Genomic DNA, 72089 nt, shown 5'->3' on the forward strand with positions numbered 1-72089 from the left:
GTGGAAAAAGCCCTCTTAATGTGAGAGGAACCCACAGGAAGGAAAAAATATTCACTATTTTCCAAATCAAAGCTACAAACAAGTCTCAGAACTTACAAGCACTACTAATCATAAGTGCAGAACTCTTGTCCAAGAACATAACCACATAAACTAAATGGTGAAATCAATGATATAATAGACAGCCGGTGTTTATGAACATTTTAGCTAGAGAGCATGGATAGCGATCACACCTCAAAGTTGAAGGACTGTGATAAGAACCTGCTTGATGAATACACAATGATGTGTTCAACATTGTTGCATTCCTTTTTAGCTTCAAAAACAGAACCGAAAGGGACAAATTCAGCTTGAGAAACGTAAAACAGAACCGCAATGCAAAATTTTGACAAATGTACTTACATGCTCACCAAGTTGCAATTGCCACAGAAGCTGCCTAATGCACATTTTAATGGTTGAAACCAGAAAGAATGCAAATCCTCCAGCATAGCAGTTATCTATCTCTTGATGCCCCTGGAAAATGTATGTGTGAGTTGGTATCCATAAGAAACGATATGAGATAGAACAACTTCAAAGATCAATACCTCTAGATCCATCAAGTTTTTGTTACCTTCATGAAGAGTTTAGCTGCAACTCTTCTTCTTGTAGCATTTGCCGGGCAAAGGACAGTGTTGAATTTGAAATAGTAACAGAGAGAAAGGAAGCTTTTCTCCTGCCATATTCTCCAACCTGAAGTAAATTGCAGAGAGGAATAGAGTAACTATACCAACCTGAAGCTAAAATAGAAACTACTTCTTTTGATTGAATGAAGGTAATGTAAATATGGTTTGAATTTATATAAAAATTATCTGATGAAAGAGACAACTTAATCATACTCAATCAAGCCTCTTCATATATGCATTGTATTTACCATTGCAGCTAACTATCCACAACATTTTAGCTTTCAAGTTCCCTCTCCTTTTCTACAATTGACACTGTTTCGGTTTCAGAATATTTGACCTTCTCTGCTCAAGTGACAGCAAGGGCATTCCCATGTTTCTGAATTGCTGCTTATTCCTCAATGTATCTCATGGAGAGCTCAGAGGCTTTCTCCTGACACACTAATACACAAATTAATAACATTTCAAGACTAAGAATTTGTCATCACAAAAACCAAACACAGTTATCATTCTATAGCCTTTCAGTTGTTTTTATTTTCTACACTATTTTTTTGAAATGCATAGTACTGCAGTAATGTTGGATCATTGTTTAGATTTTAGGATCTGCAGTGAAATGATATTTAACAAATATAAATGCCACCAAAAAGTGAAATTACAAAGAGGAAGTTAAATGCAGTTAGAGAGAAAAATAAAGTGATCAACAAGCATAATTTAATTGCCATAATATTACAAGTTAGAAAGAAAAGATTTTCAATATAGACATTTCAGAACAGAATCTTAAGTAGCTTAATATATGTCCAAACTGCACATACCAGGATAAAGACCATTGGCTAAATTCATGGTATGCCTATATTTTAGTTTATTTAAAAATAATAATTTCAAAAAAAAAAAAAAGATAGATACTCACCAATAAGTGAAGTTGACAGAGATGAAATTGTTGTCTGATGGCTTCATCGCAACTTGACCTTCTAATGACATTAGCTATATCGAGTTCATCTTAGGAAAACTGTTTATTGATAGCGTGTTCAAATGAAATTATACAAGGCATTAGATTAGTGTATAATAATATGAATAACTCTCCATCTATTCAATTTAAGAGTTACAAATCCAGCAAGCAGTTGAAGGCATAAATCCCAACTTACTCTTCTAGTTCTTACTGATGATAAGGCTCGATATAGTACAATATGTTTTTTTTTTAATTAAACTAAGCTCAACACACTAAGTGGAGCAACTAAAGAAACAACAAGAACTTCATAAAAACATAAAATCCTTGTACTTCTGGCAACACCATCAACCACCAAAAAATTCACTCTCATTCCAATCATTGTAGTTCAGCATAGTCTTTCTTATTACGAACTCCACACCTGTTTCCTGATTCTGAAAAATCCTAGCATTGCGTTCACTCATATGTTCCAAATAACTGTAAAGAACCCCGGCAACCATTTTTTCTGCTCTTGTTTCCGCTTATGCCTACCGGTCCACCTCTCAAACAGTTCCCTTATGGTTCCAGGCATGGACCACACCTCCCCAAAAGACCTCAACCAACTGCACCACACCTGCCATGTGAACTCACAGAGGAAAAAAATGCTCTACCGACTCTATCTCCTTCTTGCATAGTACACAGAGAGTATCACTGAGCCTAATAACACCTAGTCTACTCAATCTCTCCTTAGTATTCACTCGACCAATGAGCACAAACCACCCAAACAGCTCAATTCTCGGTGGTACCATCCCTCGCCAAACTGATATAGTACAATATGTTACCAATAAATTCAGATAGCTCGTCGAGCAGTGTATCTCTGTATACAAACAAGACAAGAAAGAAATAGTTACTGTTAGAAAAGATTATACAGCAATAATTTGATCCTTTTATTTTGAAAGCTTATACACCTCATGCTGATTCCTTTTACCTTGAATCTTCTAGCACGATAGGTAACACTTTGATAAAAAACGATTAGAAAAAAGTACATTTCAATCTCAGAAACCATTTTAATAGCCCTATTTAATTTGATAAGTACAATGAATTTGGTTAAGCATAAACATAAAGATTAGGCAAAGAAACAAACACCATTTTTTAACTGTTTTCTTTCCACAAATCAAGCTATCATTTTTTAACTCTATGCAAAATAGTGTGTGTTGTTTTTAAAATAAAGGAAATGAGAAACATGAGAGATTAAAAAATTACCCACTCAGATCTGTATCGAAAGCTTGAATGGTGGGGATGTGGGAAATTTTGGGCCAGATTAGTTGATGCTTGTTCTTGTAGTGTTCTCCCAGTAAACCACACCTTGTAAGTTGAAGTAGCAAGAGAGAGGGAGGCAGCTTTTCTCCTTCCATATTCTCCAGCTTTGAACAGTCATAAATGTGCAATTGTTGAAGGGAGGTGAGGCGGAAAAGCTCGTTGCACTCCAATGTCTCCAGATTATCGAACCAGTATATCACAAGAGTGGTAAGGGAGGGAAGGTGAGGCAGCGAACCCACCTCTGGGTAGGAAATGGATCCTCTCCAGTTTTTTTAACACTTGAGGAAATGCAGTGTGATCTTCCACCGTTAACTTTATAAGTGAGACTAAAATTAAATATGAAAGAGAAAGCATTGAAGGGTGAGAGATCACAATTGACACTATCCAGTTTTTTCTTCACTGGAGAGGATCCACTCCCCCTCTGGGTATGACTTTATGTAATACCCGGTCTAACCGAAATTAATTAAATAATGAATTAAGTAGGAGCGAATATGGTTGGAAGATTTGGCAATTGGAATTTGATGATTTCAATATGATATTTGGATTCAGTGAATTTTTCCGAGTCGGAAGACATAGTTTTCTGCGTAAAAGCGCGCAGTGGAATTTTGATCGGCAGTACCGGCTGAGACCTGTCTGGTACTGCAGTTGAGAAAATTGATTATGAGTAAATAAGATTAAGAAATAAGGAATTATAATTAGGGGAGGTAGAAATATTTGAAGTGCGATTTAGAGCGCTAATCTTAAAGGTTTTGGTCCAAAATTAGGTCAACGGACAAAAATAAGTGAACTGGGCCTAAGTGGGCCCAAGACCCAACATATATAAACATTAGTTATGAGCATTTCAGCTCATTTTTACCCTAAAAGAGAGGTTGGGGCGCTGAAATAGAGAAGAGAGAAGAGAGGAGAGAAAACCTAACTCTCTTTGATCTTCAAACTAGGGGTGGGCATGGTTTGGATTTTTAAAAATCCAAACTGGATCCACTTCAGAACCAGTTTTATGGTTTAGAAAACCAAACCAGAACTGGATTGAAGAGCAAAACCGGTTCTAAACCGGTTTGAAAAAACAAAAACCGGTTCTAAACCGGTTTTAAAATTTAGATCCAGTTTTATTTACAAACCGGTTTTAAATCTGGTTTTACTTGCAAAACCGATTTTCAATCCGGTTTTTTTTAAATCCAAATCTAAAATCCGGTTTTTTTTATAAAATCCAGTTTTAAACCAGATTTTTGGTAACCAAAAATCCAGTTTTAAAACCAGTTTTTGAAAATCCAGTTTTAAAACCAGTTTCTTCAACCAAAAATCCAATTTTTAAAACTAGTTTTCAAAAATTCAATTTTTAAACCAAATATTTTAACAAAAAATCCACTTTTAAAACCAATTTTTAGAAATTCAATTTTTAAACCATAATTTTTTTAAAAAGTAAAATTAATACTAAAGTCATTTTAAAGTGTATAGGTTTATTACAACTAGAATTTGGTTCTTTATAAATCTAATGACAATAACTAATCTATATAACATTTAATCATTCTCAAGACATCAAAAGAATACCACCAAAATATCTCTCTAACAAAATATCAAAAGATGCCAAATTGCCAACAAGATCATCAAACAACCACAACCTTTGAGGAAAATATATCTGCAAATAACAAAATATACCTTTGTCATTTTAAAACAAATCTTTGAATGAAAGTATTAAACCAAATGAGAATATTAAGCATACCTAGTCATCATCAATATTAAACCTAGTCATCATTAAGAATATTAAGCCTTCACCCCTACATGTCTCAAAATAATGGCAATCTACCTCTTTCGGGATACATACTGCATCAAACCATAACCTTAGTCTCTAAAAAGCTTCATCCTTAATAACATACAGTCTATAAACTTGTTCTTCAACTCTATACTATCTTGTGTTAAGGCAACTACTCCAATGGGTTGCTCATTTTGTTTAAGGTCAATCCTCGCATGCTACTCATTTTTCGATTTTGAACACGTCAATTATTAAGTTATGCAAGTAAAAAATGTCTAAAAAATAAGATGTCTACATATATACCTGATGAATATTCCAATCGTAGAAAAAGAATGTTTCTAATGAAAATAATTTCTAAAAAAAAAATTAGAGCGCTAAATATAATTATTTTTAATCTTAATTGTCATCGAATAATCTTGAAATATAACACTAATTATATGCACACTTGCACACCATTAATTACTTCATACTTTGTATCTTATGTTACATTATTATATTGATACATTGTTTATGGCTAAGTTGGAGACTTTACTAACAAAATCAAACTCATGCAACAAACAAACCAATCCCAATGAAGCTAAGAACACTGTGACAGGACCAAGCATCCACAGCATCAAAGGAACACTAACACAAAAAAATCTACTCCCAATTAGAGCGAATGGGTTGCTGTGTCAGCAGTAACAACAAACCTTCAACAAGAATTTTGGAATTTTAGAATTTTGACTAATCATATCCTACTATCTACACCTGCCTGCACTAACCAATACAGAGAGACAAAACACAACCAGTTTTGGAATTGTTTAAGGCACTGTGCAGATGAGACAAGCCCTGTTGAAGAAATCATGACCACCATAAAGCCATTTTTTCAGAGGAATCAGATTATATAACTTATTGTTATTGTTATAAATCATAATATCATTTATGCTACATTCTACTGAATTTGAATCCAATATAAAAGGTGAGTTGTTACCAAATCTCACCTTATTAGTAATGATGAATGAATCTATAAGAGTGAATTGAAATATAGGTTTTGGTGTGTTGGGAAATGAATCTATAAGAGTGAATTGAAATATAAGAGCAATCATATTTCTACTGTCAGAAGTTTAATATTTTATTTTCTAAGAGCAATCATCTCATATAAAAATATGCCTATGCCAAATCATAGTTATTTTAAACATGAAAAGATCCAACTCCAACAAAGGAACCCACACTTATAACACTTGAATTTATTCGTTTGTTTGTTTCAATGGAAAAATGTGTTAGGCCAAAATCCACTCTGTTGATTAGCATCTCCAAATACATGTGGCTGATCCACATTAGCACCACTCATCAAATTGACAAACCAATTTTCCTTATAACATTAGCATTCAATCATCACAATATAAAATCACATATTCAGAAGATCAATTAAACATTCGCCACAACATAATCAAGCACAAATCCAGCAATACAAACTCAACCAATACAGCTTCATAATTTCAGTTTATATATCATATGATTGAGCTTCTAACTACCCTAACCCTTATTCTTAGTAGCTAATTTCTCTTAGTATAATTCTCTTGGTCTTAAATCACAAAGAACCTGGAAATTAATCAAACTTAATAAAATAAAATGGAAAATGGACAAAAACCTGGAACAGAAAACTAGAACAGGGGCTACTGCTTGTTCTGCTTGTGCTGGAACTGTTTGTTCTGCTTGTGCTGGAACTAGATTCAGATATGTCCCACACTATGACAGAAATTGTAGAGTTGATTGATAAGCTTGATACAATGAGTCAGCGACGGTGAAGAACTGAAGATGACGGCGGAGAAGACCAAAGGCAGAAGAAGAGAAACAGAGCTGAGACCCGTTCAACGTTGAATGAGACGATGCCAGTTTTCTGCTCCGGTGCCGGCTGCGGTGGAGAGTGGAGACTCCCCGGTCGAAGGAGATGAAGCGAAGGAGTAGAAGAGGAGAGTGGAGACTCACCGAATCAGAAATCCGAAATTAGGGTTTTTTTAAGATTTGGATCTTAATGTGGATCTGGATCTGGATCCGGATTTAAAACCATTTAAATGGATTGGATCAAAAACCAAATTATAAAATAAATATAATTTGGTTTGGATTTTTTTTGGTTTAAAACTGGTTTTTTTTAAATGGTTTGGTTTGGATTTGGATTAAAATCCAAAATTTGGATTTTTTTGCCCACCCCTACTTCAAACCACCATAACTTGAGCTACGGAGCTCCGATTGACGAGCCGTTTGCGGCCACGCGTTGCTCTTCTCATCCTCTACAATTCTATCTAAGTTTTGTGGTGAGTAATCCACTGTCCTCTGCCCAGTTTTCATTTTTCTCTTCAAATTCGAATTTGGTTTGGGTTTTGAGGAAACCTTGTGATTTTGGTTGTTTATGAGTGCTTTAGTATGAGCCATGGTGATATTCATCACAAACTCCAGTGGATTAAGGTAAGAAATCCTCCAACCCTTGTGAATTATCATTTTTATGAGCCATAGGTTGATGTATGTATGTAATATTGGTTATGTTAGTGCATTTGATGGTTTTGGTGCACAATTGGGAGATTGGTGTTGCTTGAGGAGCTTTGGTGAGGCTTGGGACTAAGGTTGGTGGAGACTTCCAAAGAAGAGGCTCAATTAATTTGGCTACAAGAGGTACGGTTTAAGTTTCATTTAAGTACCGTGTGGTGTGATGAGAATTCCTAGGCTAGATGCCCCTAGGATTAAGTTTGGATTGTGTAAATGGTTGATGCTAATATGCATAGTTGGTATGTAATGTGAATTGATGATTGGGTTGAGAATTGTGTGGCCTTGTATGCTTGGTGTATTGAAAATTTGATGTATTGGGTAATGAGTATTAATTTGTGGTTTATGCATTTAAATTGTGAAATTGGGCCGGAGGGCGTAAATTTTGGGCCGGAGGCCGGAAAGAGGTAAGGGAGGTAAGTTGATGTGTGCATTGTATGATGACACAAGTGATTGGATGAATTTCATATAATGAATATATGAATGATTGGGTTGGTTATTGAATAATGAGGTTTGAGGAGTTGAAGTGTGGAAATTGGTAATTTTGGGTGAAATTGTATAGATGAGGTATGTTTGATTTTGGTTGAGATATATTATGTGGTCATATATGTGAGTATGATTATTGATGCCTTGATGGTATGATAATGCATGAGAGATATGTATGTTGTGATATATACTTGAGAAATGATTAAGGTTGATTTGGGGGTGAAACCACGTGATAGTGAGTATGATATTGGTTATGTATAATGATGGTTGACTGGAAATAGTATTGTTGGAAATTGGGATGAGAAAGGATGTATGACATGTTGATATGTTTGTAATTTAGCCATTTGTTTGAAATGGGTAAAGATGGTTATATGGCAGTTTTGTGAATCGTGGTAAAGTGTTAATGTATGAGTTGAGAAGGCTTGATGTTAATTTTGATATATTTTGATTGGTTTCAAAAAGGGTTGAAATTGGCATGTTTTGGTTGATTTTGAAAAGAGTTGAAAATGGCTTGTTTTGAAAATGGCACTTTGTGGTTTTGTATGAAAAACATGGTTTTTGGGCATACTTTGACGGGACATAACTTGGACTACAGATCTCTGTTTTGTGCCAAATCTGTTTAGAAATGAAATTGGATCCGGGATGTCCATGCCGTTCGAAGAATGGGTGAAAAACGATTTAAAATGAGAAAGTTATGTTCGTCAGAAGATTGGGGGTTGAATTTGTGAATTCTGCAGCTTTTAACTTAGAAAATTTTTAGCAGAATGACCCTCCACGCGTAGGCGCACATGGCGCGTACGCGTCGTTCTTCAAGAAGGCACCATCCACGCGTGCGCGTGGTGTGCGCGTGCGCGTCGATGCGCTGCACCCATTGCCCAGCCATTTTCCCGAGAGTTGTGCCAGAGTTGTGGCAGTCTTGTGCCTGGGGCGCAAGTGTACCCACGCGTACGCGTGGCTGACGCGTACGCGTCGTTGTCTATTTTTCAATCCGCGCGTCCGCGTGAATGGCGCGTATGCGCCGATGAGTTTTGTGGCCATCCACGCGTGCGCGTGGAGTACGCGTACGCGTGGCCCTATTCTTCATCCCAAAGTTGATTTTTGAGTTTTAAAAACTAAATCTCATACTTCTAAGCCTCCGATCTCATCTCTTATGTATTAAATCATTATGATATGCCTAGCAATGAGAAAGGAGCTAGGGGATGTGGTAACTTGCGAGTGAAGCAAGGGGAAAAGTTATGATCAATGATGATCAACGATGATTATATGAGATATGGAGGATGACGGTGGGAGTACCGTGTATGCCATGAGCCGAAGGGCTATATTTATTGATAAATGGCTGGTTCTTGAATGAACCATGAGCCGGATGGCTGAGTTATTGCCGAGTCACGGCAAAGCCATTATTGATTATGGCTGAGTATAAATGCATATATGATTAATGAATGAATGTGTTAAATGGATAATGATGGAAAATGTTGAAATGTGATGAGTAACCCCGGGTAGTAGGCAGTGGCGTTGTCCACTTGCTCCGGGTATGAGACGGAAAAGGATGTTTATGATAAATGAGTTAATTATGGAGTTTTGAATGAATGTAACTCTAATACCTGGGTAATAGTAAGGGTTGGGGTGCGTCCCACTTGCTCCAGGTTAATGTTTGAGATTTGATATCAATGAGGATTGATAATATGAATTGGGATTGAATGAATATATGTTTGAGATACCTGGGCAGTAGCAAGGGTTGTGGTTCGTCCCGCTTGCTCCGGGTTAATGCTTGAGATACCTGGGCAGTAGCAAGGGTTGTGGTTCGTCCCGCTTGCTCCGGGTTAATGCTTAAGATACCTGGGCAGTAGCAAGGGTTGTGGTTCGTCCCACTTGCTCCAGGTCAGAGATTGTGACGCCTGGGTAGTAGCGGCAGTAGTGGTGAATCCACTCGCTCCAGGTTGAGCTTTTAAACACCCGCCTGGGTAGTAGCCGCAGTAGTGGTTGTTCCACTGGCTCTGGGTTGAGCGGGTAGTAGCAAGGGGGTTGTAGCTCAAACCTACTTGCTCCGCAAGGGGTGTTTCTGTCCAACGGTTAGCTACCAGGACATGTCGGGTTGGCTATATAACCGACAGATGATATCATCAGCCATAGGGCAGGCATACATCATTTGCATATGTTTGAATTGTTTGGGTTTGCCTATTTGTTTTGGATTTCTATATCATATATGCTATGTTACCTGATTACGTGCTACTTGCTCTACTTGTACCTTATTTGTGTATTACTTGTCTGTATTGCTTGCGTTTGTACAACTGAGAGATCCCTCATGTTGGTGTCGGTGGATGTTGGGGGTTGTTCTTGATGAGATGAATTGATAATGCGATTGCATGATGATGATGATTTTTGAATGAGATTATTTGAGCCCCCTGGGTAGATGCAGTGATGTGATTTCACTAGCTCCAGGCGAGGGTATGATGTATTGATATAGAGTTGCTGCGGCAGTAGTGGTGAATCCACTCGCTCCAGGTTGAGCTTTTAAACACCCGCCTGGGTAGTAGCCGCAGTAGTGGTTGTTCCACTGGCTCTGGGTTGAGCGGGTAGTAGCAAGGGGGTTGTAGCTCAAACCTACTTGCTCCGCAAGGGGTGTTTCTGTCCAACGGTTAGCTACCAGAACATGTCGAGTTGGTTATATAACCGACAGATGATATCATCAGCCATAGGGCAGGCATACATCATTTGCATATGTTTGAATTGTTTGGGTTTGCCTATTTGTTTTGGATTTCTATATCATATATGCTATGTTACCTGATTACGTGCTACTTGCTCTACTTGTACCTTATTTGTGTATTACTTGTCTGTATTGCTTGTGTTTGTACAACTGAGAGATCCCTCATGTTGGTGTCGGTGGATGTTGGGGGTTGTTCTTGATGAGATGAATTGATAATGCGATTGCATGATGATGATGATTTTTGAATGAGATTATTTGAGCCCCCTGGGTAGACGCAGTGATGTGATTTCACTAGCTCCAGGCGAGGGTATGATGTATTGATATAGAGTTGCTGCGGCAGTAGTGGTGAATCCACTCGCTCCAGGTTGAGCTTTTAAACACCCGCCTGGGTAGTAGCCGCAGTAGTGGTTGTTCCACTGGCTCTGGGTTGAGCGGGTAGTAGCAAGGGGGTTGTAGCTCAAACCTACTTGCTCCGCAAGGGGTGTTTCTGTCCAAAGGTTAGCTACCAGGACATGTCGGGTTGGCTATATAACCGACAGATGATATCATCAGCCATAGGGCAGGCATACATCATTTGCATATGTTTGAATTGTTTGGGTTTGCCTATTTGTTTTGGATTTCTACATCATATATGCTATGTTACCTGATTACGTGCTACTTGCTCTACTTGTACCTTATTTGTGTATTACTTGTCTGTATTGCTTGTGTTTGTACAACTGAGAGATCCCTCATGTTGGTGTCGGTGGATGTTGGGGGCTGTTCTTGATGAGATGAATTGATAATGCGATTGCATGATGATGATGATTTGTGAATGAGATTATTTGAGCCCCCTGGGTAGACGCAGTGATGTGATTTCACTAGCTCCAGGCGAGGGTATGATGTATTGATATAGAGTTGCTGAGGCAGAACAACTGGTGATGATTTTTGCTTATGATTTTGAGTCTGATTCGTGGAAGAATCAGCGAGTTGGGAAGCATGTGTAACATGAACTAGATTTAGTATCCCCTTACGACAGATGCCTATTTATGGATTAGTGAGAATCTAGGCTGGATACTTGGAGAAAAGGAGTTTAGGATGCTTAGTGAGTTTTTATTGCAGTGCATTGTATTTATTTGGTACTTTTACCGTACTGGAAACCCATGGGCCCGGGGTTCTCATTCCGTATATATCTCTTGTTTTTCAGATACAGGTTCAGGTGCTCAGAAGTGAGCTGCGGTTCGTCTGAGAGACGGCGAAGATATTTATTTTCTCTACTTTGTGTTTTGTTTAGAATCTCTCTACCTTTGTTTTGAAAAGATTATATTATGTGTTGAACTCTTTTGGAACTTGCCTATAGAGGCTCTTATGTTTCCTTTGGGAGAGATTAGGATGTACTGCTGTCAGTTACTTTCATACTGTACCCTAGCCGGCCTAAACTTCGCGGGTCGCGACTAGTGGCTATTTACTTATGTTATATATATCTATCTGTTATCTATCTCTTAATCTCCTTTATGCCTTGTCCGTATATCGCTTTCGGCTTCACGTTTTATCTTTTCATTTTCGAAACGTGAGTGATACGTCTTCGCGATTTTATTTCTACTCTCTTCAGGCTTCTCGATTAATACTCCTTTCGAAATTACCTATAGTTATATATTAAAAATCCACCTGAGAGTCGTACCACCGTAATATCATTGACTTATGACTCGAGCATAAGGATTTGAATATTAGGGTGTTACACTTTATGTTGTCGCAGTCATCACCATAAAGTGTAAGATGAGTGAGGGCGTGGAAGTTGGGCATCCATAATAGATCCATCATTTGTTGCTCGCAAATTCCCACACCAAGTGATTTCAAGTTAGTCGGCAAACCACCCGCTGGCAACCTGCAAATGTTTGGGCAACCATATATCTCGAGATGAGTCAAGTTGGGTGCAACCAGTCCTCCTCCTGCAAATGACACTAATTCCGTGCAGTAAGTAATGGAGAGACGTTGAAGAGCAGCGTGTGGTGGCTTTGACATTGACACTGATTCCAGATTCCTACACCCTGATATCTGGATATTCTTGAGAAAGGGAAAGGCATCCAACGACAAGGAGGTCAGTGAATCACAGCTGGAATTTATTTGTAGGTCTACCAAGTCATACTTGTGCTGCTGTTGCTGAAAACAATTGCCCGGAAAGGATACATGAGAGCACCCTAGGATGTCTATTTCTTGCAGGCAACGTCGATGGTTCATGCTAATCATTGCCTTTAATGCAGACTCCCTCACAAAATCGCTTCCCCTAATTCTTAAAGTATCCCCATAAAGAAACATAGCCTGGCTGTGCCGTAGTGCAACATCGCGGGGTAAATATAGTTTGCGAACTTTGGAAACATCCGACAAAGAAGAAACGATTGTGAAGAATACCTGATTAAGCATCTCTTCCTTCAACATTGGGCAATTTCTTATTTCAAGCTTCCTAAGTTAAGGAAATGTTTTCGACTCAGATACGTGCCACACCTACCAACATGGCATGTTATCAAATACCAAAGTCTCCAGTGAGGGAAACGGTGCAATATGCGAAGAATGATGATCTCCTTCATTCTTGTAAAACTTCTCGCCAATACTCCTCACCTGATCCAAACCTCGAATGCGTAGGGACTTGAGAGATGGCAGCTGTCCAAGTGAAGGCAGCATGCAGCAATTCTTGCAACACTTTAGAGATACACATGTCATATTGTTGTAGGAACATCACCCCAACCAATCTGGAAATATTGTACCCTTGTATCCCTTGATTTTCAACTCTTTCAACCCATTCTGCGGTTGCAACGTATCGAGCATGACTTTTTCTCTTTGTGTGTCTGAAACCATATCTTCGCCTGAAGACCATTCCAACCATAATTCATCAATGTGCTTCTTATCCATTATCTTTGCACTCTCTGCTTGTTCCACATCAACAATATTCTCCAACTTCTTAATCTCAAGGGGTCCATGAAGATTTTCCAACCCCCCTAACTCCTGGATTCCACTGTCTTCATGCTTGCCAACAACAAAGGAACTTAAAACGTGCAACTCTTTCAATTCGCTTATTTTTCTGGGCATTTCTTCAAAAGCAGCTTTTCTAATATCGAGATGTCGCAACTTCAAAAGATTATGCAAACCACTAGGCAGCATAGTTAAATTAGAATAATGATACAACTTCAAGGTTTGTAAATTAGACAACTTGCACAAAGACTCTGGCAATGTCTCAATATTCGTCCAAGACAGATCCAAGTAGCACAGATGGACTAATTCTTTAATTGAATCAGGCACCACAAGTATACTCAAGGATAAAGATCTCACGTACCATGACGCCACACCACATTTACAGAAGGATAAAGCTCTCAAGTATTTAAACTTTGATAATATGTCCCATGTTGCTGCTTCAATATTGCAGTTGGAAGATGAGCAATAGCCAAATAATAATAATGTTCTCAAAGATTTTACTTGAGAAATCAAATTATGAAGTTTTGAGCTACAATAACATAAATTTGCACACAAATGTCGAGGCTGAATCCTTATCTCCTCCTCTTTACCAAGTTCTTCTAGATTGCAATAGAAATCTCCGGCAAGGAATATTGCTAAGTCATGCAAGAGATCGTGCATCACAAAATAATCATCCCCGTCATTATTCTTTGTAAAAAATAATCTGGAAGTTAGTTCATCAAAATACTCGCAACTAATTTCTTCTAAACTCTCTCCTTTCTTTGGTGTTGGTAAAAGATCTTCTGCCATCCACAAAGGGATTAATTCATCTTTCTCAAATTCATAATCCTTGGGAAATAAAGCACAATAAACAAAACAACACTTTAAATGTGGAGAAAGATGGAAGTAACTTATCAGTAATGCTAGAATAATCTTACTCTTCTCCACAGAAAATCCCCAAATATCATTCATTAGTATCTTGTTCCATTCCTCAACATCATGCTTAGTACGTAACAAGCGACCAAGTGTTTCTGCAGCTAATGGCAAGCCATCACACTTCTTGACAATCTTTCTGCTTATTTCTTCAAGTGCTGCTCTCCCATTTGATTCTAGAAAAGATACATTGTTAGCAAACACTGACCAACCATAGTCTTCTGACAACCCTTTTAGAAAATAAGGGCGACAGTTCTGAACTGCTAGAGCAACATTTTCCTCGCGAGTAGTCAGAAGAACAATACTTCCCTTTTTCCCATTTTGTTGGAAAGAGGTCATAAAATTACTCCATTTGTCACCATCATCACTCTAAACATCATCAAGAACAAGAAAGAACTTCTTATTGGACAATTCTCTTTTCAAAGCATTTTGAAGTGAATTGAAATCATCGAGACTACAAGTACCTCCATGGAGTTGCTTTATGACATTCCTTGTAGTCTCAACAACTTCAAACTTCTCCGAAACGCAAACCCATGCTTTCAGATCAAATCCCTTCATGAACTCATCCTTATTGTTGTATAGCCATTGGGCTAAAGTTGTTTTACCAACCCCACCGATGCCAACAATAGCTATCACAGACAGGTGATGCTCATTGTTGTCCTTCAGCATCTGGACTAAGGCCTTCTTGTCATCCTCCCTGCCATACACATTCCCTCTCACAATAGAACTGGTTGGAGTCCTCCATGATGAACTACCAGTGGGAATCTTTTCAAGACGAAGGAAATCTTTTTGTTTTCCAAGATCCTCAATTCTTCTAACTACCCCTTCCATCTTGTCTACCATGTCATCTCTATGTCTGTTGATGAAGAAGCTAAGGGAACAGCAAGAACTTTCCTTCTTTTGTGTGGTGGCTTTGATGAGGACAGTGTCCAGCAAGTCTTCAGCACAGTAAACAGCATCCCTGAGATTATCGAGCCACTTCATCACCGATGGATTGCCAAACTGCTTCATCTCAGCATCAGCAACAAGAGCTTCAGCACCCAACAGAGCAGTCTTCAGCCTTTGAATCAAGTCAGAGCCAAGCTTCTTTCCCAGGACGAAGTTGACAGCATCAGTTGTAAGGAGCCTCTCAAAGACAGTGTTAATGAAGCCATTAAGAAAAGCTCCAGCAACAAGTACAGCAGCCATGATATGATCTCAACAAGTGATCAGAGATTTAGATATGAAGGTGTGTAAAAAATGCAACGCTTGCAGGCTTTGTAACCGAACTGTGTGTTGGTTTATCAACAGTGAAATGAAGAAGCAGTTCTCAATAATTTGTTGGCAATAAGACAAAGATAATTGACCATACAGGGTCTGAGGGGCCTAATAATTTGATTGTTATTTTGGAAATCGGAAGGTGCATGCAACTTAATTTTCAATTTTGCCTTCAATTTTTGTTGTTATCTTTCATTTCTAAAACTTTGAAACAATCGATGTGATTGCAAGACGTGAAATTGTAGTTTTTGTGGAAATTTCGTACAATGTGATGTGATGAGGAGTTGCTCTCCTTCTAAGTTCCAATAATTTAGCTTTATTCAGTGTATTCCTTTTATGATTGTGTGGTGCTTCTAACTTGTTAGCTAGAGGACATTGACTTCAAGTCGTCATGTGGAAAGTTTCAACTTTCAACCAACATGTTATGTTATAGGACCAGCTTCAATAGTACTTCTATACTGTTCTCTCTCAAACATATCAAATAGAAGTAGTTATGCTAACCAAGTTGGGTTAATCTTTAGCTCACTAGTCTGCTTAAGTAAGTCTCAGGAATTCAAATCTTGCCTTGTATATGCAACAACTTATTGGTCAGCCGCAAACATTTAAATGGAGGTTTGAATCACAGCGGATTAGTACTTTGCCTGCTGGATTAAAAGATATCATGGGAAACCAAGAAAAAAAAAGTAGTTATGCTATATAGCATATTAGTTACTACTCGGTGTTAGATTGAGAGTTATGGTATTTTGAATTTGGATCCTCTAAATTTTGAATTTTCACTTTAGAGGGTAAAATGTGATCTCTCACTCTTGAATGATTTATCCCTCATATTTTCTCTTGGTCCTACCTATGAAATAAATAGTGAGAGATCACACTTTACCTCTAAAGTGAAATTCAAAATTTAGAAGATCTAAATTCTTAGTATTTTAGCTATTATAGATTTACAGGTAGTTATCAAGCAGTATTTTTCTTGGATTTAGTATCGACTAGTAGAGTTTTTCTTTTTCTTTCTTCCTTCTAAAATATATTTTTTTTTGTTAGGAAAAAAACTCAACACCAAATAATAGAGAGAGAGACTTAAGTTTTGTTTCTACCTTATAGATAAAATACAAAGACGAAAGAAACATAAACTAAAGAATTCTAAAATCATTATGTATTTTTAATATATAAAAGTAGATACATAAGCATACACCACATTACTTTTAAGACATTTCTTTTCTCCTACTAATGCCATGTCAGTAATATTGCTTATTTGGCACAACTTTAGAATCAATCACTCTATTCTTGCCAAATCAACTATTATTTCTAAATCAGCAAAAAAAATAAAATATACAAATAAAAAACTAAAAAATAGAATCTAATAAACTTGCAACCTCCAAATATATTGAATTCATATTCCTATATTTATTATATCTTACCGTCATAACTTATAAACAATACAATAAATTTATAACTGCAACAATTAATTTATAAATTAAAAGTTTAAAAAATGGAAAATATATTTTATTATTATAATTATGTTTATTATAATCATTTTAATTTTTGCCAATGAATTATACCTCAAATGGCATAGTCTCCCATATTGATTGCGAGTTCGAGTCTCTATATATTTAGTACAAAAAAATAATCATTTTAATTTTTAGAAGTAACACTAGGTACAAAGAACTATTATTGTAGTTTTTACTTATTATTAAAAACAAATTCTATTTTATTTTACCAATATAAATTTTGAAAAGAATATTTGAAAACTAAAAAAAAAAAAAATTTATTAAAAGAGTATCAAAACGAAACCAAAAAATATGATATTAAACATACATTTTCATATTAGATACAAATAAAAAACTAAAAAATAGAATCCAATAAATTTGTAACCTCCAAATATATTGAATTCATATTCCTATATCTATTATATTTTACCGTTATAAACAATACAATAAATTTATAACCGCAACAATTAATTTATTAATTTTTATAAATAACTCACTAAAGGTAATAAACATCCATATACTTAATGATAACAAGAATTGAATATTGGAATAGGAAAAGATCTTCACAATTTTAGCAACTATAAACGAAATTGATGACAAATTAGGATGAAACTATGTTAAATGTAAAAAGTGTGAGAAGAAAGCATATAAAAAAAAAGAAACAACTACATTTGTGGCACATGTAATCAAACACCACAATATCCAACAATAAGGTAACTCTATATACTTTTCACAATCTCATCTATCAAATTATTAGTTGCTAGCCTAATACTTATTTTAGGTTCATAATTTAATTAAAGGTTTTAGATCAACCGTTATAAACAATACAATAAATTTATAACTGCAATAATTAATTTATAAATTAAAAGTTTAAAAAATGAAAATTATATTTTATTATTATAATTATGTTTATTATAATCATTTTAATTTTTGCCAATGAGTTATACCTCAAATGGCATAGTCTCCCATATTGGTCGCGAGTTCGAGTCTCTGTGTCTTTGGTAAAAAAAAAATAATCATTTTAATTTTTAGAAGTAACACTAGGTACAAAGAACTATTATTGTTGTTTTTACTTATTATCAAAAATAAATTCTATTTTATTTTACCAATATAAATTTTGAAAAGAATATTTGAAAACTAAAAAAAAATTATTAAAAGAGTATCAAAACGAAACCAAAAAATATATGATATTAAACATACATTTTCATATTAGATACAAATAAAAAACTACAATTCATAAAGAACATGTCTTCGCAAGAACCTGCGACAAAAAGAAGAAAGCACCAACTCTAACAACTAACAAAAAAAGGAGGACGAGCGCCACATAAGATGACTAGCCACATAAGATGACTAAGTCCATCAACTAAAACAAATACAAAAATCAAACTACCAAATAAAAATGTCACTTTGTACAACTCCAACATCCAAATCTTTTGTACTACAAATTATTTAAAATAAAATACCTTTTATATTTAGCTTCAATTTACACATATTTAATTTATTTATACAAAACATAACAATTTTTAATATTTATTATGTACTATCATTAATTTACCGTCTCGCGCATCACGCGGGTCTCATTCTAGTTTCTAATAAAAGTTAATAATGCATGCAATGGAATGAATTTGTAGTGAATGGCAAGATAGTTGAGATTGAAATGGAAGAATAAATTAAACATGTAAAACCATAACTTGATACAATTTGATCTAACAGAAATTTTTAAAATTTATTGGCTTATCCAAAATTATAATATTGGAAAATTTTAAGAATTTGATCTAAATTTTTGTAATAACGGATCATACTTGTGTTTTTAATTCATGAAAGATGCAACAAAAATGCAAGTCGAGGAAGGTTTCAATTTTGTGCGAGAAAGACAATAGTATAGTTTTCTGCAATTCTTTTTAGTGATTAAGACACTTGTGATTGTTTCTTTTTTTTTTTCTACTTCTTATTTTTTTCTTCTTTGAGAGATAAATTATACTTTAAATTTTTCAATAAGAGTTTTGGAAGCTATATAGTCCTCCATATTGTAAAATTTTGAAGAGAATATACAATGACCATAGATAGGATCATGAGCTATTCTCTGTTTTAATAGGTTTGAGCCATTCCCTTACAGTTATTACTGCTTCAATTCAGAAATGCCTTGAATTCGAGGATGCTAAAGTTCAATTTGATGCTATTTCTAGCAGGTTAATTGCATTTCACTAACAACTTAATTAACATCGGATGAACAGTTTTCTAATATATAAAATATTTATTTTACACACACATCTACTGATACAAATTCATGAACACACAATTTCTTGATATTATAGGTAACGTGTACTAAGAATATAGAGTTTATATTTAAAGGCAAGTGACAACTTCAAACTAGAACACCTCCAAAGTTCAGTCTCAAACCAAAAATATTTTTTTTTTCAGCTCTTCTTAGGAATAGATAAGTAAGCCTTCAAGAACCAAAGTTCAGTCTCAGCTATCAGAAAAAATTTCACCTTAAGGAACAACACCAATAAGGAAGCACAAGAATATTTCACTCAAAACTCAAAAGGTTCTTTAAAGATGATGGTTTTCAGTGGCTAAGAGAAGGGTGGTTGAATATTAGCCCCTTTTTTCCTTAGTTATACTTGCTGGTCTTTGAGGAGACTTTTTTATTTTTGTCTCGTCCCTAGCCACGAGACTTTTATTTTTGTCTCGTCACTTGGCATGAGATATTTTTTGGTTTTAGCTCCTATGCAGTAGAAACAGAAATGGAGTAGAAGAGAGAGAGAATTACACCCAGATATATCCTGGTTCAGCTGCTAAGTGCAGTGCAGCCTACATCCAGTCTCCATCACAACAATGATGGAATTTCACTATAACCTTCACTGATTACAGACTGTAAAGTGCTAACCTAACTTACAAGGGGATTCCCACAGAATCATGAAACACAACATAGATGAACAAAGGAACTCTAAGGACATCTATGGCTTTTTCTTTTAATTTTGTACTCTCTGTCTTTTTCCGCTCTATGGCTTTTTCATACAAACCTCACAGTTTGCCTTTTTCCATGAGACTCAAGACATGACAAAATTAAACAGAAAAATTACAAAACAGAAAATATTGAAGGAGAAGAAAAACTGTAAGCTTAGGTAGCTATGAGACTTCTATGCCTTGCACTCTCACTACTTACTTCTTTTCCTTGAATCAAACCGTGACTGTTCTCCTTTTTATAGAAGAGAGAAGCCTCCACAGTTGACACCAAAACCAAGCTTAACTTCTTCTTCTTCTTCTTCAAGAAACTGGTTCGGCCAGAGAGAGAGAAGAGATAACCCATGCAAAACCCAACATGCAATTGCCTCTAGTCCTTCCTTGGTCATCACTCTTCATCAATCCGGGCGCTCCATCCTTGGCTTGCTCTCCAAGATAGATTTCTGGCCCTTGATGCTTCATGATGATGATAGCTTCATCTGCTCCAATCTCTGCCTCCTCCATCACTTCGTCAATCTAGCTACTTCTTGTGATGGTTGAGCAGAATCAAAGACAAGCCATCCTTCCAAAGATTTCCTCCTTGCTGGCCGAATCTTCTTCATCCATTTTTGGTATGGAGAAGCTAAGATCTCATCACAAAATCATACCATAAGTGATAAGAATCTCAGCCACTATATTTTTTATGTTTTCTTGCCATCATCATGATGGTCTTTAGGCTTGCTTTCCCTTCCATTTGGTAGCTTAATGTAGCTTCTGTGGTTGCTGTGATATGACCGAAGGAAGAAGAAAGAGATGAGAGAGTAGGAAGAAAGGCAATTAATGTGTTTGAATTAATTAATTAAAAATGGGTTGCTTTTACTTCCCTTAGGTGGAGTAGCGTGTAGCATTGATAATCACCATCAAATCAATTGACAATTTCTCTCTCATAGTTCCCATGCAATGAATGATAATTGAATGAATTTGAAATCTATCACATGGTAAAGTGTGGGATCCGTTGAAGGCATATGGCAATAACAACATTTGCTTTCCTGATTAATTATTTTTGGATCATGCATTGGGTTGTATAGCAAAACATGATTAACTTGGGCTTGTAGCAATAATAGATCAATTTGGCCCAAGTAACACAATAATCAATTCAGCCATACTCAACATATATTCTTGCATGAATGCTGAAAGATTAAACCAATTGGGCTTAAATCAAAATTTCTGACCCAAATATCATTACCATGTTTTCAGCCACCATAATCACAGCATCTTAATACCAAGGCTGAATATTTTTTTATACAATTGGGCTTGAACCAGAATTCTTTTATTTTCAGCCCAAACATACCTGCATAGCAAAAATTAATTTATTAACATATGTGAATTAATATTTTTACTATTTATCAAAGTAATAATGTTTAGTCATCACAAATATTAGCTTAGAGTTTTCCAAACTCATCAAAAGAAAACAAAATCATAATTTTCTCAAGCCTTTTTAGTTTTTAATTTGAAACACTAAGAAGCCCAACACTTGAGAAACAAATATATGTGTGTGTCTTGTATATGTCTCTAGGATGCACTCGTTCAAATGAAGCTGCAGAAGCAAGACATTCCATATAAAGGCGCTGTTCTTTATTGCAGAAAAGGTTGTCTTCTGATCTTCAGGGAGATTTTCTTGTTCTACAGCTGATAATGCTTCATGTTATTGTTTAATTGGCGATCCCTGAAACACTAATACACAAATTAAAAAGCATGTCAAGACTAAGTGTTAGTCATCACAGAAACCAACTAAATTTAATAGGGCTATTAAACTTGGTTTCCTAAGCTGAAAATGCATTTGCTTTCAACAAGCAGCTATGCTTCAAACGAATGGATGACAGTTTTTTTTATAACTTGGTTGTTGTTGAGTTGAAAGATTCATACAGGATAGTAAAGTACATTCTTGAATTTGAAGTAGCAATAGAGAAGAAGGAAGGCATATTAAAAGAAAAAAAGCCATCACTTGAGTGAAGAAAATATATCTACTATCTTGTGAATGAATGCGTGTATTAAATAGTTAAACCATCACAAGTCACAACATGATGCAAAGAAGATATGCATGGCATGACAATTACCTATACCTGATCAGAGTTCCAATTCAGATATGCTTATGGAGGGCATGTGGGAAATTTTGGGCCAAATTTTAAGAATTTTTTGGCAGTTCTACTAGAGAGCTTGTATTGCAATCTCACCTCCAAATTGAAGAATTATGAGTCAAGAATCTGCAGTTACAACAACAACAACAACGAAGCCTTATCCCATTAGGTGGGGTTAGCTACATGGATCAATTGAGAATGTTGAGAGAAACTCCAAAAAGTGTTTGCTTGGGCCTTGTACATAGGAAATGATCAGAACTTTCTTGGCCGATACGCATTGATATTTTCTAACATCATTGCCTGAACTGTTCTGTTTATAAAAGCCTCGGCTTCCTGCAAAAGATGGTAAAAGTAGAAGCAAGATTGTTAAAGGATATTTGAAGCTGCACTTGCCATTTCTGGAAGGCTGAAAATGAGTTTCTCATTTTGTTGGAACATGAAGTAAATTCTTTCGTAACTTTTAATTCCAGAAAGTTGGGGGGTTACTATACAAAAACAACACTCCTCATGGCTCATGTAAGATGAAACTACTAAACTGAAGAGTTTAAACCGACAGTTTCCTGATTAATGAAAGGAAACAATGCAATTGTATGATACCATCATCATAGAGATGAGACTTATTAGGGAAATATTCTCCAGCTTTGGACATAATGAAATGTGTAATTGTTGGAGGGAGGTGAGGTGGAGAAGCTCATTGCACTTATAACTGACTTTGGCACTGCCCTGTATCAGTGTATCCGTATGTACTAAGCCATACTCATAAGTCATAACTCATTCACACCTTTCTTGAATCTTCTCTCCAAGAAAAGGTAATGTTTTAGGGGGTGGGGGAGACCAATATTTTTTTCATACAGTCTTATTAAAAATATTGTTGTCACTCTTGGATCTTGATCATCCAACCAAACTCTTGTTTAAAGAATCTTAACTACTGACAGTGCCGTGGAAGAAGCACACACTGATATGATGCACTTAATGGATTTTCTTTTAATGAACTGAATTTCCTTTTAGAAAATGATGATTCTTCACTTTCATTTATTCAAGGAATATTGTGTAAGTGCCAAGAGATTAGTTCCTGTGCTGTATGCACCTATGGAAAACCTTTTAAGCTAATTAATAATTGGTGCATTATTTTCAATATTCTTGAGTTGTGTTGTACAGTCAAATTGAATTGCTTTTTGTAGTTCTCTTTGATTTTTTCAAAGGAGATACAGAAAGCAGATGAAATGGAAGAATATAACATGGTATATTCAACCAGGCTAGAAACCAAGCTTTTCCCCTTCTTGTGTGCACATTTGGATTTTGGAAACATTAAGGTACTAGTTATATAGAATGCATCTCTATAATTTTCACAGGCAAGATACTTAATTGTATTTTATAGTAACTGATATGGCTATTATAACTTGGTCAAATGTTATATGTTACCTACAACATACACCAAAACGAATATCATAACGTTCTGACATGATATTATTCTTCTTTAATACAAATTATTCTTGAATGTAACTGTTAATATCGCACCTCACATATAAGGGAGGTAAGACATTTTAGGAAACATATAAGAATAGAGACATAACTATTTACACACTCACTGACTTGAGTGTTGGAGTGCCTTTTGCATGTACCCCTTGTTTTTTCTGTACCAAGGTATAACTCTTCCCAGACAAAGAGTTCGGAATTGACTGCTGGAGAATGAGCTATACCTCGACCATTGCACAAGAACAGTAACATTATAGAATTATCTTTCACTCTAAGAATGGAGGTAATAAATTAAACTTGTCAAAGTCATAATTTGGAAGCAACCAAACATAATATAGGCACGCTATATATGGCAATAGTTAATAGCAGTAAAATATTGAAGAGAAGGCAGATAAATAGAATACCAAAGTCTTAACGTGGGAATAAAAAACTCTCAATGTGACAGATGAAAAAACCCACTGGAAGGTAAAACACTTCACTATTATCCAGATTAAAGCTACAAAGGTGTCTCAAAGATTACAAGCACTAGTAAACATACATGCACAAATCTTGTACAACAACATAAACACAACAACAAAATGAAGTCAATGATACCTATTTACAGACTTTCTCCCAGTTCTACTTGAGAGCTCAAATCACAATCACATCTCCAAATTGAAGAACTATGAGTGAAGAATTTCATTCAAACATGAAAAGATTTGACCATCTTATCATTCATTTGATCAGGTTAATACACCTAATCGGGATGTAGAGGGACTCTCCAAAAAGGCAAAAAGTGTTTGCTTGGGCCTCACACAAAGGAAAATTATCAGAACATGCTTGATAAATGCAGAATGATGTCTTCAACATTGTTGCACTCCCTTTTAACTTCAAAAACAGAACTGAAAGGGACAAATTCAGCTTTAGAAAAGATTGACATCAAAATAATGATACTGCAATGCAAAATTTTACAAAAGTAACTACATGCTCCCCAAGTTGCAATTGCCACAGAAGAGGTCTAATGCACATTTTATTAGTTGAATCCATAAAGAAAGCAATTCCTTGACTGTAGCAGTTATGTATCTCTTTAGGCCCCTGGAAAATCTATGAGATGGTATCCATAAGAAATGATATAAGATAGAACGGTTACAAATATCAATACCTATATATCCATCAAATTTATGTTACCTTCATAGAGAGTTTAGCTGCAACTATTCTTCTTGTAGCGTTCACCGAGCAAAAGACAGTCTTGAATTTGAAGTAGTAAGTGAAAGGAAGGAAGCTTTTCTCCTGCCATATTCTCCAACCTAAAGTAAATTGTAGAGAGGAATTGAGTAACTATACTTACCTGAAGCTAAAACAGAAATCACTTCTTTTGACTGAATGAAGGTAATGTAAGTATGGTTTATTTTATATAAAGATTATGTGCTGAAATCTTAGCCATCTGGGCACTTGTACCTCGGTAGAAGCTACCTGCAGAGGATGGTAAAAACAGTAAATTTGATTCATCCAGTTGCTTAATATATCTTATGAAATTCTTAAGTGCTGGATACATGAAAAAAAATATTGATTGTCTTTCAATTTTTATTTCATGGTAATTAATTCTTATATTCCTCTATAAATGCAATTTTATTGAAAAATATGAGTGTTAATAAGTATCACTTGTGCATGTGTGAATGTAATTGTGGTAGCATGTGTGAATCATGAAGATTAGAGAATTACCTTCTCAGAAATCTCTCTTCAGACAATTTGTTTGGAGTCCACTTGAATGGTGGGAATGTGGGAAATTTTGGGCCAGATTAGTTGATGCTTGTTCTTACAGTGTTCTCCCATCAAATCACAGTCTTGAATTTGAAGTAGCAAGAGAGAGGGAGGCGGCTTTTCTCCTTCCATATTCTCCAGCTTCTCACAGAATACAATGTGCAGTTGTTTAAGGGAGTTGAGGTGGAGAAGCTCGTTGCACTCAAATGTCTCCAGATTCTTGAGGCACCATATCTGAAGAGTGGTAAGGGAGGGAAGGTGAGGCAGCGAACCCACCTCTGGGTATGACTTTATTTATATTCTTACGCCCAAAACCATAAATGATAAAATGACTTTATGTTTTTCTCGAATAGATCAAAAATGCTTTAACTCTGAAATAAAAAAACTACTAACGTTATTTCAATACAAAAAGATCCAATACTAACAAGATCTCAAAAACAAACAAAACATCATTCAAAGAAAACTCTAAATTTACACCTTCAAACACACTTTAAATTTTATTTTAGTAGTTTTGGGATATGGTGCCCAAATACTCATTTTATTATCATTGAATCTTAGTATGATCTTTATTTTTTATGTTTAAATTTGTAGTGTTCATCTTTGGAATACAATGAACAAATATTTATGTTACCATTGGTCGCTCGTGACTAAGTAGTAAGAGAATTCCAAATTGAACTCGTGTATTGATAAAACAACAAAGAAATATACAAATAAAAGGAAAAAGAAAAGCTATGATTTGATGTGAATTGATATTTACAAAAAAGATGTGCACTGTCCTTCAATTTTTGTTCCATGTTAATTCTTATATATCTTCTTTTGTAAATACGATTTTATTGAAAAATATGAATGTTAATAAGTATTAGAGAGAGCAATGAGTTTGTGAAAGAAAGAAAAGATATTTGTTGAACTACAACTGCAAAGTGAGAGCTTCCCAGATAAATGAAAGAGAAGAATGCAATTTGGCATACGAGTTCAATTGTCTTAAAGAAAGAATTATTTTTCGCTTGAAAGAAATAGAAATTTATGCGTGTGTGAATTTAATTGTGGTAGCATGAGAAACATGAAGATCAGAGAATTACCTGCTCAGAAATCTCTAATTAGACAACTTCAATGGTGGGGATGTGGGAAATTTTGGGCCAAATTTATTGATGCTTATTCTTGCATAATCCTCCCAGCAAACGACACCGTTCAATTTTGAGTAGCAAGAGAGAGGGAGGCAGCTTTTCTCCTTCCATATTCTCCAGCTTCTGGCAGCATGAAATTTGCAATTGTTGAAGGGAGGCGAGGCGGAGAAGCTCGTTGTACTCCAATGTCTCTAAATTATCGAAGAAGCATATCTTGAGAGTGGTAAGGGAGGGAAGGTGAGGCAGCGAACCCACTTCTGGGTATGACTTTATGTTGTCGCAGTAATAACCCTTCAACTCTTAGATGAGTGAGGGCGTCCAAGTTGGCCAGACACGATAGATCCCTCATTTGTTGCACCCCAATTCCCCAAACAAGTGATTTCAAGTTAGGAGACAAACTACCCTCTGGCAACCATATATCTCGAGAGACTGTAAAGTTGGGAGTAGACTCTTCATGTCACGTGGTAATGCCTCCAACTTTGAGCACCATACGACTTGAAGAAGAGTCAAGTTAGGTGCAGCCAGTCCTTCTCCTGCAAATGGCACTAATTTGTGGCATCCACTAATGGAGAGACATTGAAGAGCAGCGTGTGGTGCCCCTGACATTGACACTGATTCCAGATTGCTACACCATTTTATCTGGAGATTCTTGAGATTGAGAAAGACATCCAACGACAAGGAGGTCAGTGAATCACAGCTGTCTATTAGTAGCTCTACCAAATCATACTTATGCTGCTGTAGCTGGGGGAATTCTAGTTTTCTACAGCTGAAGATGTGTATTTCTTGTAGGCAACGTAGATGGTTGATGCAAGAATAAGCATCAACAAATTTGGCCCAAAATTTGGCCCAAAATTGAACATAAAACGTGCAAATACCAAAATTTGCTGAGATGGCATTAGTACGAGGAGAAACATGTCTTAAAACTAATGTGGGTAAACTTATATATCTACTTTTATATAATAAGAAGAGTAATTATCCAAATCAGTCTCCGAGGATTTTAAAATCAGACATTTTAGTCCCTAAGAAAAATTAATAAACAGATCAATTCCCAAGGTTTTATTCCGGCAGACAAATCAGTCCCCAATTCACTTTCCGGCAAAGTAATTACCCAAATCAGTATCCAAAGATTTTAAAAATGGACATTTTAATCCCCCAAAAAAATTAATGTACAAATCAATCCCCAACGTTTCTCTCTATTAGACATAACAGTCCTTCGTCCAAAAATAAAATAAAATAAAATTATTATTATTAATTGTACAATAATATTGTACTATATTTTTTTGCATTTTTTGGACAAAAATAATGATAAATTTATTTATTAGATATATATATATATATATATATATATATATATATATAGTCACTCAATAATAATAATAATAATAATAATAATAATAATAATAATAATAATAATAATAATAATAATAATAATAATAATAATAATAATAATAATCAATAAAATTATTAGAGATTATTTTACAAGAAATTCAAAGTTAAAATCATTTGATATTTTTGCATTTTATATAATCAAAAGATGTACTATTTTAAAAAATATGTTTGTATTAAAAAAATATATATTTAATATAAATCTAAATTAAAATATTTTGTTTTAATACATATTTTTTAATACAAACATATTTTTTTTACATAACACATCTTTTAATTATATTAAATACAAAAATATCAAATGGTTTTAATCTTGAATTTCTTGTAGAATAATCTCTAATAATTTTATTATTATTATTATTATTATTATTATTATTATTATTATTATTATTATTATTATTATTATTATTATTATTATTATTGAGTGACTATATATATATATATATATATATATATATATATATATATATATATATAATGAATAAATTTATCATTATTTTTGTCCAAAAAATGCAAAAAATATAGTTCAATATTATTGTATAATTAATAATAATAATAATAATAATAATAATAATAATAATAATAATAATAATAATAATAATAATAATTATTATTATTATTATTATTATTATTATTATTATTATTATTATTATATTTTTGGACGAAGGACTGTTACGTCTAATAGAGAGAAACGTTGGGGATTGATTTGTACATTAATTTTTTTGGGGGATTAAAATGTCCATTTTTAAAATCTTTGGGGACTGATCTGGGTAATTACTTTGCCGGAAAATGAATTGGGGACTGATTTGTCTGCCGGAATAAAACCTTGGGGATTGATCTGTCAATTAATTTTTCTTAGGAACTAAAATATCCGATTTTAAAATCCTCGGAGACTGATTTGGGTAATTACTCTTCTTAATATATAAAAGTAGATATATAAGTTTATCCACATTACTTTTAAGACATGTTTCTCCTCCTACTAATGCCATGTCAGCAACGTCGCTTACTTGGCAAAATTTTAGAATTAACCACTCAATTTTTGCCAAATCACCTATTATTTCCAAATCAGCAAAAAAAATAAACGATACAAAAAAAACACCGATATTTAGAAATTAAGCTACAAAGACAATACATATCCCTATATTTATTATATCTTACCGTTATAAACAATACAATAAGTTTATAACCCCCAATAATTAATTTCTATAAATAACTCATTAAATGTAATAAACATCCATATTACAAATGTCATAATAATATTATTAATCATAATAAATTTTACGTTATAAATATTCAAATTTCATACTCTTTGACCTACTTATATAAGTCTCTTATCACTATTCTTTCAAATAACATTAAATTTAGCACAAAAAATTTATTTCCAAACTACACAACATCTCAAACTCATCTCAAACTTACTTAGACAATTGATTTATCAAAGTTTGCGTGGTTCGTCTATAAAAACATTAACAACCACAAACGAAGAGGAGCCTCTTTGCTTAGAAATGATTATATTAGATGAAAATGAAACAACTACATTTGTGGCACATGTAATCAAACAACACAATATCCAACAATAAGGTAATCCTATATACTTTTCATAATCTCATCTATCAAATTATTAGTTACTAACTCAATACTTATTTCAAATCAAAGTGCTACAACAATTTTTGTAATATTTGATAGCAAAGAAAAAAAAGTGTTGGGCACAACTACTTCAAATCTAATGACACTTCAGAAAAGTGATGACATTGAAACACCACCCTAATTAAAAAATTTGTGTAACCTTACACTTATATTTGAAGTCAAAGTAAATGATTTTAATCTCAAAAAAAATCATCAACAATGCACTGTTACTAAGACATTTGTTCCAACCAAAAACACTGAACTTCAACACTCATTACAACAAATAAAACAGGTAATACTCCAGAAAAAATTCACTTATTCAAGACATCATTTTTATTTTTCATTGATTATAGAAACCAACTTTGTAATACCCTAACTACCAAAGCTCACGCTTCCGGCTGCGTAACTCTGATAGCTCGGACATTACGACGACACTTATACTATTTAATACTAAAATATGAGCCTGTTTAAAAAATTTAAACCGTAAAACTGCTCCCAAAAATACTTTTACTATACAACGTACATCCATACATGCCATACAACTCACAGAAACTCATAAAGAGTACATCCATATATATATACATACATATATATAATTAATATTACAAACATTACCCAATACAATTCCTATCCCTCTTACAGAATATATCAAGATAAAGGCGAGGGTACAAAAAAATAATAATTTAAATCAATATAGAGCATCTCGATAACAAATAAATAAACTCTTCGTGACTTCTGCGCCCATATCCTGAAAGGGGAAAAATATAGGGGGTGAGAACATCATCCTCGAAAGGGTTCTCAGTAGAGGGTTTTTGGGAATTACTGTAATAGGATACGTGAAGATAAACCGTACCAGTGATTATTAACCGACTTATGCCTCTTTTCAAAAACAACAGTTTACAATAAAAGTAAAGTCGGAAATCATTTCTAAAAGAGGAACCGTGCAGTTCTCAAAAATATCAAAAGCCTTTCAAAAGGTTTATCTATGCTGAATCAAAATAGCCTTTCATACTTTTCCAAACCAAAATCATAAAACCGAAACCAACCATCGGTCCATCTCAAATCAACCATGGCCCTAGGCCCAAACAATCCAACCAACAACCAATCACCACAATCCAACAAAGCCCCAGTTGCAAACACAGATAGGAAGTTCAAGCACAAACAAACAACTACAGCAAGTAGAATAATTAGCAGTTAATCACATAGGCAAACCAAGTACAATATACACACCCAAACAATGTCACATAGATGCATATGATGCATGCTGATGAGCGGATAATTTGTACGCTTTTTGGCATTGTTTTTAGTATGTTTTTAGTATGATCTAGTTAGTTTTTAGTATATTTTTATTAGTTTTTAGTTAAAATTCACTTTTCTGGACTTTACTATGAGTTTGTGTGTTTTTCTGTGATTTCAGGTATTTTCTGGCTGAAATTGAGGGACCTGAGCAAAAATCTGATTCAGATGCTGTTGGATTCTGATCTCCCTACACTCGAAGTGGATTTTCTGGAGCTACAGAAGCCCAATTGGCGCACTCTCAACGGCGTTGGAAAGTAGACATCCTGGACTTTCCAGCAATATATGATAGTCCATACTTTGCCCAAGATTTGATGGCCCAAGACGGCGTTCAAAGTCACCTTCTGAAATTCCAGCGTTAAACGCCGGAACTGGCACAAGAATGGGAGTTAAACGCCCAAACTGGCATAAAAGCTGGCGTTTAACTCCAAGTAAAGTCTCTACACGAAAATGCTTCAATGCTCAGCCCAAGCATACACCAAGTGGGCCCGGAAATGGATCTTTATGTCATTTACTCATCTCTGTAAACCTTAGGCTACTAGTTCTCTATAAGTAGGACCTTTTACTATTGTATTTTCATCTGGGGACATCTAGTTCTTAGATCATTGGGAGGCTGGCCTCACGGCCATGCCTAGACCTTGTTCTTATGTATTTTCAACGGTGGAGTTTCTACACACCATAGATTAAGGTGTGGAGCTCTGCTGTACCTCGAGTATTAATGCAATTACTATTGTTCTTCCATTCAATTCTGCTTGTTCTTGTTCTAAGATATCACTTGTTCTTCAACTTGATGAATGTGATGATCCGTGACACTCATCATCATTCTCACCTATGAACGTGTGCCTGACAACCACCTCCGTTCTACCTTCGATTGGGTGAATATCTCTTGGATTCCTAATTGCGCGATGCATGGTTGATCGCCTGACAACCGAGTGCTCGCCTGACAAACGAGCCAGCCATTCCGTGAGATCAGAGTCTTCGTGGTATAGGCCAGAACTGATGGCGGCATTCAAGAGAATCCAGAAGGTCTAACCTTGTCTGTGGTATTCTGAGTAGGATTCAATGATTGAATGACTGTGACGTGCTTCAAACTCCTGAAGGCGGGGTGTTAGTGACAGACGTAAAAGAATCACTGGATTCTATTCCGGCCTGATCGAGAACCGACAGATGGATAGCCGTGCCGTGACAGGGTGCGTTGAACATTTCCACTGAGAGGATGGGAGGTAGCCACTGACAACGGTGAAACCCTTGCTTAAGCTTGCCATGGAAAGGAGTAAGAAGGATTGGATGAAGACAGTAGGAAAGCAGAGAGACGGAAGGGAATGCATCTTCATACGCTTATCTGAAATTCCTACCAATGAATTACATAAGTATCTCTATCTTTATCTTCATGTTTTATGCGTTTATCACCATGCCTATTTGAGTTTGCCTGACTAAGATTTACAAGATGACCATAGCTTGCTTCATACCAACAATCTCCGTGGGATCGACCCTTACTCGCGTAAGGTTTATTACTTGGACGACCCAGTGCACTTGCTGGTTAGTTGTGCGAATTGTGTTTATGCCATGGTATTGAACACCAAGTTTTTGGGGTTCATTACCGGGGATTATGAGAGTTGTGAAAAGTATTGTTCACAATTTTGCGCACCAAGTTTTTGGCGCCGTTGCCGGGGATTGTTGAGTTTGGACAACTGAAGGTTCATCTTGTTGCTTAGATTAGGTATTTTTTTTTCGGAATTCTTGAAGATGAATTCTAGAGTTTCATGATGATTTGTTGAAGTTTGGCTGGCTGTGAAGCCATGTCTAATTTCATTGGACCGAGATTTCAACTTATCATCACAAGAGCTTGTTGATTTTTATCAATCTTTCTTTTAGAGCAGTGATCTGCTAAGGCTTGGCTGGCCTTTGGCCATGTCTAGTGTTTTGGACCGAAGCTTTCTTTGAAAGCTTGGCTGGCTGTGAAGCCATGTCTAATTCCTGGACCGGAGTCTTAGACTAGCATTGCACTGATTCCTGGAATTCTCATTAAGAATTTTGATACCTTTATTTTCTTTTCCACTTAATTTTCGAAAAATCCAAAAAAATTATTACAAAATCATAAAATCCAAAAATATTTCTTGTTTGAGTCTAGTGTCTCATGTTAAGTTTGGTGTCAATTGCATGCATTCATTCATGTGTCTTAGTGATCTTCAAGATGTTCTTGATGATTTCTTACTCTAATCTTTAAATTCTCTTGACTTGAGTGTTTTGTGTGTCTCATATGCATTCTCATTAGTGTCAGTAGTATACAAACTGCTAAGTTTGGTGTCTTGCATGCATTGTTATTTGATTCTTGTTGCATTTTGATTTTTCCTTATTATTAAAAATCCAAAAATATTTTTAATTTGTGTCTTTTCAAGTCAATAATACAGAGAATTGAAGATTCAGAACAGTCAGCAGAGGAATTGCACAGAAAAGGCTGGGCGTTCAAAACGCCCAGTAAAGAAGGATAGACTGGCGTTTAAACGCCAGCCAGGGTACCTGGTTGGGCATTTAACGCCCAAAAGGGTAGTATTTTGGGCGTTAAACGCCAGAATGTGCACCATTCTGGGCGTTTAACGCCAGGATGGCACTAGAGGGAAGATTTTGTTTTCAAATCAGATTTTTTTCAGTTTTCAAAGTTTTTCAAAATCAAATCTTTTTCAAATCATATCTTTTCAATCAAATCTCTTTCAAAATCAATTTCTTTCTATTTTTAAAAATACTTGCTAATTAATTAATGATTTGATTCAACATTTCAAGTATGTTGCCTTTTCTGTTGAGAAAGGTTTAATGTCTGAATCATATCTTTTCTTGATAGCCAAGTCATTAATTCTAAAATCAAATCTTTTTAAAAATGTTTTTCAAATCATATCTTCTCAATCACATTTTCTTAAAATCAATCATATCTTCTTAACCACATCTTTTTCAAAATAGTTTTCAATCAAATCCTTTTGATTTCTAATTTCAAAATCTTTTTCAAAAATCACTTGATTTCTTTTCTATTCATGGTTTTTGAAAATCAATTAGTGTTTTTCAAAATGTTTTCAAAATGTTTTACTTAATTTTCGAAAATTACTTCCCTTCTTCTCACATCCTTCTATTTATGGACTAACACTATTCCTTAATGCAAAATTCGAACTCCATCTTCTTTGATAAGTTCGAATTTTCTACCTCTGCCTTCTATTTTTCTTTTTCTCTGACACCTCAAGGAATCTCTATACTGTGACATAGAGGATTCCATATTTCCTTGTTTTCTTCTCCTTCATATGAGCAGGAGCAAAGACAAAAGCATTCTTGTTGAGGCTGATCCTGAACCTGAAAGGACCTTGAAGCGAAAGCTAAGAGAAGCCAAGGCACAATTCTCTGTAGAGGACCTAATAGAAATCTTCAAGGAAGAAGAACCCATGGCAGCCGAAAATAACAACAATGCCAACAATGCAAGGAAGGTGCTGGGTGACTTTACTGCACCTACTCCCGACTTCTATGGGAGAAGCATCTCTATCCCTGCCATTGGAGCAAACAACTTTGAGCTTAAGCCTCAATTAGTTTCTCTAATGCAACAGAATTGCAAGTTTCATGGACTTCCATTGGAAGATCCTCATCAGTTTTTAGCTGAATTCTTGCAAATCTGTGACACTGTCAAGACTAATGGGGTTGACCCTGAGGTCTACAGACTCATGCTATTCCCTTTTGCTGTAAGAGACAGAGCTAGGACATGGTTGGATTCTCAACCTCAAGAAAGCCTGGACTCTTGGGAAAAGCTAGTCAATGCCTTCTTGGCAAAGTTCTTTCCACCTCAAAAATTGAGTAAGCTTAGAGTGGAAGTCCAAACCTTCAGACAGAAGGAAGGAGAATCCCTCTATGAAGCTTGGGAAAGATACAAACAATTAATCAGAAAGTGCCCTTCTGATATGCTTTCTGAATGGAGCATCATAGGTATTTTCTATGATGGTCTCTCTGAACTATCCAAGATGTCTTTGGATAGCTCTGCTGGAGGATCTCTTCATCTGAAGAAGACGCCTACAGAAGCTCAAGAGCAGATTGAAATGGTTGCAAATAACCAATTCATGTACACTTCTGAAAGGAATCCTGTGAACAATGGGACTAGTCAGAAGAAAGAAGTTCTTGAGATTGATATTCTGAATGCCATATTGGCTCAGAACAAAATATTGACTCAACAAGTCAATATGATTTCTCAAAGTCTGTCTGGAATGCAAAATGCACCAAGCAGTACTAAGGAAGCTTCATCTAAGGAAGAAGCTTATGATCCTGAGAACCCTTCAATGGAAGAGGTGAATTACATGGGAGAACCCTATGGAAACACCTATAATCCTTCATGGAGAAATCATCCAAATCTCTCATGGAAGGATCAACAGAGACCTCAACAAGGTTTCAACAATAATAATGGTGGAAGAAACAGGTTTAGCAATAGCAAGCCTTTTCCATCATCTTCTCAGCAACAGACAGAGAGTTCTAAGCAGAATACTTCTGACTTAGCAACCATGGTCTCTGATCTGATCAAAACCACTCAAAATTTCATGACTGAAACAAGGTCCTCCATTAGAAATTTGGAGGCACAAGTGGGTCAGCTGAGCGAGAAAATTACTGAACTCCCTCCTAGTACTCTCCCAAGCAATACAGAAGAAAATCCAAAAGGAGAATGCAAGGCCATCAACATGGCCGAATTTTGGGAGGAAGGAGAGGCAGCGAACGCCACTGAGGAAGACCTCAATGGACGTCCACTGGCCTCCAATGAGTTCCCCAATGAGGAACCATGGGAATCTGAGGCTCAAAATGAGACCATAGAGATTCCATTGGACTTACTTCTGCCATTGATGAGCTCTGATGAGTATTCTTCCTCTGAAGAGGATGAGTATGTCACTGAAGAGCAAGTTGCTAAATACCTTGGAGCAATCATGAAGCTAAATGACAAGTTATTTGGAAATGAGACTTGGGAAGATGAGCCTCCTTTGCTCACCAAAGAACTGGATGACTTGTTTGTGCAGAAACTGCCTCAAAAGAGACAGGATCCTGGGAAGTTTTCAATACCTTGTACCATAGGCACCATGACCTTCAAGAAGGCCTTGTGTGACTTAGGGTCAAGTGTGAACCTCATGCCTCTCTCTGTAATGGAGAAGCTAGGGATCTTTGAGGTGCAAGCTGCAAAAATCTCACTAGAGATGGCAGACAATTCAAGAAAACAAGCTTATGGACTTGTAGAGGATGTTCTGGTAAAAGTTGAAGACCATTACATCCCTACTGATTTCATAGTCCTAGAGACTGGGAAGTGCATGGATGAATCCATCATCCTTGGCAGACCCTTCCTAGCCACAGCAAAGGCTGTGATTGATGTTGATAGAGGAGAGTTGATCATTCAAGTGAATGAAGAATCCTTGGTGTTTAAGGCTCAAGGATATCCCTCTGTCATCATGGAGAGGAAGCATGAAGAGCTCCTCTCAAAACAGAGCCAAACAGAGCCCCCACAGTCAAACTCTAAGTTTGGTGTTGGGAGGCCACAACCAAACTCTAAGTTTGGTGTTGAACCCCCACATTCAAACTCTAAGTTTGGTGTTGGGAGGTTCCAACATGGCTCTGAGTATTTGTGAGGCTCCATGAGAGCCCTCTGTCAAGCTACTGACATTAAAGAAGCGCTTGTTGGGAGGCAACCCAATGTTATATTTTATCTATTTTCTTTTGTTATTTTATCTTTTTTGTAGGATGATGATCATGAGAAGTCACAAAATCAATGAAAAAAGCAAAAACAGAATGAAAAACAGGAAGAAAAACAGCACACCCTGGAGGAGAGCGTGCTGGCGTTTAAACGCCAGTGAAGCTAGCTGTTGGGCGTTTAACGCCCAGTCTGGCACCATTCTGGGCGTTTAACGCCAGAAAGGGGCACCAGACTGGCGTTAAACGCCAGAAAAGGGCAAGAAGCTGGCGTTAAACACCAGAAATGGGCACCAGCCCGGCGTTTAACGCCAGAAATGGCTAAAAACGCATTTTTGCATGCCATTTGGTGCAGGGATGACTTTTCCTTGACACCTCAGGATCTGTGGACCCCACAGGATCCCCACCTATCCCAGCACTCTCTCTCTTCTTCACCCATTCACCAATCACCTCAACACCTCTTCCCCAAAAGCCCTTCACCTATCAAATCCCATCTTTCTCTTCACCACTCACATCCATCCTTCATAAAACCCCACCTACCTCACCATTTAAATTCAAACCATTTTTTCATCCAAACCCACCCTCACTTGACCGAACCCTACCCTTCCCCCCTCCTATATAAACCCTTCTTCGCTCCATCATTTTCACACAACCTAAACACTACTTCTTCCCCCTTCTTGGCCGATCACAAAAGCCATTCCCTTCTTCCTCATTTCTTCTTCTTCTACTCTCTTCTTTCTTCTTTTGCTCGAGGACGAGCAAACCTTTTAAGTTTGGTGTGGTAAAAGCATTGCTTTTTGTTTTTCCATAACCATTTATGGCATCCAAGGCCGGAGAAACCTCTAGAAAGAGGAAAGGGAAGGCAAAAGCTTCCACCTCCGAGTCATGGGAGATGGAGAGATTCATCTCAAGGGTGCATCAAGACCACTTCTATGAAGTTGTGGCCTTGAAGAAGGTGATCCCCGAGGTCCCTTTTTCACTCAAAAAGGGTGAATATCCAGAGATCCGACATGAGATCCGAAGAAGAGGTTGGGAAGTTCTTACCAACCCCATTCAACAAGTCGGAATCTTAATGGTTCAAGAGTTCTATGCCAATGCATGGATCACCAAGAACCATGATCAAAGTGTGAACCCGGACCCAAAGAATTGGCTTACTATGGTTTGGGGGAAATACTTGGATTTTAGTCCGGAAAGTGTAAGGTTGGCACTCAATTTGCCCATGATGCAAGGAGATGAACATCCTTACACTAGAAGGGTCAACTTTGATCAAAGGTTGGACCAAGTCCTCACAGTCATATGTGAAGAGGGCGCCCAATGGAAGAGAGATTCAAGAGGAAAGCCGGTTCAATTGAGAAGGCATGACCTTAAACCCGTGGCTAGAGGATGGTTAGAGTTTATACAACGCTCAATCATTCCCACTAGCAACCAGTCCGAAGTTACCATAGACCGGGCTATCATGATTCATAGCATCATGATTGGAGAAGAAATAGAAGTTCATGAGGTCATAGCCCAAGAACTTTATAAGGTGGCGGACAAGTCCTCTACCTTGGCAAGGTTAGCCTTTCCTCATCTCATTTGTCACCTCTGTTATTCGGTTGGAGTTGACATAGAGGGAGACATCCCCATTGATGAGGACAAGCCCATCACTAAGAAGAGGATGGAGCACACAAGAGACCCCACTCATCATGAGATCCCTGAGATTCCTCAAGGGATGCATTTTCCTCCACAAAACTATTGGGAGCAACTAAACACCTCCCTAGGAGAATTGAGTTCCAACATGGGACAACTAAGGGTGGAGCACCAAGAACACTCCATCATCCTCCATGAAATTAGAGAAGATCAAAGAATCATGAGGGAGGAGCAACAAAGACAAGGAAGAGACATTGAGGAGCTCAAACACTCCATAGGATCTTCAAGAAGAAGAACAAGCCGCCATCACTAAGGTGGACCCGTTCTTTAATTTCCTTGTTCTTCATTTTTCTGTTTTTCGAATTTTAGTGCTTATGTTTATCTATGTTTGTGTCTTGTGATCATTAGTGTCTTAGTGTCTATGCCTTAAAGTTATGAATGTCCTATGAATCCATCACCTTTCTTAAATGAAAAATATTCTTAATTGAAAAAGAAAAGAATTGCATGAATTTTGAATTTTATAACAGTTTAATTATTTTGATGTGGTGGCAACACTTTTGTTTTCTGAATGTATGCTTAAACAGTGCATATGTCTTTTGAATTTGTGGTTCATGAATGTTGGCTCTTGAAAGAATGATGAAAAAGGAGACATGTTACTGAGGATCTGAAAAATCATAAAAATGATTCTTGAAGCAAGAAAAAGCAGTGAATATAAAAAAAATCGAAAAAAGAGAAAAAAAAGAAAAAGAAAGAAATAAAGTTGTGATCCAAGGCAAAAAGAGTGTGCTTAAGAACCCTGGACACCTCTAGTTGGGGACTCTAGCAAAGCTGAGTCACAATCTGAAAAGGTTTACCCAATTATGTGTCTGTGGCATGTATGTATCCGGTGGTAATACTGGAAGACAGAGTGCTTTGGGCCACAGCCAAGACTCAATAAGTAGCTATGTTCAAGAATCATCACACTTAACTAGGAGAATCAATGACACTATCTGGATTCTGAGTTCCTAAAGAAGCCAATCATTCTGAATTTCAAAGGATAGAGTGAGATGCCAAAACTATTCAGAGGCAAAAAGCTAAAAGCCCCGCTCATCTAATTAATACTGATCTTCATAGATGTTTTTGGAATTCATTGCCTATTCTCTTCTTTTTATCTTATTTGATTTTTAGTTGCTTGAGGACAAGCAACAATTTAAGTTTGGTGTTGTGATGAGCGGATAATTTGTACGCTTTTTGGCATTGTTTTTAGTATGATCTAGTTAGTTTTTAGTATATTTTTATTAGTTTTTAGTTAAAATTCACTTTTCTGGACTTTACTATGAGTTTGTGTGTTTTTCTGTGATTTCAGGTATTTTCTGGCTGAAATTGAGGGACCTGAGCAAAAATCTGATTCAGATGCTGTTGGATTCTGACCTCCCTGCACTCGAAGTGGATTTTCTGGAGCTACAGAAGCCCAATTGGCGCGCTCTCAACGGCGTTGGAAAGTAGACATCCTGGGCTTTCCAGCAATATATGATAGTCCATACTTTGCCCAAGATTTGATGGCTCAAGTCGGCGTTCAAAGTCACCTTCTGAAATTCCAGCGTTAAACGCCGGAACTGGCACAAGAATGGGAGTTAAACGCCCAAACTGGCATAAAAGCTGGCGTTTAACTCCAAGTAAAGTCTCTACACGAAAATGCTTCAATGCTCAGCCCAAGCACACACCAAGTGGGCCCGGAAATGGATTTTTATGCCATTTACTCATCTCTGTAAACCTTAGGCTACTAGTTCTCTATAAGTAGGACCTTTTACTATTGTATTTTCATCTGGGGACATCTAGTTCTTAGATCATTGGGAGGCTGGCCTCACGGCCATGCCTAGACCTTGTTCTTATGTATTTTCAACGGTGGAGTTTCTACACACCATAGATTAAGGTGTGGAGCTCTGCTGTACCTCGAGTATTAATGCAATTACTATTGTTCTTCCATTCAATTCCGCTTGTTCTTGTTCTAAGATATCACTTGTTCTTCAACTTGATGAATGTGATGATCCGTGACACTCATCATCATTCTCACCTATGAACGTGTGCCTGACAACCACCTCCGTTCTACCTTCGATTGGGTGAATATCTCTTGGATTCCTAATTGCGCGATGCATGGTTGATCGCCTGACAACCGAGTGCTCGCCTGACAAACGAGCCAGCCATTCCGTGAGATCAGAGTCTTCGTGGTATAGGCCAGAACTGATGGCGGCATTCAAGAGAATCCGGAAGGTCTAACCTTGTCTGTGGTATTCTGAGTAGGATTCAATGATTGAATGACTGTGACGTGCTTCAAACTCCTGAAGGCGGGGTGTTAGTGACAGACGCAAAAGAATCACTGGATTCTATTCCGGCCTGATCGAGAACCGACAGATGGATAGCCGTGCCGTGACAGGGTGCGTTGAACATTTCCACTGAGAGGATGGGAGGTAGCCACTGACAACGTGAAACCCTTGCTTAAGCTTGCCATGGAAAGGAGTAAGAAGGATTGGATGAAGACAGTAGGAAAGCAGAGAGACGGAAGGGAAGGCATCTTCATACGCTTATCTGAAATTCCTACCAATGAATTACATAAGTATCTCTATCTTTATCTTCATGTTTTATGCGTTTATCACCATGCCTATTTGAGTTTGCCTGACTAAGATTTACAAGATGACCATAGCTTGCTTCATACCAACAATCTCCGTGGGATCGACCCTTACTCGCGTAAGGTTTATTACTTGGACGACCCAGTGCACTTGCTGGTTAGTTGTGCGAAGTTGTGTTTATGCCATGGTATTGAACACCAAGTTTTTGGGGTTCATTACCGGGGATTATGAGAGTTGTGAAAAGTATTTTTCACAATTTCGCGCACCACATGCCTGTCCCTAGTGGCTAATGATATCATCTGTCAGTTACCAAGCGAACCCGACGTGTCCGGTAGCTAACCCGGACACAGTCTCTCTGTTGCGCATTATTATCATTAGAGGGTATCTGCGCCCTGTCGCCATTAGAGGGTATCTGCGCCCTGTCGCCATTAGAGGGTATCGGTGCCCTGTCACCCTTACAACCAGAGAGAAAACACAAGCATACTCGCATACAACAATCATCTCAGCTATCCGGCTTAAATTCACAATTCATTCAATTGCATACATGCAATTGTACTCAACCATGGATCACCATCCATCTCAGCCATCCGGCTCACGGTTCAATCCAGAACCAGCCAAATTATCAATAAATACAGCCCTTCGGCTTAAATTCATAATTCATAATCAGCCATACGGCTCGCAACTCATTTGGCAATCAGCCATAGTTCAATAGCATACACAGCCATTCCGGCTCATAACAAAATGGCACTTCCACCATCCAACATCATCAAATTCATAAATCGGCATTTAAGCCATAAATCACTTTCTCTCAAATCATTTCACTTTGAAATCAAGTTTCAACTCTTTTCAGCCTTGGCTTTAAAGATCTCATTTCTCAAATCATCTCAGGCTCATAAGCCAAATTTACTCAAACTGAGTTCCCTTTTTAAAACAAAGCCACTCTCGGCATTCTCTTTCCAAAACTCCCATTACCATGGCAAGTTAAGGATTTATTTTAAAGTATTCACAACCACCCATCCAACAATGGGATTTTATAACAAAAGCTTCTCGGCAGAGTCCCAAGTCTTTAGGGGAGAATAATAAAACTCAGTTCGCCAAATTCATTTAAAATTATTAAAACCTTGGCTTTCCATTTTGAGTAATAAAATAGGATCTAAGCCAAACCGAATTACGTAATCATTCACTTCTTTCAAATCCGTTTCCTCTACTTAGGCAAAAACCAACTTCAACCTCCACGATAAATTCTAGAATGTTTCAACTGTTCAAAATTGTTTTAGTCTTGCAATAATTCAGAATTCAAAGAGTACTTAAAACCTTTCTCAAAACATTTCAAAATGAAACATGTCAAGAGACATTCAAGTTCTTTCAAAGTCATTGAAACTCCTCTAATTGGAACCCTCAAGTCAAATTCAAAGGCGTTGCCCTTGTCACATTTAAAACAGTTTTAAAAACATAAGTTTCATTTAAATAACTTTCTCCCGAAAGAGATACAATGCCTTTCTTAAGAAGCAAGACTAAATCACAATTTCCTCTTTAATAATTCATTTCAAAAACATGAATCATCATTTTCTTGATAATTCAAATAAAAGAGTAGAAGTCTTTAACTCGTCATTTTTCCCAAACAACTTTTCAATAAAGACTCATGTTTTATAGAAATTTCGGCAGCACCTCCCCTAAAACTTGGACCTTTGCCACCCGGTTCGGGTCCCAACTAAATCGTTCCTCATTCCTTTTCAACAGCTCAAAACCAGAAGTCAATTCAAAAGCAAGCTAAATGTCTCAGTGGCATATCTCAAGGAAACCATTTCAAAACCAACTCAATATCAACCGATTTAACTCATTTCCAAAGTTTAAAAGAATCGGTTCAGCAATAAATCATTTATCAAAACCAAATTAATTAAAGCAACCCAGGCTGAATTTCAAGAGTATTCTATTTTTCACATCATCAAAATAATTGACTCAATTTATACCAATCCTCAACGGATTAAACTCATATTTCAACTCTTTAAAGAATCAATTTTAAAGGCATTATGTTTCACAAAACCACACAACAATTCGTTCATCAAAACCAAATAATAATCCGTTCAATATATAATTACATTCATCCAGGATAATCAACATCACATAAGGCTTATACAATCACCAAATACATTATCTCACATCAGTATCCATATGTAATAATTCTGACATATAAAATATAGTTTATGGAAAGCGTCCCTACCTCAAAACGCAATTCCATAATCCAAACGTCTCACAGAGTCCTTTCTGCCTCAACCCGAAATCGATAATCAAAATCCCAGCAGCCAAAGCCTCAGTTCCAAGTCACTTTCGCAACAGTCTCAACAACTCTAATCGCAACATACAACAACCAAAACTCAATCGTATAGTAATTAACGTCACAAACCTCAGCGTAAGATAACATAACAGTAACTAAAGGGCTTTCAAATCGAAACGCTTACCGAATCGAAGGAGGAACGGCTGAACCGACACTGCGGTGGTCTCCAAACTGGCTCGACGGCAGCCCGGCAGCCACCTCAAGCGGAAGCGGTGACGAATTCCAATCACGACGACTGAAACCAGCAGGCAGTGACCATAGTAACCTCTGAATTCAAAAAGAATAGAAATCTCAAATAAAACCCTTACCGGCAAAATTTTCCGGCGACGGCAAAAGTAACCAGAACCTCCAGCGGTGGCTCCGGCGGCAGCAACTCGCGTAACTCCAAACGACACCGCTTCAGTGGCGGTTTTCGGCAGACAAGCATGGTGGCACAGCCCTAGACAGCAAAAGCAATGGGGAGCTCTGGGGTTCAGTGGGCAGATCTGGCGGCGGGAGGAGGCACGAACGACGGCGGCAACAACAGCACCTTCCTCCACCCCGCGCGTGTGCTCTCTGTTCATGAGCCGCCAAGGACGGCGACGGAGGGAACCCTGGCAACGACAACGACGCGGCTTCAAGGTGGCGGCAGGAACCTCAAAGGTGTTTGGTCCTCACCGTGATGGCGAGCTCGTGGCGGGAGTGGCGGCGGCTTCTCCTTCCCAGTCCTGGCTCGCGCTCGTCACCCTCTCATGGCTCATTTTGATCTTTCTCTCTCTCTCTCTTAGCCTGGTTCGGTGACATCAGCAACAGGGCAGACTTGACCGAGAACAGAACGGACGGCGAGGCTGATCGCAGGAGACTCGATGGCGATGGCAACGAGCCCTTGCTGTGACGCCGTCCCTCCCTCTCCGATTTCCCCCATCATCTTCTCTGATATTTCCCTCCTTGCATGTGTGTGTTGCTATGCTGAGGGAGGATGAAGGTGCTGCGTGATTTGGGGGAAATGCTGGACAGCTGCTGGGTTGTGGGGAAACCGGGTCGGGTCACTAGGTTAGGGGTAAATTGGTAATTTCACTTAAAAATAGGGATAATATAGTAATTAGAAATAAATTCTAATCCAACAATAATAATGTATAAAAATACTATTTGCTCATTGGTGCACGAAATTGTGATCTCTACATTTCACAACTCAAACAATCCCCGGTAATAGCTCCAAAAACTTGGTGCTCAATACCATGGTCTAAACATAATTTCACAACTTCGCACAACTAACCAGCAAGTGCACTGGGTCGTCCAAGTAATAAACCTTACGCGAGTAAGGGTCGATCCCACGGAGATTGTTGGTATGAAACAAGCTATGGTCACCTTGTAAATCTTAGTCAGGCAAATTCAAATGGTCATGAATGATATATGAATAAAGCATAAAGATAGAGATACTTATGTAATTCATTGGTGAGAATTTCAGATAAGCGTATGGAGATGCTTTGTCCCTTCCGTCTCTCTGCTTTCCTACTGTCTTCATCCAATCCTTCTTACTCCTTTCCGTGGCAAGCTGTATGTTGGGCATCACCGTTGTCAGCGGCTACAGTCCCGTCCTCTCAGTGAAAATATTCAACGCGCTCTGTCACAGCGCGGCTAATCATCTGTCGGTTCTCAATCAGGTTGGAATAGAATCCAGTGATTCTTTTGCGTCTGTCACTAACGCCCAGCCTTCATGAGTTTGAAGCTCGTCACAGTCATTCAATCATTGAATCCTACTCAGAATACCACAGACAAGGTTTAGACCTTCCGGATTCTCTTGAATGCCACCATCAATTCTAGCTTATACCACGAAGATTCCAATTAAGGGATCCAAGAGATATCCACTCAATCTAAGGTAGAACGGAGGTGGTTGTCAGGCACACGTTCATAGTTGAGAATGATGATGAGTGTCATGGATCATCACATTCATCAAGTTGAGGAACAAGTGATATCTTAGAACAAGAACAAGCTGAATTGAATAGAAGAACAATAGTAATTGCATTAATACTCGAGGTACAGCAGAGCTCCACACCTTAATCTATGGTGTGTAGAAACTCCACCGTTGAAAATACATAAGAACAAGGTCTAGGCATGGCCGAATGGCCAGCCTCCCAATGATCTAAGATAGCATAAGACTACTCAAAGATAGCTACCAAGATATGATCTAAGAACTAGATGTCCAAAGATGAAAATACAATAGTAAAAGGTCCTATTTGTAGAGAACTAGTAGCCTAGGATTTACAGAAATGAGTAAATGACATAAAAATCCACTTCCGGGCCCACTTGGTGTGTGCTTGGGCTGAGAATGGAAGCATTTTCGTGTAGAGACTTCTCTTGGAGTTAAACGCCAGCTTTTGTGCCAGTTTGGGCGTTTAACTCCCATTCTTGTGCCAGTTCCGGCATTTAACACCGGGCAGTTTTGAGCTGATTTGGAACGCCGGTTTGGGCCATCAAATCTTAGGCAAAGTATGGACTGTTATACATTGCTGGAAAGCCCAGGATGTCTACTTTCCAACGCAGTTGAGAGCGCGCCAATTGGGCTTCTGTAGCTCCAGAAAATCTACTTCGAGTGCAGGGAGATCAGAATCCAACAGCATCTGCAGTCCTTTTCAGCCTCTGAATCAGATTTTTGCTCAGGTCCCTCAATTTCAGCCAGAAAATACCTGAAATCACAGAAAAACACACAAACTCATAGTAAAGTCCAGAAAAGTGAATTTTAACTAAAAACTGATAAAAATATACTAAAAACTAACTAAAACATACTAAAAACATACTAAAAACAATGCCAAAAAGCATATAAATTATCCGCTCATCACAACACCAAACTTAAATTGTTGCTTGTCCTCAAGCAATTGAAAATCAAATAAGATAAAGAGAAGAGAATATGCAATGAATTCCAAAAACATCTATGAAGATCAGTATTAATTAGATGAGTGGGGCTTTTAGCTTTTTGCCACTGAACAGTTTTGGCATCTCACTCTATCCTTTGAAATTCAGAATGATTGGCTTCTATAAGAACTCAGAATCTAGATAGTGTTATTGATTCTCCTAGTTAGGTAGGATGATTCTTGAACACAGCTACTTTATGAGTCTTGGCCGTGGCCCAAAGCACTCTGTCTTCCAGTATTACCACCGGATACATACATGCCACAGACACATAATTGGGTGAACCTTTTCAGATTGTGACTCAGCTTTGCTAGAGTCCCCAATTAAAGGTGTCCAGGGTTCTTAAGCACACTCTTTTTGCCTTGGATCACAACTTTATTAAATTTTTTTTCTTTTTTCTTTTTTGTTTTTTTCCTTTTTCTTTTTCTTTCGCCCTTTTTTCGTTTTTTTCTTTTTTTTTCACTGCTTTTTCTTGCTTCAAGAATCATTTTTATGATTTTTCAGATCCTCAGTAACATGTCTCCTTTTTCATCATTCTTTCAAGAGCCAACCATCATGAACAACAAATTCAAAAGACATATGCACTGTTTAAGCATACATTCAGAAAACAAAAGTATTACCACCACATCAAAATAATTAATCTGTTATAAAATTCAAAATTCATGCAATTCTTCTCTTTTTCAATTTAGAACATTTTTCATTCAAGAAAGGTGATGGATTCTTAGGACATTCATAACTTTAAGGCATAGACACTAAGACACTAATGATCATAAGACACAAACATAGATAAACATAAGCATTAAAATTCGAAAAATAGGAAAATAAAGAACAAGAAAATTAAAGAACGGGTCCACCTTAGTGATGGCGGCTTGTTCTTCCTCTTGAAGATCTTATGGAGTGCTTGAGCTCCTCAATGTCTCTTCCTTGCCTTTGTTGTTCCTCTCTCATAATTCTTTGATCTTCTCTAATTTCATGGAGGAGGATGGAATGTTCTTGGTGCTCCACCCTTAGTTGTCCCATGTTGGAACTCAATTCTCCTAGGGAGGTGTTGATTTGCTCCCAATAGTTTTGTGGAGGAAAGTGCATCCCTTGAGGTATCTCAGGGATTTCATGATGAGTGGGATCTCTTGTTTGCTCTATCCTTTTCTTAGTGATGGGCTTGTCCTCATCAATGAGGGTGTCTCCCTCTATGTCAATTCCAACTGAATAACAGAGGTGACAAATGAGATGAGGAAAGGCTAACCTTGCCAAGGTAGAGGACTTGTCCGCCACCTTATAAAGTTCTTGGGCTATAACCTCATGAACTTCTACTTCCTCTCCAATCATGATGCTATGAATCATGATGGCCCGGTCTATAGTAACTTCGGACCGGTTGCTAGTGGGAATGATTGAGCGTTGGATAAACTCCAACCATCCCCTAGCCACGGGCTTGAGGTCATGCCTTCTTAGTTGAACCGGCTTCCCTCTTGAATCTCTCTTCCATTGGGCACCCTCTTCACAAATGTCTGTGAGGACTTGGTCCAACCTTTGATCAAAGTTGACCCTTCTAGTGTAAGGGTGTTCATCTCCTTGCATCATGGGCAAGTTGAATACCAACCTTACATTTTTCGGACTAAAATCTAAGCATTTCCCCCGAACCATTGTAAGCCAATTCTTTGGGTTCGGGTTCACACTTTGATCATGGCTCTTGGTGATCCATGCATTGGCATAGAACTCTTGAACCATTAAGACTCCGACTTGTTGATGGGGTTGGTAAGGACTTCCCAACCTCTTCTTCGGATCTCTGGATATTCACTCTTTTTGAGTTTGAAAGGGACCTCGGGGATCACCTTCTTCAAGGCCACAACTTCATAGAAGTGGTCTTGATGCACCCTTGAGATGAATCTCTCCATCTCCCATGACTCGGAGGTGGAAGCTTTTGCCTTCCCTTTCCTCTTTCTAGAGGTTTCTCCGGCCTTGGATGCCATAAATGGTTATGGAAAAACAAAAAGCAATGCTTTTACCACACCAAACTTAAAAGGTTTGCTCGTCCTCGAGCAAAAGAAGAAAGAAGAGAGTAGAAAAAGAAGAAATAGAGGATATGGAGATGGCTTTGTGGTTCGGCCAAAGGGTGAGAAGTAGTGTTTAGATTGTGTGAAAATGAAGGAGTGAAGATGGGTTTATATAGGGGTGGAGAGGGGGGTATGGTTCGGTTATGAATGGGTGGGTTTGGGAGGGAAAGTGGTTTGAATTTGAATGGTGAGGTAGGTGAGGTTTTATGAAAGATGGATGTGAGTGGTGAAGAGAATAGTGGGATTTAATAGGTGAGGGGTTTTGGAGGAAGAGTGGTTGAGGTGATTAGTGAATGGGTGAAGAAGAAGAGAGAGGGTGGTGGGGTAGGTGGGGATCCTGTGGGGTCTACAGATCCTGAGGTGTCAAGGAAAATTCATCCCTGCACCAAGTGGCAAGCAAAAATGCTCTTTATGCCAATTCTGGCGTTAAACGCCGGGCTGGTGCCCATTTCTGGCGTTTAACGCCAGCTTCTTGCCCTTTCCTGGCATTTAACGCCAGTCTGGTGCCCCTTTCTGGCGTTAAACGCCCAGAATGGTGCCAGACTGGGCGTTAAACGCCCATTTGCTGCCCTTACTGGCGTTTAAACGCCAGCAGGTTCTTCCTCCAGAGTGTGCTGTTTTTCTTTCTATTTTTCATTCTGTTTTTTGCTTTTTCAATTGATTTTGTGACTTTCCATGATCATCAACCTAAAAAAAAACATAAAATAACAAAGGAAAATAGATAAATATAACATTAGGTTGCCTCCTAACAAGCGCTTCTTTAATGTCAGTAGCTTGACAGTGGGCTCTCATGGAGCCTCACAGATGTTTAGAGCAATGTTGGAACCTCCCAACACCAAACTTAGAGTTTGAATGTGGGGGTTCAACACTAAACTTAGAAGTTGGTTGTGGCCTCCCAACACCAAACTTAGAGTTTGACTGTGGGGGCTCTGTTTGACTCTGTTTTGAGAGAAGCTCTTCATGCTTCCTCTCCATGGTGACAGAGGGATATCCTTGAGCCTTAAACACAAAGGATTCTTTATTCACTTGAATGATCAATTCTCCTCTGTCCACATCAATCACAGCCTTTGCTGTGGTTAGGAAGGGTCTGCCAAGGATGATGGATTCATCCATGCACTTCCCAGTTTCTAGGACTATGAAATCAGCAGGGATGTAATGGTCTTCAATCTTTATCACAACATCCTCTACAAGCCCATAAGCTTGTTTTCTTGAATTGTCTGCCATCTCTAGTGAGATTCTTGCATCTTGTACCTCAAATATCCCTAGCTTCTCCATTATAGAGAGAGGAATGAGGTTTATACTTGACCCTAAGTCACACAGAGCCTTCTTAAAGGTCATGGTGCCTATGGTACAAGGTATTGAGAACTTCCCAGGGTCTTGTCTCTTTTGAGGTAATCTTTGCCTAGACAAGTCATCCAGTTCTTTGGTGAGCAAGGGAGGTTCATCCTTCCAAGTCTCATTACCAAATAACTTGTCATTTAGCTTCATGATTGCTCCAAGGTATTTAGCAACTTGCTCTTCAGTGACATATTCATCCTCTTCAGAGGAAGAATACTCATCAGAGCTCATGAATGGCAGAAGTAAATCCAATGGAATCTCTATGGTCTCAGCGTGAGCCTCAGATTCCCATAGTTCCTCATTAGGGAACTCATTGGAGGCCAGTGGACGTCCATTGAGGTCTTCCTCAGTGGCGTTCACTGCCTTTTCCTCCTCTCCAAATTTGGCCATGTTTATGGCCTTGCACTCTCCTTTTGGATTTTCTTCTGTATTGCTTGGAAGAGTACTAGGAGGGAGTTTAGTCACTTTCTTACTCAGCTGACCCACTTGTGCCTCCAAGTTCCTAATGGAGGACCTTGTTTCAGTCATGAAACTTTGAGTGGTTTTGATTAGATCAGAGACCATGGTTGCTAAGTCAGAGTGACTCTGCTTAGAATTCTCTGTCTGTTGCTGAGAAGATGATGGAAAAAGCTTGCCATTGCTAAACCTGTTTCTTCCACCATTATTGTTGTTGAAACCGTGTTGAGGTCTCTGTTGATCCTTCCATGAGAGACTTGGATGATTTCTCCATGAAGAATTATAGGTGTTTCCATAGGGTTCTCCCATGTAATTCACCTCTTCCATTGAAGGGTTTTCAGGATCATAAGCTTCTTCTTCAGATGAAGCGTCCTTAGTACTGCCTGGCGCAGCTTGCATTCCAGACAGATTTGGAGAAATCAAATTGACTTGCTGAGTCAATATTTTGTTCTGAGCCAATATGGCATTCAGAGTATCAATCTCAAGAACTCTTTTCTTCTGATTCGTCCCATTGTTCATAGGATTCCTTTCAGAAGTGTACATGAATTGGTTATTTGCAACCATTTTAATGAGCTCTTGAGCTTCTGTAGGCGTCTTCTTCAGATGAAGAAATTCTCTAGCAGAGCTATCCAATGACATCTTGGACAGTTCAGTCAGACCATCATAGAAAATACTTATGATGCTCCATTCAGAAAGCATGTCAGAAGGACACTTTCTGATCAATTGTTTGTATCCTTCCCAAGCTTCATAGAGGGATTCTCCTTCCTTTTGTCTAAAGGTTTGGACTTCCACTCTAAGCTTACTCAATTTTTGAGGTGGAAAGAACTTTGCCAAGAAGGCATTGACTAGCTTTTCCCAAGAGTTCAGGCTTTCTTTAGGTTGTGAGTCCAACCATATTCTAGCTCTGTCTCTTACAACAAAAGGGAATAGCATAAGTCTGTAGACCTCAGGGTCAACCCCATTAGTCTTGACAATATCACAGATTTTCAAGAATTCAGCTAAAAACTGATGAGGATCTTCCAATGGAAGTCCATAGAACTTGCAATTCTGTTGCATTAGAGAAACTAATTGAGGCTTAAGCTCAAAGTTGTTTGCTCCAATGGCAGGGATAGAGATGCTTCTCCCATAGAAGTCGGGAGTAGGTGCAGTAAAGTCACCCAGCACCTTCCTTGCATTGTTGGCATTGTTGTTGTTTTCGGCTGCCATGGGTTCTTCTTCTTTGAAGATTTCTGTTAGGTCCTCTACAGAGAGTTGTGCCTTAGCTTCTCTTAGCTTTCGCTTCAAGGTCCTTTCAGGTTCAGGGTCAGCCTCAATGAGAATGCTTTTGTCTTTGCTCCTGCTCATATGAAAGAGAAGAGAACAAGAAAATATGGAATCCTCTATGTCATAGTATAGAGATTCCTTGAGGTGTCAGAGGAAAAGAAAAATAGAAGGAAGAAGTAGAGAATTCGAACTTATCAAGAAAGATGGAGTTCGAATTGTGCATTAAGGAGGAGTGTTAGTCCATAAATAGAAGGATGTGAGAAGAAGGGAAGAAATTTTTGAAAATAAAGTAAAAGATTTTAAAAACATTTTGAAAAAAAACATTGATTTTCGAAAACTAAGAGTGGAAAAGAAATCAAGTGATTTTTGAAAAAGATTTTGAAATTAGAAATCAAAAAGATATAATTGAAAACTATTTTGAAAAAGATGTGATTAGAAGATATGATTGAAAAGTTATGGTTTTAAAAAGATGTGATTGAGAAGATATGATTTGAAAAACAATTTAAAAAGATTTGATTTTAAAATTTAATAACTTGGCTAATAAGAAAAGATATGATTCAAATATTAAACCTTTCTCAACAGAAAAGGCAACATACTTGAAATGTTGAATCAAATCATTAATTGGTAGCAAGTGTTTTTGAAAAAGGAAAGAAATTGATTATGAAAACATATGATTGAAAGGATATGATTTGAAAAAGATTTGATTTTGAAAAATTTTGAAAACTTGAAAAAAATTTGCATTAAAAACAAAATCTTCCCTCTTGTGCCATCCTGGCGTTAAACGCCCAGAATGGTATCCATTCTGGCATTTAACGCCCAAAACACTACTCTTTTGGGCGTTAAACGCCCAACCAGGCACCCTGGCTGGCGTTTAAACGCCAGTTTTCCTTCTTCACTGGGCGTTTTGAACGTCCAGCTTTTTCTATATAATTCCTCTGCTGTATGTTCTGAATCTTCAATTCTCTGTATTATTGACTTGAAAAGACACAAATTCAAATTTTTTTGGATTTTTAATGATGAAGAATAATCAAAATGCAACTAAAATCAAATAACAATGCATGCAAGACACCAAACTTAGCAGTTTGTATACTACTGACACTAACAAAATGAGAATGCATATGACAAACAACAAAAATTCTCAAGACGAGAAAATTTAAAGATCAGAGCAAGGAAATTATCTTGAAGATCACTTAAGACACATGAATGAATGCAAGAAGAACATAAACATGCAATTGACACCAAACTTAACATGAGACACTAGACTCAACAAGAAACATACAATATTTTTGGTTTTTATGATTTTGTAATTTTTTTGGATTTTTTTCAAAAATTAAGTGGAAAAGAAAATAAAGATATCAAAATTGCTTCAGTCTAAAGAAATTAGACATGGCTAGCCAAGCTTCAGCAGGTGATGAGCGGATAATTTATACGCTTTTGGCATTGTTTTTAGGTAGTTTTTAGTAAGTTTGAGCTACTTTTAGGGATGTTTTCATTAGTTTTTATGTTAAATTCACATTTCTGGACTTTACTATGAGTTTGTGTGTTTTTCTGTGATTTCAGGTAAATTCTGGCTGAAATTGAGGGACTTGAGCAAAACTCTGAAAAAGGCTGACAAAAGGACTGCTGATGCTGTTGGAATCTGACCTCCCTGCACTCGAAATGGATTTTCTGGAGCTACAGAACTCCAAATGGCGCGCTCTCAATAGCGTTGGAAAGTAGACATCCAGAGCTTTCCAGAAATATATAATAGTCCATACTTTATTCGGAAATTGATGACGTAACTTGGTGTTGAACGCCAAGTACATGCTGCTGTCTGGAGTTAAACGCCAGAAAAATACATGATCCGGAGTTGAACGCCCAAAACACGTCATAACTCGGAGTTCAACTCCAAGAAAAGCCTCAGCTCGTGGATAGATCAAGCTCAGCCCAAGCATACACCAAGTGGGCTCCGGAAGTGGATTTATGCATCAATTACTTACTCATGTAAACCCTAGTAGCTAGTCTAGTATAAATAGGATAAGTTACTATTGTATTAGACATCTTTTGACAGTTTAATCTCTTGACTGTTTAGCCTTTGATTATTCGGTCTCTTGATCACTCAAGGGGGCTGGCCATTCGGCCATGCCTGAACCTTTTACTTATGTATTTTCAACAGTGGAGTTTCTGCACACCATAGATTAAGGGTGTGGAGCTCTACTGTACCTCAAGTTTCAATACAATCACTATTACTTTTTATTCAATTCTCTTTTATTCTTATTCCAAGATATACATTATACTTAACTTTGATGAATGTGATGATCCGTGACACTCATCATCATTCTCACTTATGAACGCGCGTGATTGACAACCACTTCCGTTCTACCTTAGGCCAGGCGCATATCTCTTAGATTCCCCAACAGAATCTTCGTGGTATAAGCTAGATAGATGGCGGCATTCATGAGGATCCGGAAAGTCTAACATTGTCTGTGGTATTCCGAGTAGGATCCTGGGAATCCGGAAAGTCTAACCTTGTCTGTGGTATTCCGAGTAGGATTCCGGTATTGAATGACTGTGACGAACTTCAAACTCCTGAAGGTTGGGCGTTAGTGACAAACGCAAAAGAATCAATGGATTCTATTCCAACCTGATTGAGAACCGACAGATGATTAGCCGTGCTGTGACAGAGCATAGGAACGTTTTCACTGAGAGGACGGGATGTAGCTATCAACCAAGGGTGATGCCTCCAGACGATTAGCCGTGCAGTGACAGCACATAGGATCATTTTCCCGAGAGGATTGAAAGTAGCCACCGCTGATGGTGAAGCCTTACATACAGCTTGCCATGGAAAGGAATAAGAAGGATTGAAGGAAGAGCGAGTAGTGAAGCAGAGTTTCAAGAGGAGCACAGCATCTCCATACACTTATCTGAAATTCTCACTATTGATTTACATAAGTATTTATATCCCTTTTATTTTCTTTTTATTATTAATTTCCGAAAACCCATAAACCAATTTAATCTGCCTAACTGAGATTTACAAGGTGACCATAGCTTGCTTCATACCAACAATCTCTGTGGGATCGACCCTTACTCGCGTAAGGTTTATTACTTGGATGACCCAGTACACTTGCTGGTTAGTTGAACGGAGTTGTGAATTCAACTGGTGCCACAATAATAATTTCATACAAGTACAAAGAGCATGTGATCACAATTTCGTCCACCAAGTTTTTGGCGCCGTTGCCGGGGATTGTTCGAGTATGGACAACTGACGGTTCATCTTGTTGCTCAGATTAGGTAATTTTCTTTTCAAAAATCTTTTTCAAAAATTTTCTTTTTTTTCGTTTTTCCTAACTTTATTTTCGAAAAAAAATTAAAATAAAAATACAAAAAATTTGGAAAATCATAAAAATCAAAAATATTTTGTGTTTCTTGTTTGAGTCTTGTGTTAATTTTTAAGTTTGGTGTCAATTGCATGCTTTAAAATTTTTCTTGCAATTTTTCGAAAATCTCATGCATTCATAATGTTCTTCATGATCTTCAAGTTGTTCTTGACAAGACTTCTTGTTTGATCTTGATGATTTCTTGTTTTGTGTTGTTTGTTGTTTTTCATATGCATTTTTCGTTTGTTAGAGTCCATGCATTAAAGATTTCTAAGTTTGGTGTCTTGCATGTTTTCTTTGCATCAAAAATTTTTCAAAATTATGTTCTTGATGTTCATCTTGATCTTCAAAGTGTTCTTGGTGTTCATCTTGACATTCATAGTGTTCTTGCATGCATTATGTGTTTGATCCAAAATTTTCATATTTTGGGTCATTTTTAAGTTTTTCTCTCTCATCATCAAAAATTCAAAAATCAAAAAAATATCTTTTCCTTATTTCCCTCCAAATTTTCGAAATTTTGGGTTGACTTGGTCAAAAATTTTTAAAATTAGTTGTTTCTTACAAGTCAAGTCAAAATTTCAATTTTAAAAATCTTATTTTTTTTTAAAAAAAAATCTTTTTCAAAAATCATATCTTTTTCATTTTTTATAATTTTCGAAAATTTCAAAAATCTTTTTCAAAAATATTTTCAAAATCTTTTTCTTATCTTTATATCATATTTTCGAAAATTCACTAATAATTAATGTGATTGGTTCAAAAATTTGAAGTTTGTTACTTTCTTGTTAAGAAAGGTTCAATCTTTAAGTTCTAGAATCTTATCTTGTAGTTTCTTGTTAGTTAAGTCATTTTAAAAATTAAATCTTTTTCAAAATATCTTTTTCTTAAAAATCTTATCTTTTTATCTTATCTTTTTCAAAATTTTATCTTTTTTCAAAATTTGATTTCAAAATATCTTATCTAACCTCCTATCTTCTTATCTTTTCAAAATTTAATTTCAAAATCTTTTTCAATCAACTAACTAACTTTTTGTTTGTTTCTTATCTTTTTCAAAACCACCTAACTACTAATTCCTCTCTAATTTTCGAAAATATCTCATCTCTTTTTCAAAAATTCTTTTTAATTGTTTTAAATTTTAATTTTAATTAAATATTATCTTTAATTTTCGAAAATCACTAACCACTTTTTCAAAACTATTTTCAAAATTTCCCTCTCTCTTCTTCTTCTATTTAATTAATTAATTACTAACACTTCTCTTCACCTCTCTTCATCTAAGAATCCGAACTTCTTATATCCCTTGTATTTGGATTCTTCTTTCCCCCCTTTCTCCTTCTACTAACATAAAGGAATCTCTATACTGTGACATAGAGGATTCCTCTTCCTTTTCTTGTTTTCTTCTCTTTCATATGAGCAGGAACAGGGAAAAAGGCACTCTTGTTGAAATTGATCCAGAACCTGAAAGGACTCTGAAGAGAAAATTAAGAGAAGCTAAATTACAACAATCCAGAAATAACCTTTCAGAAATTTTCGAACAAGAGAAGGAGATGGCAGCCGAAAATAATAATAATAATGCAAGGAGAATGCTTGGTGACTTCACAAAGCCAATGTCCAAGTTTGATGGAAGAAGCATCTCCATTCCTGCCATTGGAGCCAATAACTTTGAGCTGAAACCTCAGCTAGTTGCATTAATGCAACAAAACTGCAAGTTTTATGGACTTCCATCTGAAGATCCCTATCAGTTTTTAACTGAGTTCTTGCAGATCTGTGAGACTGTAAAGACGAATGGAGTTAATCCTGAAGTCTACAGACTCATGCTTTTCCCTTTTGCTGTAAGAGACAGAGCTAGAATATGGTTGGATTCACAACCTAAGGATAGCCTGGACTCCTGGGATAAGCTGGTCACTGCCTTCTTGGATAAATTCTTTCCTCCTCAAAAGCTGAGCAAGCTGAGAGTGGATGTTCAAACCTTCAAACAAAAAGATGGTGAATCCCTCTATGAAGCTTGGGAAAGATACAAGCAGCTGACCAAAAGATGTCCATCTGACATGTTTTCAGAATGGACCCTATTAGATATATTCTATTATGGTCTCTCTGAATTTTCGAAAATGTCATTGGACCATTCTGCAGGTGGATCTATTCACCTGAAGAAAACGCCTGAAGAGGCTCAAGAACTCATTGACATGGTTGCAAACAACCAATTCATGTACACCTCTGAGAGGAATTCCGTGAATAATGGGATACCTCAGAAGAAAGGAGTTCTTGAAATTGATACTCTGAATGCCATATTGGCTCAGAATAAAGTGTTGACTCAACAGGTCAACATGATCTCTCAAAATCTGAATGGATTGCAACATGCATCCAACAGTACTAAAGAGGCAGCTTCTGAAGAAGCTTATGATCCTGAGAACCCTGCCATGGCAGAGGTTAATTACATGGGTGAACCATATGGAAACACCTATAACCCATCATGGAGAAATCACCCAAATTTCTCCTGGAAGGATCAACAAAAGCCTCAACAAGGCTTTAACAATGGTGGACGCAATAGGCTGAGCAATAGCAAGCCATATCCATCATCTTCTCAGCAACAGACAGAGAATTCTGAACAAAACACTTCTAATTTAGCCAATATAGTCTCTGATCTGTCAAAGGCCACTTTCAGTTTCATGAATGAAACAAGATCCTCCATCAGAAATCTGGAGGCACAAGTAGGCCAGCTGAGTAAGAAAGTTATTGAAACTCCTCCCAGTATTCTCCCAAGCAATACAGAAGAGAATCCAAAAGGAGAGTGCAAGGCCATTGATGTGATCAATGTGGCCGAATGCACAAGGGAGGAGGAGGATGAAAATCCTAGTGAGGAAGACCTCCTAGGACGTCCCTCAAGCAAGAAGGAGTTTCCTATTAAGGATCCAAAGGAATCTGAGGCTCATATAGAGACCATAGAGATTCTATTAAATCTCCTTCTGCCATTCATGAGCTCTGAAGACTATTCTTCCTCTGAAGAAGATGAAGATGTAACTGGAGAGCAAGTTGCTCAATATTTAGGAGCTATCATAAAGCTGAATGCCAAATTGTTTGGTAATGAGACTTGGGAAAGTGAACCTCCCTTGCTCATTAGTGAACTAGATACTTGGATTCAGAAAACTCTACCTCAAAAGAAACAAGATCCTGGCAAGTTCTTAATACCTTGTACCATAGGCACCATGAGCTTTGAAAAAGCTCTATGTGATCTGGGGTCAGGGATAAATCTTATGCCACTCTCTATAATGGAGAAGCTAGGGATCATTGAGGTACAACCTGCCTTGTTCTCATTACAATTGGCAGATAAGTCCTTGAGACAAGCTTATGGAATAGTAGAGGACGTGTTAGTAAAGGTTGAAGGCCTTTACATCCCTGCTGATTTCATAATCTTAGACACTAGGAAGGAAACGGATGATTGCATCATCCTTGGAAGACCTTTCCTAGCCACAGCAGGAGCTGTGATAGATGTCAACAGAGGTGAATTAGTCCTTCAATTGAATGGGGACTACCTTGTGTTTAAGGCACATGGCCACCCCTCTGTGACAAAAGAGAGTAAGCATGAAGAGCTTCTCTCAGTTCAGAGTCAAGAAGAGCCCCCTCAGTCAAACTCTAAGTTTGGTGTTGTGAGGCCACAACCAAACTCTAAGTTTGGTGTTAAGACCCCATATCCAAACTCTAAGTTTGGTGTTGGGACTACACTAACATTGACCTGATCACCTTGTGGCTCCATGAGAGCCACTGTCAAGCTATTGACATTAAAGAAGCGCTTGTTGGGAGGCAACCCAATTTTAATTATCTAATTTTTATTTTATTGTTATTTTTGTGTTTTATTAGGGACATGATCATGAGGAGTCACGAAAAAATCAAAAAAATTAAAAACAGAGTCAAAAACAGAAGAAAAAAATTTTTCACCCTGGAGGACGCACAGGCTGGCGTTCAACGCCAATAAGGTGCATCTGGTCGGCGTTCAACGCCAGAACAGAGCACTATTCTGGCGCTGAACGCCAGAAACAAGCAACATCCTGGCGCTGAACGCCAAGAATGTGCCCAGAGGAGAAAAGCTGGCGCTAAATGCCAGTAACAAGCATGAAACTGGCGTTCAACGCCAGAAACATGCTTTACATGGGCGTTGAACGCCCAGAACGTGCACCAATGGGCGTTTAAACGCCAGAATGGTGTGCAAAGGCATTTTACATGCCTATTTGGTGCAGGGATGGAATTCCTTGACACCTCAGGATCCTGTGGACCCCACAGGATCCCCACCTACCATATTCCCTAATTACACTCTCCTAATCCTAATTACACTCTCCTACTCCCCATGTCACACTTCCCAATTGCCCCATTCACCACTCACATCAACCCACTCTTCCCCATAAACCCCACCTACCTTCATAAAATTCAAATTCAATTTCCCACCCATTCCCACCCAAAATGGCCGAACATACACCCTCCCCTCTCCCTATAAATACCCTTCCATTCTACTTCATTTTCACACAATACAAACCCATCTTCTCCCACTTAGCCGAACCTACATCTCCCCCTCTCTACCATATTCTCTTCTACTTCTTCTTCTCTTCTTTTCTTTCTTGCTCGAGGGCGAGCAATATTTTAAGTTTGGTGTGGCAAAAGCATAAGCTTTTTGTTTTTCCATTACAATCAATGGCACCTAAGGCCGGAGTATCCTCTAGAAAAGGGAAAGGGAAGACAAAAGCTTCCACCTCCGAGTCATGGGAGATGGAAAGATTCATCTCCAAGAGCCATCAAGACCACTTCTATGATGTTGTGGCAAAGAAGAAGGTGATCCCCGAGGTCCCTTTTAAGCTCAAAAAGAATGAGTATCCGGAGATCCGACATGAGATCCAAAGAAGAGGTTGGGAAGTCCTAACCAACCCCATGCAACAAGTCGGAATTTTAATGGTTCAAGAGTTCTATGCCAATGCATGGATCACTAGGAATCATGATCAAAGTATGAACCCGAGTCTAAAGAATTATCTCACAATGGTTCGGGGAAAATACTTAGATTTTAGTCCAGAAAATGTGAGGTTGGCATTTCACTTGCCCATGATGCAAGGAGATGAACGCCCCTACACTAGAAGGGTCAACTTTAATCAAAGGTTGGACCAAGTCCTAATGGACATATGTGTGGGAGGAGCAACAAAGGCAAGGAAGGGACATAGAAGAGCTTAAGGACATTGTTGGACCTTCAAGAAGAAGACGCCACTAAAAGTGGATTCATTCCTTGTTCTTTATTTCTTTCTGTTTTCGGTTTTTAATGTTGTGTTTATTTTTGTTTGTGTCTCTACTTCATGATCATTAGTATGTAACCATGCCTTAAATCTATGAATAAAATCCATTAGTCCTTCACCTCTCTTAAATGAAAAATGTTTTAATTCAAAAGAACAAGAAGTACATAAATTTCGAATTTATCATTGAATTTAATTTAATTATATTGATGTGGTGACAATACTTTTTGTTTTCTGAATGAATGATTGAACAGTGCATATGTCTTTTGATATTGTTGTTTATGAGTGTTAAAATTTTTGGCTCGTGAAAGAATGATGAACAAAGAGAAATGTTATTGATGATCTGAAAAAAATCATAAAATTGATTCTTGAAGTAAGAAAAAGCAGTGAAAAAGGAAGCTTGCGAAAAAAAAAAAGTGGCGAAAAAAAAAGAAAGAAAAAGAAAAAGCAAGCAGAAAAAGCCAATAGCCCTTAAAACCAAAAGGCAAGGGTAAAAAGGATCCAAGGCTTTGAGCATCAATGGATAGGAGGGCCCAAGGAAATAAAATCCAGGCCTAAGCGGCTAAATCAAGCTGTCCCTAACCATGTGCTTGTGTCATGAAGGTCCAAGTGAAAAGCTTGAGACTGAGTGGTTAAAGTCGTGATCCAAAGCAAAAGAGTGTGCTTAAGAGCTCTAGACACCACTAACTGGGGACTTTAGCAAAGCTAAGTCACAATCTGAAAAGATTCACCCAGTTATGTGTCTGTGGCATTTATGTATCCGGTGGTAATACTGGAAAACAAAGTGCTTAGGGCCACGGCCAAGACTCATAAGTAGCTGTGTTCAAGAATCAACATGCTTAACTAGGAAAGTCAATAACACTATCCAAAATTCTAAGTTCCCAGAGACGCCAATCACTCTGAACTTCAAAGGAAAAAGTGAGATGACAAAACTGTTCAGAAGCAAAAAGCTACAAGTCCCGCTCATCTAATTAAATTAATATTCATTGATATTTTAGAATTTATAGTATATTCTCTTCTTTTATCCTATTTGATTTTCAGTTGCTTGGGGACAAGCAACAATTTAAGTTTGGTGTTGTGATGAGCGGATAATTTATACGCTTTTTGGCATTGTTTTTTAGGTAGTTTTTAGTAAGTTTGAGCTACTTTTAGGGATGTTTTCATTAGTTTTTATGTTAAATTCACATTTCTGGACTTTACTATGAGTTTGTGTGTTTTTCTGTGATTTCAGGTAAATTCTGGCTGAAATTGAGGGACTTGAGCAAAACTCTGAAAAAGGCTGACAAAAGGACTGCTGATGCTGTTGGAATCTGACCTCCCTGCACTCGAAATGGATTTTCTGGAGCTACAGAACTCCAAATGGCGCGCTCTCAACGGCGTTGGAAAGTAGACATCCAGAGCTTTCCAGAAATATATAATAGTCCATACTTTATTCGGAAATTGACGACGTAACTTGGCATTGAACGCCAAGTACATGCTGCTGTCTGGAGTTAAACGCCAGAAAAATGCATGATCCGGAGTTGAACGCCCAAAACACGTCATAACTCGGAGTTCAACTCCAAGAAAAGCCTCAGCTCGTGGATAGATCAAGCTCAGCCCAAGCATACACCAAGTGGGCTCCGGAAGTGGATTTATGCATCAATTACTTACTCATGTAAACCCTAGTAGCTAGTCTAGTATAAATAGGATAAGTTACTATTGTATTAGACATCTTTTGACAGTTTAATCTCTTGACTGTTTAGCCTTTGATTATTCGGTCTCTTGATCACTCAAGGGGGCTGGCCATTCGGCCATGCCTGAACCTTTTACTTATGTATTTTCAACAGTGGAGTTTCTGCACACCATAGATTAAGGGTGTGGAGCTCTGCTGTACCTCAAGTTTCAATACAATCACTATTACTTTTTATTCAATTCTCTTTTATTCTTATTCCAAGATATACGTTATACTTAAATTTGATGAATGTGATGATCCGTGACACTCATCATCATTCTCACTTATGAACGCGCGTGATTGACAACCACTTCCGTTCTACCTTAGGCCAGGCGCATATCTCTTAGATTCCCCAACAGAATCTTCGTGGTATAAGCTAGATAGATGGCGGCATTCATGAGGATCCGGAAATTCTAACCTTGTCTGTGGTATTCCGAGTAGGATCCTGGGAATCCGGAAAGTCTAACCTTGTCTGTGGTATTCCGAGTAGGATTCCGGTATTGAATGACTGTGACGAACTTCAAACTCCTGAAGGTTGGGCATTAGTGACAAATGCAAAAGAATCAATGGATTCTATTCCAACCTGATTGAGAACCGACAGATGATTAGCCGTGCTGTGACAGAGCATAGGAACGTTTTCACTGAGAGGACGGGATGTAGCCATCAACCAAGGGTGATGCCTCCAGACGATTAGCCGTGCAGTGACAGCGCATAGGATCATTTTCCCGAGAGGATTGAAAGTAGCCACCGCTGATGGTGAAGCCCTACATACAGCTTGCCATGGAAAGGAATAAGAAGGATTGAAGGAAGAGCGAGTAGTGAAGCAGAGTTTCAAGAGGAGCACAACATCTCCATACACTTATCTGAAATTCTCACTATTGATTTACATAAGTATTTCTATCCCTTTTATTTTCTTTTTATTATTAATTTCCGAAAACCCATAAACCAATTTAATCTGCCTAACTGAGATTTACAAGGTGACCATAGCTTGCTTCATACCAACAATCTTTGTGGGATCGACCCTTACTCGCGTAAGGTTTATTACTTGGACGACCCAGTACACTTGCTGGTTAGTTGAACGGAGTTGTGAATTCAACTGGTGCCACAATAATAATTTCATACAAGTACAAAGAGCATGTGATCACAATTTTGTCCACCAGCAGGACATTACAGTCAAGAGCTAAATTGTTGAGAATCAATCAGCTTTGGTGATGATAAGAACATCACCTTGAAACACTAGAATTCATTCTTAAGAACTCTGAAAAAGAAATACCTAAGCTAAGCAACAAGATGAACCGTCAGTTGTCCAAACTCAATAATCCCCGGCAATGGCGCCAAAAACTTGGTGCACGAAATTGTGATCTCTACTTTTCACAACTCAAACAATCCCCGGTAATAGCTCCAAAAACTTGGTGCTCAATACCATGGTCTAAACATAATTTCACAACTTCGCACAACTGGTGTACGAAATCTTAATCCCAATTATTAAAATCAAAATTTCTTATGATCTCATACTACTAACCAGCAAGTGCACTGGGTCGTCCAAGTAATACCTTACGTGAGTAAGGGTCGATCCCACGGAGATTATTGGTTTGAAGCAAGCTATGTTTACTTTATTATTCTTAGTCAGGATATTAATTAAAATTATCAGTTGGAATTATTAGAAAAATAAAAGAGTGTGAAATAGTTACTTGTTGTGCAGTAATGGAGAATATGTTGGGGTTTTTGGAGATGCTTTGTCCTCTGAATCCCTGCAACATAATACTTACTCACTTTCATAAATGCAAGGCTCCTTCCATGGCAAGCTGTATGTAGGGAATCACTATTGTCAGTGGCTACCTCCCATCCTCTCAGTGAAAACGGTCCAGATGCTCTGTCACAGCACGGCTAATCAGCTGTTGGTTCTCGATCATGTTGGAATAGGATCCATTGATCCTTTTGCGTTTGTCATCACACCCAGCAATCGCGAGTTTGAAGCTCGTCACAGCCATTCAATCCTTGAATCCTACTCGGAATACCACAGACAAGGTTTAGACTTTCTGGATCCTCAAGAGTGGCCGCCATCAGTTCTAGCTTATACCACGAAGATTCTGATTAAGGAAGCTAAGAGATACTCATTCAATCTGATGTAGAATGGAGGTGTTTGTCAGGCACACGTTCATAGATTGAGGAAGGTGATGAGTGTCACGGATCATCACCTTCTCCATAATTAAGCGCGAATGAATATCTTAGATAGGAACACGCATGTTGAAAGGAGAAACAGAAACAATTGCATTAATTCATCGAGACGCTGCAGAGCTCCTCACCCCCAACAATGGAGTTTAGAGACTCTTGCCGACAAAGTGTATAAAATTCAGATCTGAAAATGTCATGAGGTACAGAGTTAATCTCTAAAAGTTGTTTAAATAGTAAACTAGTAACCTAGGTTTATAGAAAATGAGTAAACTATGATAGATGATGCAGAAATCCACTTCTGGGGCCCACTTGGTGTGTGCTGGGGCTGAGACTTAAGCTTCTCACGTGCCTGGGGTTGTTTTGGGCGTTCAACGCTAGGTTGTAACCTGTTTCTGGCGTTGAACTCCAACTTGTAACCTGTTTCTGGCGCTGGACGCCAGACAGCAGCATGAAACTGGCGTTGAACGCCAGTTTACGTCATCTATCTTCGCGCAAAGTATGAACTATTATATATTGCTGGAAAGCCCTAGATGTCTACTTTCCAACGCCATTGAGAGCGCGCCAATTGGACTCTTGTAGCTCCAGAAAATCCATTTCGAGTGCAGGGAGATCAGGGTCCAACAGCATCAGCAGTCCCTTTTCAGCCTAACTCAGATTTTTGCTCAGCTCCCTCAATTTCAGCCAGAAAATACCTGAAATCATAGAAAAACACACAAACTCATATTAAAGTCCAGAAATATGATTTTTGCCTAAAAACTAATAATATTCTACTAAAAACCAATTAAAACATACTAAAATCTACATGAAATTACCCCCAAAAAGCGTATAAAATATCCGCTCATCACAACACCAAACTTAAACTGTTGCTTGTCCTCAAGCAACTAGATAAATAAAATAGCATAACAAGAGATTAAGAAGTAATAATATCTCAGAGTTTTTGAATGGAGCTCAGATTCTTATTAGATGAGCGGGGCTTGTAGCTTTTTGTTTCTGAACAGTTTTGGCATCTCCCTTTATCTTTTGAAATTCAGAATGATTGGCATCCATAGGAACTCAGAATTCAGATAGTATTATTGATTCTCCTAGTGTAGTATGTTGATTCTTGAACACAGTTACTGTATGAGTCTTGGCCGTGGCCCTAAGCATTTTGTTTTCCAGTATTACCACCAGATACATAAATGCCACAGACACATGACTGGGTGAATCTTTTTCAGATTGTGACTCAGCTTTGCTAAAGTCCCCAGTTAGAGGTGTCCAGAGCTCTTAAGCACACTCTTTTTGCTTTGGATCATGACTTTAACCACTCAGTCTCAAGTTATTCACTTGGACCTGCATGCCACAAGCATATGGTTAGGGACAGCTTGATTTAGCCGCTTAGGCTTGGAACTATTTCCTTGGGCCCTCCTATCCACTGATGCTCAAAGTCTTGGATCCTTTTCACCCTTGCCTTTTGGTTTTAAGGGCTGTTGGCTTTTATTCCTTTTCTTGATCCAATGAAATATTGTTTTTTTTGCTGCTTTTTCTTGCTTCAAGAATCAAATTCATGATTTTTCAGATTATCAATAATATTTTTCGTGTTCCTCATTCTTTCAGGAGCCAATATCCATAAAATTCAAGATAAAAATTATGCACTGTTCAATCATTCATTCAGAGAACAAAAAGTATTGCCACCACATATAGTTAATTATAATTTTTATTATTAAGAACTCGAAAATAAATTACTTCTTTATTCTAATTATCTACTATTTTATTGATGTCTGATGATGATGAAAAATAAATTATAACTTAATTGGGAATAAAACCAGAATAGATATACTAATTACTACTACTACTATATATATCTCCTAAGGTAAATTTCTATAATAACACTATCACAGAGTTAAAACTAAAATTAGAGCTCAACAACCTGTGTTTTGAGAAGTAGATGTTCCTCTGATCTGTGGGGTGCTTAGTTCTTCAAGGATTAATTTCTGGCGCTTCAGCTCCCTTAAATCACGCCCTTGCTCTTCTTGTTCCTTAAGCAGTTTGCAAAGTATGCTACTTTGATTGTTTTGTTCTTCCTTTATTTGGTTCATAGCTTCTTGCAATTTGGAGATAGATGCTTCAAGATGTTCCCAATATTCAAATTGAGGAAGTTCTGGGAGGACTTCCTGTGCTCTCCTCTTGACTGGATCATCCTGCAACTGTTGTCTGTCCATTGATATTCTAGTGATTGGTCTCTCAACTGAGATATACTCTGTTATTCCCATCTTCACTCCAGCATCTTTGCAGAGCATAGAAATTAAGCTTGGATAGGCCAATCTGGCATCCTTGGAATTCCTGTTTGCTATTTTGTATAGTTCACATGAGGTCAGTTGATGGACTTCTACTTCTTTTCCCAACATGATGCATCATCACTGCTCTTTTAATAGTAACTTCAGAACGGTTGCTGGTGGGCAATATAGAACGCCCAATGAAATCCAGCCAGCCTCTGGCTACTGGTTTGAGATCTTCTCTTTTGAGTTGATTTGGGATGCCAGTTGTGCTAGTGGTCCACCTGGCTTCAGGGATGCATATATCCTCTAGAATCTTGTCCAAGCCTTTATTCACCCTCATCATTCTCCTATTAAAGGAGTCTGGGTCATCTTTCAGTTGAGGAAGCTTAAAGATCTCCCTGATTTTGTCAGGATGGGTATGAACAATCTTTCCTCTAACTAAGGTCCGATGGTCATAGAGGGCAGCTCCAATTATTCTTTGCCTGTCTGTCTGCCATAGATTAGCATAGAACTCCTGAACCATGTTCCTTCCCACTTTCGTTTTAGGATTAGCTAGGATTTCCCAGTTCCTGTTTCGAATTTGTTCTTGGATCTCCGGATATTCATCTTCTTTCAGATCGAACTTGACTTTCGGGATCACTGATCTTAGACTCATTATTTTGTAGTAATGGTCTGAATGTTCTTTAGTTAAGAACTTCCCTTGATTCCAAAGTGGCTTTGGGATATTCTCTTTCATGCCTCTTGGGTTGGGTTGTTTTCCTTTAGGGGCCATGATCAAAGTGAGTATGTTTTTGTGATCACGGATAAGCACACCAAACTTAGAGGTTTGCTTGTCCTCAAGCAAAAGAAGAGAGAGAATAGGGATAGGAGGAGAGCAAGTGTGGAATGGTGGATGAGGAGAGGGGCGCCGAAAGTGGATATAAAGGGAGGGGGTGGGTTTTCGAAAATAAGGAAGATATATAAGATAAAAGATATGAGTTATAAAAGATAAATATGATAAGAAACGGATATAATTTAAAAAGATATGATTGATATTTTAAAAATAAATTTGAAATTTATAATTTGGAAAAGATTTTAAAAGATAATTAAGATTGAAAAGAAATTGGAAAAAGAGTTGGATTGCATTGGAAATCATCTGCCTTTATGGATGAAGATGCATGTAAAATCTTTGAAGAAGGGATTTCAGAAATTAGGGATTTTAGAAATTAGGAATAAAATTTTTGAAATTGAAGGATGATGTTTGGAAACATGTGTATGCAAGAAATCATGAATTAAAATATAAAAATTAGAAAATTTTTGAAGAAAAACGAATTTTTACCTCCTCCCCACCATTCTGGCGTTAAACGCCCAACTGCTGCATGTTTTGGGCGTTTAACGCCCAATTGTTGCTTCTCCTGGGCGTTCAACGCCCAGCTGTTGCTTCTTTCTGGTGTTGAACGCCAGGAAGTCCTTTGTCACTGGGCGTTTTTCTGAACGCCCAGGACGCTATCAATCTGGCGTTAAACGCCCAGAAGGTGCTTCTTTCTGGCATTCAATGCCCAGAAAATGCTCCTTTCTGGCGTTTAACGCCCAGATGGCTACCCTTACTGGCGTTGAACGCCCAGTGGGTGCTTCTTTTGGACGTTCAACGCCCAAAACATTTCTTACTGGCTTTTTCACGCCAGTGAGCTTCCAAATTTCCCTGTAACTCTGTGAATTCAATCATTTGCTATTTTTACCTTTTGAAGATACTTTGACATATACCTGTAAAAATCAATTAATTAGTAAAAACAAATAAAATTAAATTTTGTGAATGGCTGGGTTGCCTCCCAGCAAGCGCTTCTTTAATGTCATTAGCTGGACTATTACTGAGCTTTTAATCAAGTCTCAGTTTTGAGCATTCTTGCTCAAAATTGCTTTCAAGATAATGTTTAACTCTCTGTCCATTAACAATGAACTTTTTGTTAGATTCATTATCCTGAAGCTCTACGTATCCATATGGTGATACACTTGTAATCACATATGGACCTCTCTACCGGGATTTTAATTTCCCATGGAATAATTTGAGCCTAGAATTAAATAGCAGAACTTTCTGCCCAAGCTCAAAGACTCTGGATGATAATTTCTTATCATGCCATCTTTTCGCTTTCTCTTTGTAAATCTTTGCATTCTCGAAAGCATTGAGTCTGAATTCCTCTAGCTCATTTAACTGGAGCAATCGTTTTTCTCCAGCTAACTTGGCATCAAGGTTTAGGAATCTGGTTGCCCAGTAGGCCTTGTGTTCCAGTTCCACTGGCAAGTGACACGCCTTTCCATACACAAGCTGGTATGGAGAGGTCCCTATAGGGGTCTTGAATGCTGTTCTGTATGCCCAAAGAGCATCATCCAAGCTTCTTGCCCAATCCCTTCTACAGTTGATTACAGTCCGTTCCAGGATTCTTTTAAGTTCTTTATTTAAGACTTCAGCTTGCCCATTAGTCTGTGGGTGATATGGAGTAGCTACCCTGTGGCTGACTCCATAACGAACCAAAGCAGAGTAAAGCTGTTTATTGCAGAAATGAGTGCCCCCATCACTGATTAATACTCTAGGGGTACCAAATCTGCTGAAGATGTGTTTCTGGAGGAATTTTAACACTGTTTTAGTGTCATTAGTGGGGGTTGCAATAGCCTCCACCCATTTGGATACATAATCCACTGCCACCAGAATATAAGTGTTTGAGTATGATGGTGGGAAAGGTCCCATAAAGTCAATTCCCCATACATCAAACAACTCAATCTCCAAGATCCGTTGTTGAGGCATGGCATAACTGTGAGGTAGATTACCAGATCTTTGGCAACTGTCACAATTAAGTACAAACACTCGGGAATCTTTATAGAGAGTAGGCCAGTAGAAGCCACATTGGAGGACTCTTGTGGCTGTTCGCTCACTTCCAAAATGTCCTCCATATTGTGATCCATGGCAGTGCCATAGGATCTTCTGCGCTTCTTCTTTAGGCACACATCTACGGATTGCTCCGTCTGTACATCTCTTGAAGAGATATGGTTCATCCCAAAGATAGTACTTTGCATCTGTGATCAATTTCTTTGATTGTTGCCTACTGTACTCTTTGGGTATGAATCTCACTGCCTTGTAGTTTGCAATGTCTGCAAACCATGGCACTTCCTGGATGGCAAAGAGTTGCTCATCAGGAAAGGTTTCAGAGATCTCAGTGAGAGGGAGGGACGCCCCTTCTACTGGTTCTATTCGGGACAGGTGATCTGCTACTTGGTTTTCTGTCCCTTTTCTGTCTCTTATTTCTATATCAAACTCTTGCAGAAGCAACACCCATCTGATAAGTCTGGGTTTTGAATCCTGCTTTGTGAGTAGGTATTTAAGAGCAGCATGATCAGTGTACACAATCACTTTTGATCCTACTAAGTAGGATCTAAACTTGTCAATGGCGTAAACCACTGCAAGTAGCTCTTTTTCTGTGGTTGTGTAGTTTTTCTGGGCGTCATTTAGAACACGACTGGCATAGTAAATGACGTGCAGAAGCTTGTCATGACTTTGTCCCAACACTGCACCAATGGCGTGGTCACTGGCATCACACATTAGTTCAAATGGCAATGCCCAGTTTGGTGCAGAGATGATTGGTGCTGAGACCAATTTAGCTTTTAGAGTCTCAAATGCCTGCAGACACTCTTTATCAAAGATAAATGGCATGTCAGCAGCTAGCAGGTTGCTTAGAGGTTTGGCGATTTTTGAAAAATCCTTTATAAACCTCCTATAGAATCCTGCATGCCCCAGAAAGCTTCTGATTGCCTTAACATTGGCAGGTGGTGGTAATTTTTCAATTACTTCTACCTTAGCTTTATCCACCTCTATTCCCTTATTCAAAATTTTGTGCCCAAGGACAATTCCTTCAGTCACCATAAAGTGACACTTCTCCCAGTTTAAAACCAGGTTAGTCTCTTGGCATCTCTTTAAAACAAGTGCTAAATGGTCAAGACAGGAGCTGAATGAGTCTCTAAATACTGAAAAGTCATCCATGAAGACTTCCAGAAATTTTTCCACCATATCAGAGAAAATTGAGAGCATGCACCTCTGAAAGGTTGCAGGTGCATTGCACAGGCCAAATGGCATCCTTCTGTATGCAAATACTCCAGATGGGCATGTGAATGCCATTTTCTCCTGATCCTGGGGATCTACTGCAATTTGATTATAACCTGAATATCCATCCAGGAAGCAGTAGTATTCATGACCTGCTAGTCTTTCTAGCATCTGGTCTATGAATGGTAAAGGAAAGTGATCCTTTCTGGTGGCTGTATTGAGCCTTCTGTAATCAGTACACATACGCCACCCTATAACTATTCTTGTAGGAACTAGTTCATTTTTTTCATTGTGAACCACTGTCATGCCACCTTTCTTAGGGACAACTTGGACAGGGCTTACCCATGGGTTATTAGAAATAGGATAAATAATCCTAGCCTCTAGTAACTTAGTGACCTCTTTCTGCACCACCTCCTTCATGGCTGGGTTCAACCGCCTTTGTGGTTGAACCACTGGCTTGGCGTCACTGATGATTGGATTTTTGACGGTATAGAATTTCACAAATGAATTCTCGTTGCAAGTATAGTTTCCAAACCAATCAAAAATCCTTTCATACAAAAGATTGTTTGTCACAAGTAACAAACCCCTAATTTTATAAACCGAAGTATTTAAACCTCGGGTCGTTCTCCCTAGGAATTACAATAAAGTGCCTTGTTATTGGTTTGAGTTGTTTTGGGGTTTTTGATAAGAGGCATGAAAGATAAATGGCAAGAAAGTAAACTAATAACTATAAAAGGCTCTTGGCAAGGTGTGAGAACTAGAAGTCCTATCCTAGTTATCCTTCTCAATTGTGATGAGAATTGTTCATTGCTACCACTTAGTTAACCTTTGCTAAATAAAGGAAAGTCAAGTGGATGAATTGACTTGAGCCACAAGTCCTAGTCTTACCCTAGGGAAGTCTAGCTTTAGTGCACTCCAAACCAATTAGCAATCTCTCCAATTATCAATCAACAAAAGAATTAGATAACTTAAGTGTCACTAATTACTCTACCTAGGCCAAGAGGAACAAAATCTATACTATATCTAGAAGAGGCATTTCAACAAACACATAAAAGGCAATAAAAGTAAAAAACATAAATTGCAAGAATTAAAGAGAGATCTAACTACAAAGGCAAGAGATCAACAATATAAAAGCAAAGAAGAACAATTATTATGAATTCCCTCTTATTGAATTGAAAGAAAATGGAAGGAACAATAGTAGATCTACAACAAAGTATAAGAACAACATAAAGGAAATTACAATAAAATAATGGAAGAAGAATGAATGTAACAACAAGGAATTTAGATGTAGAAGTAGAAGAAAGCAAAGATTAAAATCTAGATCTAAGATTATTGAACTAAACCTAATCCTAATTCTAGAGAGAAGTGAGAGCTTCTCTCTCTAGAAACTAACTCTAACTACTAAACTATGCTAAACTAAACTAATGGTAACTAGATGCCTCATCCCTCTTCAATCCTTGGCTTAAATAGCATCAGAAATGAGCTGGATTGGGCCCACAAGGCTTGAGAATTCGCTGGCCCACGGATTGCATTAAGTGAACCAGGTGGCACAACGACGCGTACGCGTCCCTATCTGTAGTGCAACTAGGGCAAATCTTATATCGTTGCGAAGCCCCGGATGTTAGCTTTCCAACCCAACTGAAACCGCATCATTTGGATCTCTGTAGCTCAAGTTATGGTCGTTTAAGTGCGAAGAGGTCGGCTTGACAGCTTTCCGGTTCTTTCATTTCTTCATGAGTTCTCCAACTTTTTATGCTTTCTTTCTTCATTCCCTTGATCCAATCTTTGCCTCCTAAACCTTAAATCACTTAACAAACATATCAAGGCATCTAATGGAATCAAGGAGAATTAGATTTAGCTATTTTAAGTCCTAAAAAGCGTGTTTTCACTCTTAAGCACAATTAAAGGAGAATATACAAAACCATGCTATTTCAATGGATAAATGTGGGTAAAAGGTCATAAAATCTCTTAAAATCAATACAAGATAAACCGTCAAAATGGGGTTTGTCAACCTCCCCACACTTAAACCAAGCATGTCCTCATGCTTAAACCAAGAATGAAGTAAGGGTATGGTATTTATTCAATGGAACTAACTAAATGCAGTCTACCTATATGCAACTATCTAAATGAATGCAATTGCTTGGTCAAAATAAATCAATTCCCAAGAAGCATATATGCACAAGGGCTAAGGACTAGCAAGTCTAATCCACAATTGAATTGAGTTATTAAATATTTTTACAAACTTGCATGAAAATTATGATCATAGGTGAAAACATGTAATTGAGCATCAAACCCTCACCGAATGTATTTGCACTCTATTCGCTCAA

The 72089-nt window shown here is 37.6% G+C and overlaps 2 long non-coding RNA genes, 1 other non-coding gene and 1 pseudogene across 6 annotated transcripts; all 4 read right to left on the reverse strand.

Annotated features, from left to right (window-relative positions):
• Positions 1-3931: 3931 nt before the first annotated feature.
• Positions 3932-6838, reverse strand: LOC112739976 (uncharacterized). Its single transcript, XR_003813065.2, has 2 exons — positions 6276-6838; positions 3932-4531 (listed from the first exon to the last, which is right to left on the reverse strand). It is a non-coding gene; the product is annotated as an uncharacterized lncRNA (long non-coding RNA).
• A 6226-nt stretch (positions 6839-13064) lies between these two features.
• Positions 13065-15398, reverse strand: LOC112722448 (putative disease resistance RPP13-like protein 1; annotated as a pseudogene).
• An 8572-nt stretch (positions 15399-23970) lies between these two features.
• Positions 23971-27157, reverse strand: LOC112739987 (uncharacterized). Of its 4 annotated transcripts, XR_011871697.1 has the most exons (5): positions 26331-27051; positions 25213-25485; positions 24679-24797; positions 24475-24594; positions 23971-24392 (listed from the first exon to the last, which is right to left on the reverse strand). It is a non-coding gene; the product is annotated as an uncharacterized lncRNA (long non-coding RNA). The 4 variants fall into 4 exon arrangements; XR_011871695.1 differs by lacking the exon at positions 24475-24594 and having other exon boundaries at positions 26331-27157; XR_011871696.1 differs by lacking the exons at positions 24475-24594; positions 26331-27051 and adding an exon at positions 24949-24963 and having other exon boundaries at positions 25213-25348.
• A 7356-nt stretch (positions 27158-34513) lies between these two features.
• LOC112765999 (small nucleolar RNA R71) lies at positions 34514-34621 on the reverse strand. Its single transcript, XR_003184035.1, has one exon. It is a non-coding gene; the product is annotated as a small nucleolar RNA R71 (small nucleolar RNA).
• Positions 34622-72089: the final 37468 nt, after the last annotated feature.

The sequence above is a fragment of the Arachis hypogaea genome, chromosome 2, assembly GCF_003086295.3.
Source record: "Arachis hypogaea cultivar Tifrunner chromosome 2, arahy.Tifrunner.gnm2.J5K5, whole genome shotgun sequence".
NCBI lineage: Eukaryota > Viridiplantae > Streptophyta > Magnoliopsida > Fabales > Fabaceae > Arachis > Arachis hypogaea.